Source organism: Monodelphis domestica, chromosome 2, assembly GCF_027887165.1.
Source record: "Monodelphis domestica isolate mMonDom1 chromosome 2, mMonDom1.pri, whole genome shotgun sequence".
Lineage (NCBI taxonomy): Eukaryota > Metazoa > Chordata > Mammalia > Didelphimorphia > Didelphidae > Monodelphis > Monodelphis domestica.
In genome coordinates this window covers 119,896,620-119,968,708 of record NC_077228.1, presented here as the reverse complement: position 1 = coordinate 119,968,708, position 72,089 = coordinate 119,896,620, and the positions used below count along the sequence as shown (strand labels likewise).

The 72,089-nt window shown below is 37.6% G+C and overlaps 2 protein-coding genes and 1 long non-coding RNA gene across 6 annotated transcripts in view; 1 reads left to right on the top strand and 2 right to left on the bottom strand.

The window, feature by feature from the left end:
• Positions 1 to 20,444: 20,444 nt before the first annotated feature.
• On the bottom strand, positions 20,445 to 43,271 carry FLVCR1 (FLVCR heme transporter 1). Its single transcript, XM_007481364.3, has 11 exons — positions 42,288 to 43,271; positions 37,046 to 37,187; positions 31,081 to 31,221; positions 29,993 to 30,060; positions 29,239 to 29,342; positions 27,393 to 27,503; positions 26,303 to 26,408; positions 25,815 to 25,926; positions 23,706 to 23,773; positions 23,477 to 23,552; positions 20,445 to 20,906 (listed from the first exon to the last, which is right to left on the bottom strand). Exons 1-10 carry the CDS (start codon positions 43,044 to 43,046, stop codon positions 23,487 to 23,489), a joined length of 1,677 nt encoding a protein of 558 aa, XP_007481426.1. The 5' UTR covers positions 43,047 to 43,271; the 3' UTR covers positions 20,445 to 20,906; positions 23,477 to 23,486.
• A 22,187-nt stretch (positions 43,272 to 65,458) lies between these two features.
• Positions 65,459 to 72,089, top strand: part of SPATA45 (spermatogenesis associated 45) — a 16,204-nt gene continuing 9,573 nt past the window's right edge. The window contains exons 1-3 of one of the 4 annotated variants that reach the window (XR_008916209.1): positions 65,459 to 65,625; positions 67,342 to 67,775; positions 70,135 to 70,292. Coding sequence is in view for 2 of the 4 variants with exons in the window: in XM_016430146.2 (XP_016285632.1) it covers positions 67,499 to 67,775; positions 70,135 to 70,175 (318 nt within the window). In the remaining 2 variants the exon portion in view is untranslated. Of the gene's footprint in view, positions 65,626 to 67,341; positions 67,776 to 69,647; positions 69,899 to 70,134; positions 71,332 to 72,089 lie in introns of those variants that run through there. The other 3 variants (XR_008916208.1, XM_016430146.2, XM_056815900.1) reach the window with 3 other exon arrangements.
• LOC103096449 (uncharacterized) lies at positions 66,685 to 69,563 on the bottom strand. The gene is made up of 2 exons (XR_008916210.1): positions 69,114 to 69,563; positions 66,685 to 66,821 (listed from the first exon to the last, which is right to left on the bottom strand). It is a non-coding gene; the product is annotated as an uncharacterized LOC103096449 (long non-coding RNA).

Sequence of the window (72,089 nt, the reverse complement as noted above, 5' to 3'; positions counted from 1 at the left end):
GGGGGGAATCAACTCTGACTCTATTCTTTGAGTGGCAAATGTATAGCCACCACAGGAGATAATATATTCCGAACCAGAGGTATGCTGAGACTAGCTTGAACCTGAGCAGGATTGCTGATTGTTAAACTTTTATTGGAAGCATTTATATCACAGAACTAGGCAAACAAAATCAGGGCTTGGCATTTTTTTATTGATTGTCTTGATTTCAGAAAGTGTTGAAGAAAAGTTAATATTGCGAATCAAACTTTAAGATGCATCCTATATAGAAGTTTCTCCCCAGAGGTCCAATTGTCAAATATTTACCTGGTCTTCCACTTTCCTTTTACATCTGATGCTGAGATCCCAAGAGAGGTTAAATGACTTTCTCAATGTCACACAGGTGGTAAGAATATGAGTGCCAGTTGAAACTCATGTAAAGTAATGTGTGAAGAAAGGCTCCAAATAGGAGAGGTGTGGTTCAAAATAAACATACTGAGTTGGAAACCATGAGAAGTAGGGAGAGTCAAAGAGGACCTGACTTCAATTTGGGGGTCTGATCTCGTATCATCTGTCTGGTCCTGAGCAAGTCAACCTCTCTGGGGTTCTCAGTTTCCTTATCTATAAAATGAAGGGTTGAACTAAATTCTCTTAGGTTCCTTCCAACTACTAAGTTTGTCAGTCCACAAGAATTTATTCAGTTCTTACTAATGTGCTAGGAACTGTGTTATGTTTGGGTTATAAAAGGGGGCAAAAACATTCACGCCTTTGAAGAGCTTACACTTAATGGGAGAGATGACATGCAAGTAGCTATGGACATATGAGATGGAAACAATGGAAATGGAAACTATTGCTGATTCGGTTGGCTGAGAGATTTCCCCTATCAATACATATGGGCATTTTCCTATTTATAATTTTGCCTGGGTCACTGAGCCAATTGTCCCAGAGGTGGAATTTGAGCCCTATCTTCCTGGATCAAAGTCCAGTTCTCTGTCTATTCCAGCATGCTTCTCTAAGATCCACAACTAAATGTCATTCCTCCAGGCATCAACACCCTTTAGTACAACCAATTAATTATAGGGTAACAAAAAGCATGATATTGTCATCTAGTCAACAGATAAATGTCTGAAATGACCAGCAGAGGGGGCCCTTTGCCTATATTCATAGTTTAGCAGGCTGAACCACCTCTGGGTTTCATTTATTCATCTGTTCATTCATTTATTTTAGATGCAGGATTTTTCCTTACTTCTCATAAGTAACAATAGTGTTTATTGCATGACTTATTACAAATATGTGTGTGTATAAAAAATATTCTGAATGTAAAAATGCCCTCTCCTGTGGACAGAAGGAACCCAAACCAACAGGGAGGCAGTGCCAACCCCTTTAGACTATGCATCTGGCTGAGAGCCCAGCTCCCTTCAAAATAAAGGTGCTGAATCAAATGTAAAGTTGCTACAAGAAGAAGTTTGACTTTGGCCTCCTCTAAGATCCTTCATCAATGGGCCTGAACTCAGCCTGCACTCTTGGGTCCCAACTTTTGTAGGGTGAAGGCTGACTCCCCTCTGAAATGAGCTAGTTAGCTTTCAGCAGCCTCCCACAGAGGGAAAACAGCTTCTCCTCTCAGGATCTTACAGAGCCATTTTTCTTTCTTTTTTTTCTTCCTTATCTTCTGTCTTAGAATTAATACTGTATATTGGTTCCAAAGCAGAAAAGTGGTAAAGGCTAGGCTATGAGGGTTAAATGACTTGCCCAGGGTCACCCCGCTGGGAAGTGTCTGAGGTCAGATTAGAACCCAGGTCTTCCTGACTCTAGCACTGGAGCTCTATTCACTATGCTAACTAGCTGCCTCCAAAGCTATCTTTCTTAAACCAGAGCCTTACCACCACACACAGTTCAAATTTGGTACTTCCCACAGGTGCTGGCCAGCATGGCTTTTTTTTTTTAACCCTTACCTTCTCTTTTAGAATCAATACAGTGTATTGGTTCCAAGTCAGAAGAGCAGTAAGGGCTAGACAATCAGAGTTAAGTGACTTGCCCAGGGTCACACAGCTAGGAAATGTCTGAGGTCACATTTGAATTCAGGACCTCCAGTCTCTAGGTTTGGATCTCAATCCACTGAACCACCCAGATGCCCCTCCCACCCCCTTCCTCCAGCATATTTTTATCTGTCATAGCCTGGTTTGCAATTCAGCCATTGAAGACATAACTTCTGAGCTTCAGTTCCACTTAGCCTATTCAGATTACTATAATAATTTCATTTTAGACCCTTTAAAACAGACACATTTCATTAGGATATTAATCCCTGTATTTTTACCAAGTTCCAGTACTTACCATCATTTGGTTCCAAGGATCACAGTGCCCTAGAGAATGGAGCCAATATGGCCTTAGAGGAAGTCAGTTCCTGCCAACATGATGTATAGTTCGGGGAAGCCAGGAGACTTTTGTGCCTTGCCCAACTACCTCTGATCCATTGGCCGGCACCCTTAGAATTTTAACCTTTTACTTTTAGGCCTTGACCTTTGCCAACACTTCTGGAAAAGAAGAGGCTTTGAGAGTTCAGTTCTTTGTATCTTGGTTTGATGAAGGATCCAGGAACAGGCTTTGACGGGCAACACTGGAACTGGGGCAAATAGCTTAGAGTCAGCCTTCAACTGAAGGTAGAGAGAGTGGGGGAAGATAAGGAAACTTTGTCGTTTTTCTATGTACATTTTGCATAGTTATACATGTCGGCTAGAGGTCTAGAACTGTTATGGGTGTGGAAGGGTACCCTTGGGTTCGGGAAGGATGCCTTTTGCAAGCATGCAATGACTCCAAAACTTAGCTTAAAAACAAAAAGAGATTTATTAATTTAGAAAGTAATGTTGAGGGTGGCCAGGAGGATAGCAAGGTAGAACAGCAAGATGGGGAGCAGTTCCCTGGGAGGACAGCATGAAAGGAAAGGCTGTTCCCCCAAGAGGACAGCATGGATGGAGAGGCTGTTCCCCAGACGACATCAGTTCTGGGGATTTTATACATTCTTCACAACAGTTAGTCACTCAGGCATGAGGTGGGGTGATCATACTGGGGTCTGCCTGGGGACATAAAGATTCCTTAGTTTTAGGGGACAAGCAGGTGTCCAATAGGATCGAGGTGTGGTCTGAAGGTGCATCTTTCTGACCATCTAGAGGACGATCCGAGGGAGATAGTCATCTCAGGACCCTAGGTGGGGTCATTGGATGTTTTTAGGCTCAGAGTCAGGAAAACAACAAGGGAGTTCCCTTGACAATAGTTCGCCTGGGTTTCTGGGGTACAGTGCCCATGTCATAGAACCATTTTGATTAAAGGGATTTCTTACAATAGGATGTATTTATATTTCAGGCAATCATTCCGTCAATAACCATTTATTAAGCACCTTCTTCACTGTGCTGAGCACTGAGGATGCTAAGTGAAGAAAAAGATAGTCCCTGCTCCGAAGGAGCTCCCAATCTAATGGGAGAGGCGCCAATCAACCTAATGTGTGCAAACAAGCTATAATCATTAATCGAGGGATTGCTTTAGAATTGAGAGGTTGGGAAAGGCTTCCTGTAGAACATAGGATTTTCGTTGGGGCTTGAAAAAAGCCAGTAGCTGGGGGAGAGAACATTTCAGGCATGGGGGAACAGCCAGAGAAAAAGCCCCAATCTGAGAGGAGTGTCATGTTATTGGAACAAATAAAGAGGCCATTGCCACTGAATCAGAGACAGAAGTCCAGAAAGGTTGAGGGTGGGAGAGAGAGCAGATTACAAGGGGCTTTGGATTCCAAACAGGATTTTTCATTTGATCCTGGAGGTGAGAGCCTATTGAATAGGAGGTTGATATAGTCTGTTGTGAGCTCTTACATTTTTTAAATATTTAATTCTGTTAATATGAAGCAGAATAGAGAAAGAATAGTTTCAATGTCTCTATGAGAGGGTTGGACTTAACTGCTAGCTAAATTTGCTTATCAGGCATAAGATTCTATTCATTATTCTTGTTAAGAAAATGTTAAAGTATGTTGTTTTTAGCTGCTGATAGACTACAAATACTGTCAGTACCAGCTGAATCTGACACCCTGGAACAAAGCCCCAGCTGCCCGGCTCTGTTGACTGAGTAGAAGAAGAGAATCCAGTATCTTGAAAAGCTTTTCTTTCTTTCTACTCATCTTGTTCTTTTCCTCGATGTCAGATTATTATAGTCAAGTAGTTTCCTTCCTGGTGGTCTAGATGGGAGATGAAAAGAATCTGAATGGGGAGAGAGAAAATCACATTAGAAGGAGTCTAAGACACATTGGCAACCCACTGAATACTAATTAAAAGAATTATTATTTTTAAAAGACTAATTAAAAGAGGAAAAAAAGCAGGGATGTTGCCAGGGTTGCAAACCTGAAGGACCAAAAGGATGATAGAACCTTCCTGGATAGAAAAAGAAGGGAACAAAGTTGGGGTAAAGGTGTTTGAGGGAAAGCTAGATGAATGTTGGTTATACACATACTGAATTTTAGATGCTTATGGGACTTCCGATAGGAAATTCCTAAAGGAATTTCGTGATATAGGTCTGGAGGATAGAAGAGAAAATAGAGCTAGGCATGTCAATCTGGGAATCATCCGCATAAAAATAATCTTGAAACTTGTGGAACCTAAAGTAGGAAGCAAACATTTATTAAGTGCCTACTGTGAATCAAATACTGTGCTTAACACTTCAGAAATACCATCTCCTTTGATCCTCTTTGGAGATAGGTAGTATTATTATCTTCATTTTACAGTTGAGGAAACTGAGGCTAACATGACTTGCCCATGGCCACACAACTTCTAAGTGCCTGAATCCAAATTTGAACTCAAGTCCTCTTGACTCCAGGTCCATCTCTATCCCATTGTACTACCTAGCTGACATCCTCCCTCTTCCCAACTCATTACCATTTTTAGAACTAAGAGGAAAAGGAGAAGGAAATAAGCAATAATACTTACTATGTGCCACACACTATGCTAAGTGCTTTTCAAATATTATCTAATTTGATCCTTACAACAATTCTGCAAGATAGGTGCTTTTATTAGCATGTGTTAGCTTTTATTCTCTTACATTTTACAATTGAGGAAACTGAGGTAGACAGTCATTAAGTGACTTACCCAGGTCACCCAAATGGTAAGTGTCTGCTAAGAAATCAAATTTGAACTCAAGTCTCCCTGACTCTAGGCTTAGCTCTGAATCCATTGTATCACCCAGTTGCCTATATTATATTAAATTAATATATGACAATATCCTAATCTGAAATTCCCTTGTAATATCCTTATCAAAGGCCTAGCCAAGTTTCTAAAGGGAATTCCACAGGCTCCGTGATTATTTCTATGCAGATGATCCCCAGATTTACATGCCTAGCTCTAATTTCTCTTCTATCCTCCATACCTATATCACAAAATTCCTTACGAATTTCCTACTGGAAGTCTCATAAGCATCTCAAACTCAATATATCTATAATCAAAAATTCATCTATCAAGTTTCTAAGTCCACACTCAGAGATGAACTATGAAATCCCAGCAGAGAAGATTATACTGGTAATTAGACAAGATCACAAGCCCTTTCAAATAATCTAATTAAGAGAAGTACCTCTTTTACCCTTGAAAATGCATCTCCAGCAGGCACTGAAGTTAAGTAATTATATTTCTATTTGTGAAGTCAAAAATCAGTAGCTAAATTTTGTACCCCTTTTTAGTCTTGATTGAGAAAATTTGTCTGACTCTTAGACCCTATAATGGGTAAGAAGAAAATTACCTGAGTAGATTTTGAACAGAGGAAAAACTCTTTGTATTATGTCTCTAAACCGTGATTCTAGGATTTATAAAATTAATAAATTTGTCTCCCAGAGACTTGTAATCAAGGGTACAGAATATTGAATTTTTCTTCATCAGTTAAATGGCACCATAAATCTAGTGCCTGATAGGAGTTAACATGACATGCCTGTTTGTCTTCAAAAGACTTTTAAGACCAATTAAGCAGAAATAATAGATCTCTTGAACCCTTAAATGTTTTCTGCCTCATTTTATTTAGTTTAGTTTTGTTTTCTAGTGGCTGTCAATTGCTCCTAGGATCAAACATATATAATTAAATATTCTCCTTGGCTTTTAAAGCCTTCCATAATCTTTTACCTTTCTAGTCTTCTTATACCTCATTCCCCTCCATATATATACTCTGTGTTCCAGTGACACCGGCTCCCTTGCTGTTCCTCATTCAAACAAGATCTTCTATCTCCCAATAGTGTGCATTTATACTGGTTGTTGCTCATGTCTAGGATTCTCTTTTCCACCTTCTGCTTCCCAGGATTTCTTTAACTAAAATCTCCTCTTCTGCAAGAAGCCTTAAGTCTTCCTCCTTTAACGCTAGTGCCCTCCCTCTGTCAATGATTTCCAATCTATCTGGTCTATAGTGTAGCTTATACCTCGTCTGCACACTGTCTTCCTTATTAGAGTAGAAGCTGCTCAAGGGCAAGGATTGTTTTTTGCCTCTACCCCCAGTGCTTAGCAGCATACATAGTATTAAGTATATAACATAGTATATAAATATATTAAAATTTTTGATGACTTGATGACAAAGTTACCACAAATTCAGCTTTTTAAATGAATTTGTTTCATGAATTGCAATAGTATCTATATACCTTTGAATAATAATAATTATATATGTATTACTATATGTAGTATTACATATGCACTCATATGTTATTCATACAGTAGATGAGGCATTATACATTAGTATATATACACATAAATGAGAGACATTATTCATTGAGTCTTCAGAATACATATTTTTTGCTGTCATACTACATATATTGTTGAAGTGAAATAAAAATTAAAACGCCCTAGTTTCACTCAGGTGTTATTGGTGGAAAAAATAAGCTGTTTGGAATTGTGCTAAGGGACTAAAAAAACCATACCCTTGAGTGTAGAGATGCCATTGTTAGGCATCGAGACCCCAAGGAGATAAAGGATAGAAAGAAAGACCTCATATACACTAAAACATTGGAGATGTATTTCTAGTGATAGCAGAGAATGGAAGACAAAGTTGATGCTCATGAATGATCATTGGTCAGATGCTAAAAAAAAAATATGAACTATAAATGCAACAGAATGTCCTGGGCCAACACAAGGACTTTTGCCTTGCCAGTAGATTTGAATGACTGGAAGAGAGGGCGAGACTAATGACTTTGTGTAAGTGCTTCACTTAAATCTAATTCTCTTGTAAGTCAAGATCCCCTGTGAAGTCATTAGCCCTCTTTGAAATGAAGAATGAACAATTGTTCATTCTTAAAAAACAATGGATGTAAAGTACAGAAGGACTTCATTTTATGCCAACTCAACACACCCAATTCAGGTATATGTGACTGGCAAGCAAAAAAAACAACAAAAAAAACCAAAGGCAGAAAATACATAATTTTAAAAAATTTAAATAAATAACAATAATAATTAATAATGTTATTATATAACATATATCACCATCAATCACCACATCATATCATATATAATATACCATCAGTCATCAAGCATAACCTTTCAACAATAATATATAATAAATAATAATAATAAACTAAATAACACTATTTAGTTAGTTGTAAGGGCCCCAGAGTCCAAGCATAGTGACACTGTCAGCTCTGTTAAGCTCAAATTGTCAAGTGCCTAGATATGGCTCATGTAAGAAATATTAAATAATGGAGTTCTCTAATACACCTGATTTTCAACTTACTCAAAGGGTCTTAGAATGTATTGGCCATGCAAACCGAGGTCCCACTCTATAAACAGTAAGGTGCAAGACTTCTGTGAATTCATGCCAAATAAAGTAAGTAGGACAGAAAAATAACCAGTGACTAAAATGATGTAAGTGGAAAGGGCAATGACAAAGTATGTGACTGGAGATATGATGACAGAATGCCCTTTTCTTCCTTGTTTGTAGGATCTGAGGGATCATGGGTCTGGGACACTGCCTGTACTCTCAGACCTGATTAACTTTGCTGAATCTCTTTTTTATTCATTGTAACAACAAAGGATTGTTCTCTAGGATGGGGAAGAGGAAGAAATATGTTTGGAAATTAAGGTAATGTAGAAAAAAAGACATTGATATATTTTAATGACATTTTAGGAAATCTATGTAGTGAGGCATACATATAATTCAATAGGATCTAAGCTCCTTGTGGGTAAGCAGTGGCTTTTAAAAAACCTCCAGTCCTTGGCATATAGTAATGGCTTAATAATGGTTGATTAAGATGCATGTTAAATTTGAGGACCCTTTTCAAAACTAGGATACTTCCCAGGAGTTCTCACTAATTACTAAATTAGACGATTACTGCTGACATTTTTGCAAAACCTTTAAAAAAATTCAGACAATACTTCATTTGATTGTCTCAGTAACCCTGAGATGAGATTTTCAGCACTGTGCTACAAAAGAGAAAACTGCAGCAAGGAGGGTTAAGCTGCTTATTTGTGGTCTTAAATTGGTCAAGTGTGGGGGCAAGATTTGAACCCTGGTTTCTTGATTGCAAGTATGGTGGTTATTTTAGTAAGGGTCCCTTATCAATTAAAGATATTCAGATAGAATGAAGACAAGCTCTCACTCTTTATCAATTCAGGGTTTGAGAATAGGGAGTAACTTCTCGGGTGGATAAAATATATTTTAAAAATCCCCAAAGCTAAACTTAGCTATTTGTTTTCGTCAGTTTCCCTATTAGTTGGTGTTCAGTCACGTCAGACTCTGTGACCCCTTTGGGGGTTTTCTTAGCAGAAATACTGATGTGGTTTGCCATTTCCTTCTGCTCATTTTACAGACAAAGAAACTGAGGCAAACAGGGTGAAGTGTCTTGCCCAGGATCACACAGAAACTAGTAAGTATGTGAGGCTGGATTTGAACTCAGGAAGAAGAGTTTTCTTGCCACTAGGCCTGGCACTTTATCCACTGCACCTCCCAGCTGCCCTGGGGAGAAATTTAGAGGAGATTTTAAAAACATTGACCTACTTACTTGGAAAATCAGGTCTGGTCTTGACTAATCAGAGACTTGATCTAGGATGGAGATATGGGAGGGTTATTCACTTTTCCACTGGAAAACTACTTTTATTCCTAACCTGAAGCAAGGAATATTGTGTCATGAATTATTAAAAAAAGTTTTATTCAATTAATTTATTTTCAAATATTTTCCCACAGTTACATGCTTCCTGTTCTCTCCCTCTCCTCTTCCCTCCCCACTCCTGGAGCTGACAAGCAGTTCCATTATTATGAATTATTAAAATTTAATAAAAATGAACTATCTCATATTCCTCTTGGGGTAATGGAATGTGTCCCTAAGAGCACCGGAGCAGCAAGGGTTTATTTAGCCAAGCTGAAGCCAAGCCCCAGGTGAGAGGACAAGTTTCGGCTGGTTTCCAGCCTGAGTTTTAGAGTAACTTATGAACTCACTGATTTATAGTCCAGGAAGTAGAGAGCAAAGTTGTGTAAGCAGATACAGTTTAACCAGCTCAGTCAGTCAAAGGCACTTGGACTGAGGACATAAAAGGCAAAGCAAAGGAATACGCCTCCCTCAGCTCTAACCTGACTTTGTCCTTTGGAGACTCTAGTCAGGGGAGGCTTCTCTCCCGCCATTGCCTTATATTTGTAGCATTGCTCCTAGAAATAGGCACAGGGGACCCAGGCTCAGCCACCTCTTCTCTTAAGGTATACTAGGACTAAGGGAATTCAGAACAGAATTACAGTAGTAGTAATAGTAACTGCCTTTAGAGTTTGTAAGACACAGAACAGATATTATTTCAATTGATCCTCACAACAACCCAGAGTGTTAAGTACTGCTATTATTCTCATTTTATAGATGAGGAAACTGAGGCAATTTAGAGATTCAGTGACTTGACCAGGGTCCTTCAGCTAGTTAAGTGTCTGAGGTTCAATTTGAACTCAGAGATCTATTGATGCAAGTACTCTATCCATTGCACCTGATAGCTGCACCCTCTCTAGTCTTGTTTATTTTTATATCTTCTAAGCTTGGACAGGGTTAGAAAGAAACCAGCCTTATTGGCTGGTAAATCCCTGGTGGAAGCTTACTGGTGTCCTCCTGAATCCCTGAAGGACAACAGGCTTCTCTGTGCTGCTGAAAGTGTTAGATGTTTTTATTGCTTTGATTCTAGACCTCTTCTAGCACTTCCCAAATGATTGCATCCCTAGAAAGAAGCTAAGTCATTCAGCAGGCAGAACCCAGGCCCTCAAATCAAGAAGACCTGAGTTCAAATTTCACTTCAAATATTGAATAAGCTGTGTGTGTGTCCTTCAGCAAGTCATTTAACTCAGTTTTCTTTCTTTAAACAATTTTTAAAAATTTTATTTCAGTAACAAATTTACACGTTTTCCAAGGTTAGATGATTCATGTTTTCTCTCTCCCCTCTTTTCCCACCCTCCTCCCAGAGTTAACAAGCAATTCCACTGGGTTATACATGCATTAGCACTCAAATTGTCTCAGTTTTCTTTATTGTAAAATGGGGATAATAAGAGCACCTATTTCCCAGGGTTGTCGTTTTAAACAAATTAATTAATTAAGAATATTTTTCCAATGAGGAGTCAAGATTGGCTACATAGACGCAGCGAAAGTTCAGACCTCTGAAAACCCTTCCTTACCAATTACAAACTAAATGCTCCTGGTGGACTCAAAATCAAACCTAACAAGAAGACAGAACCAAGGAACCCTCCTGCAGGACTCAATTTAAAAGGTACACCCCCCCAAAAGCCGGAATTCGAGAACACTCGGGTTTAAGGGGAAGGAAGAAGGAAGGTCCCAGGACCCCCCCCACCTAGAGTGCCAAGCCTCCAGCCGCAGCTAGAACCTCTGGGTGGGCAAAGGTGCTGGTCTTGAGGGAGTACCTTGCGGGCAAAGCTGTGCCAGGTTCAGAGTGTCGAACACAGGTGGTGGGGAAGGAGTTAGAGAAGGAGCTCAGAGTGGGAAAGATAACCAAAAAGCCAGGGATGAAATCCAGTCTTTAAGGACCAGAATACAACAACTAGAATCAAGTGACTTGACAAGGCAGCAGGATGCTATAAAACAAAATCAAAATCAAAAGAATTAAAAAATTGAGGAAAATATGAAGAATCTCATTCACAAAAAAGATTTAGAAAATCGTTCCAGGAGAGACAACTTAAGAATCATTGTTCTACCAGAAGACCATGACAAAAGAAAAAGCCAGGACATCATACTACAGGAAATTATCCAAGAAAACTGCCCTGATATTCTAGAATAAGAGGGAAAAGTGGAGATTGAAAGGATCCACAGATTACCTCCTGTACTTAATCTCCAACTGACAACACCCAGGAATGTTATAGTCAAATTCAAGAACTATTAGATCTAGGAAAAAATATTACAAGTTGCCAAGAAGAAGTCATTCATATACCATGGAACCACAGTGAGGATAACACATGATCTGGCTGCATCTACACTGAAGTACCGAAAAGCATGGAATATGATATTCTGGAAAGCAAGGGATCTAGGTCTACAACGAAGAATCAACTACCCAGCAAAACCGACTATATTCTTACAGGGGAAAGTATGGTCATTTAACAAAATAGAAGAATTCCAAGCATTTGTAAAGAAAAGACCAGACCTGAACAGAAAATTTGATGCCCAAGCACAGAACTCAAGAGAATCATCAAAAGGTAATTAAAAAAGAGGGGAAAAAGAAAAACAAAACAAAACAAAACAAAACTTTTTTTAGGAGACCCAATAAGTTAAAATGATATGTATCCCTATAAGAAAAGAGGTCATTGGTAACTCTTAAAAATTGTTATTATTACCTGGGTAGCTAGAAGAAGTACACTTAGAGGGATGAAATGACAAGACATAAATATATATATAGATAAATGTATACATAAATACATATATATGTGTGTATATATATATATATATATATATACACTTAGAGCTAAAAAAAGAGGTTAATACTAAAAGGAATGGGAAAAAACTGAAGGGGGGAAATATATGTCACAAAGAAGCACATGGCAGGAGAGGAGAGAACATCAATACACTGGAAGGGTAAAGAGGTTAGAGATAGGAAATATTCAACTCTTACGTGCATTGAAATTGACCCAAAGAGGGAAGAACAATCCAATCCATTGGGGCAGAGAATTGATTTGCACCCTATAGGGAAGTAGAAGGGTAGCAAACAGACTGGAGGGGAGGGAAACAGTACAAGGGAGGGAGAGGGTGGGGGGGTAGTTTAAAAAGACTGTAAAGAAAATAAGGGAGGAATAAGAAGAGAGGGGGTGGAAAGGGAAGTAAAATAAGGGTGTTAATTAGGGAGACTGATTAAAAACAAAATATTGGTGTAGAAGGAAATAGTGAAAGAAGAAAAGGCAGGACTAGGAGTAGAAATCAAAATGATGGGAAATACACAGCTGGTAATCATAAGACTGAATGTGAATGGAATGAACTCACCCATAAAACACAAGCAATAGCAGAGTGGATTAGAATCCAAAACCCTACCATATGTTGTCTACACACATGAGAAACACACATGAGGAAGGTAGATACACATAGGGTGAAAGTAAAAGGATGAAGACAAATCTATTGGGTATCAACTGTTAAAAGAAGGCAGGAGTGGCAATCATGATATCTGACAAAGCCAAAGTAAAAATAGATCTAGTTTAAAGAGATAGGGAAGGTAATTACATCCTGATAAACAGCAGTATAGACAATGAGGAAATATCAGTACTCAACATGTATGCACCAAATGGCACAGCATCCAAATTTCTAAAGGAGAAACTAGTAGAGCTCAAGGATGAAATAGATAGAAAAACCATACTAGTGGGAAACCCTCCTCTATCTGAACTAGATAAATCAAACCAAAAAATAAATAAGAAAGAGGTAAGAGAATTGAATGAAATATTACCATGTATTAGGGCATAAAAGAACAAATCACAGAAACAATTAAAAATTTCATTGAAGAAAATGACAATGATGAGACATCCTTTCAAAACCTGTGGGAAGCAGCCAAAGCAGTACTCAGGGGGAAATTTATATCCTTGAGTACATATATTAACAAATTAGGGAGGGAAGAGGCCAATGAATTGGGCATGCAAATTAAAAAAAAACTAGAAAATGAACAAATTAAAAATCCTCAGCTGAAGACTAAATTAGAGATCCGAAAAATCAAAGGAGAAATTAATAAAATTGAAAGTCAAAGAACTGTTGATTTAATAAATAAGTCTAGAAGCTGGTACTTTGAAAAAACAAATAAAATAGACAAAGTACTCATCAATCTAATTAAAAAAAGGAAAGAAGAAAACCAAATGGACAGTATCCAAGATGAAAAGGGAGACCTCACCTCTAATGAAGAGTAAATTAAGGCAATCATTAAAAACTATTATGCCCAATTATATGGCAACAAATATGGCAATATAGGTGATGTGGATAAATACTTACAAAATTATAAATTGCCTGGACTAGCAAAGGAAGAAATAGATTACCTAAATAATCCCATATCAGAAAAAGAAATTGAACAAGCCATCAAAGAACTCCCTAAGAAAAAATCCCCAGGTCCAGATGGACTCACAAATGAATTCTATCAAACATTCAAAGAACAACTAATCCCAATATTATACAAACTATTGGATAGAATAAGCAAAGAAGGAGTTCTACCAAATTCCTTTTATGACACAAATATGGTACTGATCCCAAAACCAGGCAGGTCAAAAACAGAGAAAGAAAACTATAGACCAATCTCTTTAATGAATATAGATGTAAAAATCTTAAATACGTTACTAGCAAAAAGATTCCAGCAAGTCATCACGAGGATTATTCACTATGACCAGGTAGGATTCATACCAGGAATGCAAGGATGGTTCAATATTAGGAAAACCATCCACATAATTGACCATATTAACAAGCAAGCAGACAAAAATCACATGATTATCTCAATAGATGCAGAAAAAGCCTTTGACAAAATACAACACCCGTTCCTATTGAAAACACTAGAAAGCATAGGAATAGAAGGGCCTTTTCTAAAAATAATAAACAATATATATTTAAAACCATCAGCAAATATCATCTGCAATTGGTGGGGTGGGGTGGGGTGGGGTGGTACTTTTTCTGGGGAGGTGGAGCCTGGCTCCATTTCTAAAAGGTTTGCCATCATTGTCCTATAGGCATCTCAAACTCAGCATGCCCCAAACTGAATTTATTGTCTTTTTCCCCCAAGCTCACCCTTATTCTGAACTCCTCTGAACAGTTATTAGTATTGAGGGCACCAGCATCCTCCCAGTCATTCAAGTTCATAACCTTGTTGTAACCTTCAGTGCTTCACTCTCTTTCATATCATGTATCCAATCACTTGCCAAATCCTGTCACTTCTACTGCCATAACATTTCTAATTAAAGCATAAATTCCATGAAAGTAGAGACCTTGACTTTTCTTTTTTGGATCCAAATGACAATAAATATTTGCTGGTTCACTTATACACTGGAAATCTAACCAAAAAAGAAACCAGGACTAGTACATTCTCAAGGATTTCTTAATGCCAGATGACCCAAAAGGCATAATAGATCTATATTAGGGCTTTCTAATTAAAATGGTTAGCAACTAGAATCCAGTTTGGTATAGTGTTACCCACTTTTTTATGTAGGCACTTGAGGATACAAGGATACATCTGCAATGGGGATAACTAGAAGCCTTTCCAATAAGATCAGGAATGAAACAAGGATGCCAGTTATCATCTCTATTATTTAACATTATGCTATAAACATTAGCTGTAGAGATTAGAGAAGAAAAAGAAATTGAAGGTATTAAAATAGGCAATGAGGAGACCAAGCTATCACTCTTCGTGGATGATATGATGGTCTAGTTAAAGAATCCTAGAGAACAACCAAAAAGCTAGTCGAAATAATCAACAACTTTAGCAAAGTTGCAGGATATGAAATAAACCCACATAAGTCTTCAGCATTTCTATATATCTCTAACACATCTCAGCAGCAAGAATTAGGAAGAGAAATTCCATTTAAAACTGCCCTAGATGCTACCCCCTATGATCCTTTTTCATGAAGGATAATGCATCTTTTTGTTGTTCAGTCATTTAGTAGTGTTCAACTCTTCACGACCCCATGGACCAGGCTCTTCTGTCCTCCACTATCTCTAGAAGTCTATCCAAGTTCAGGTTCTTTGTGTCCAAAATATTATATATCCATCTAGCCATCTACCCATCCCTTTTATTTTTGCCTTTAATCTGCCAACATTAGAGTCTTTCCTGATGAACTCAGGGCCTTCTGTCTTTTCATTTTGTGGCTGAAGTATTTAAGTTTCAACTTCATTATTTGACCTTCCAGTGTATAATCTAAATTATGGATTGATTTGGTCTCCTTGTCTGCTCTTCTCAAACTCTGTACCTCTCTTTCATCTGCCTTCTTCTAGAACTCTTTGAGAACAATTCCAGTCATCTCCACATACAGTCATCCCAGAGTTTCCCATATGTCTTGTACTATGCATTCTGGAAATTCTTATGCCAGCAAAGCAGATATATATATATATATATATATATATATATATATATATATATATATATATATATATATACTTATCTACAGGAATATAGACTATAAGCTCCTTGAGGACAGGGACTCTCATTCCTTTCTTAGAAAGTGCTCTCCCATAGTAAACTCTTTAATACATGCTTGTTAATTGATTTTCCCAGTCCCTCTTGCTTTCCTTCTATCTTCCCTCTTGTTCCCTATAAAAACCTGTGGCTCCAGAGAGGAGTTTATATCAGTCATTTACACTTAACTATGAATTTATCACCTGTTTTCTTTCTCCCCAGAATCTTTACACTTTAGTGCTGATCTTTTGTTGGAATGAAAGACTTTCTTCCCTGTTCAAGGAATTCTAGTTATCAGAGAAGCAAATGAGAGATTGGGGAGGCAGGGAAGAGCCCTTAAAAATCAGTCACTCCATCTAAGCTATAATATACTTGGTCTGTATGGAAGGGTAAGCAGGAACCCTTTCTGCATCTTTAGTTTGGGAAGTGTGAGATGATGATTCTGGATTTCACAAGAGACAAAGCAAAATGGTCATTGGCTTCATACAATGAGTCCAATGTCATGTTCCGTATTGCAAATAGCAGCAGAATCACCAGGGTCAGAAATCCTGCTTTGACAGTCCCCAAGAAGTAACTGCCAAATAGCTCTTCTTGTGTTAGCAAAAACCTTTCTTCAACATTTGAATTTTTCTTTCAGAAGATTGATGTTAAGCTTCTGTCAGCAAGGAAAAGCTTATGTCAACAGAAGAGTCAAGTAATCTTTTCTACCTATCATTTATTGCCAGGACAAACTTCAGTTTTCATCACATTCAGATCTTTACATTTGACTCATTTCTTTTCTTAATAAATGCTATTGTTGTGAAGATGGCCCATCCTTAGGACAATGGGGATTTCAATTTGTTTTCCCCAATCTAGGAATGGGTTCTTTATTTTCTGTGAAGATAAAGAGAAAATGTTGGAGAGTTGGAGAAAATACCAACATTGATTAGATTACAGATATCAGATTTCCCAATACCCCAGTGGATAATGGGGCATTGGATTACTAGAGGAATACTTTGGTGATCCATCCACCCGTTTGAAAAATTAGTCCTATTATACTATGGGGGGAAAAAACATTCAAGTGAACTTCTCCTCTCTCTGGGAGCATTCTCAAAATAACAATTCTGGGTGAATATATATTGAAACATATGAGATGAGGCCAGCCTCCAGTATGAATGACTCATTGTTGGCTTGAGTCTTTTTGGTTAGCTGTGGAGCTAGAATTCCATGGATATACTAAAGAGGTAACCCATCCCCCCAGCAGGAGACTCTCCCATCTGGCTTTGAGATCTGATTGAGCAACCTTTTTTTAAAAATTATTTATTTAGAATATTTTTCCATGGTTACATGATTATTTTCTTTATTCCTCTCCCAGAGCTCCTCCCCTCTCCAAGAGCTGACAAGTAATTCCCCTGGGCCATACACCTATCATTGTTCAAAAACTATTTCCATGTTATTCATATGTGCACTAGAGTGCTCTTTTAACACCAAAACCCCATCAAAACATGTGATTGATCATATTTTTCTTTTGCATTTCTACTCCCACAGTTCTTTCTCTGGATGTGGATAGCATTCTTTCTCATAAGTTCCATTGGACTGTCCTGGGTCATTGCACAGCTGCTAGTAGAAAAGTCTATTACATCTGATCATCTCACAATGTACAGTCTCTGTATACAATGTTCTGTTTCTGCTCCTTTCACTCTGCATCAATTCCTGAAGGTTCTTCCAGTTCACATGGAATTCCTCTAGTTCATTATTTCTTTGAGCAGAATGGTATTTCATCACCAACATATACCACAATTTGTTCAGCCATTCCCCAATTGAAGGGCCTCCCCTCATTTTCCAATTTATTTTCCAATTTTTGCCACCACAAAGGGTATGACTATAAATATTTTTGTAAAAGTCTTTTTCCTTATTATCTCTTTGGGGTACAAACCCAGCAGTGCTATGGCTGGATCAAAGGGCAGACAGTCTTTTAGTGCCCTTTGGACATAATTTCAAATTGCCTTACAGAATGGTTGGACCAATTCACAACTCTACCAGCAATGTATTAGTGTCCCAATTTTGCCACATCCTCTCCTTTCCTTTGCTGCCATATTGGCCAGTCTACTAGGTGGTAATTCAGAGTTGTTTTTATTTGCATTTCTGACTGAGCTATTTTTTTGTGGTGACAAAGAACTGGAAACTGAGGGAATGACCATCAATTATGTAATGGCTGAACAAGTTGAAGTATATGACTGTTTTTTTTTTTAACCCTTACCTTCCATCTTGGAATCAATACTATGCATTGATTCCAAGGTAGAAGAGTGGTAAGGGCTAAGCAATGGGGGTTAAGTGACTTGCCCAGGGTCACACAGTTAGAAAGTGTCTGAAGCCAGATTTGAACCTATGACCTCCCATCTCTAGATATGGCTCTTAATCCACTGAGATTGAGAGCACCCAGCTGCCCCTTGTAGTATATGATTGTGATGGAGTATTATTGTGCTATATAGTGAAATGTTGAACAGGATGGCTTCAGAAAAACCTAGGAAGAATTGTGTGAGCTGACAGAACTGGAAGAACAATGTAAACAATAATGGCAATATTATAATTATGACCAACTGTGAAAAGACATACTCTGCTCAAGACAATGATCCAAGGCAATTCCAAGACTCATGATGAAAAAATGCTATCCATCTTCATAGAGAAAACTGATGAAGTGAGTATAGATTGAGGCATACATTTTTTTCACTTTATGGTTCTTGCTTTTTATTTTATTTTTTGCAACAAGGCTAAGATAAAAATGTTTTGCATGATTTCACATGTATAACTGATATATTACTTGCCTTCCCAATGGGTGAGGGATGGGTGGGAGGGAATTTAGGACTCAAATTTTTAAATTAATGTTAAAAAAGAAATTAAAAAAATTTAAATTATCCATCTGAAGAGAGTGGGATGTCCCTTCCCCTACTCAGCTTTAAGCCTGAGAATAGGTCTTTCCTAGGGAAGCCTGTTCCTCAAATGTTACTGCCTCCCTTCTGCTATTTCTTTCCTTTGGATTAGAGCCTCATGAGAACTATAAAGGTCTAGAGGCCTTCGATCTCAGCAGTGGTCTCTTCCATCTGAAAAGTGGTGATCACAGCAACAGCCAAAATGGTTGAAATTACAGTGGAATTGCACTGGCAGCAAGTAAAGAATTTAGAAACAGGCTATTTCTTTTAAAAAGCAAAGATCTGTTTTTATGATTCCAGATTTTTTAAGAATGACAATGCTTCTGCTGGGTTTGTATTCCAAAGAGATAATAAGGAAAAGACAAGAATATTCATAGTTGCACTCTTTGTGATGGCAAAAAAAATGGAAAATGAAGGGATGCCCGTCAATTGGGGAATGGCTGAACAAATTGTGGTATATGTTGGTGATGGAATACTACTGTGCTAAAAGGAATAATAAAGTGGAGGAATTCCATGGAGACTGGAACAACCTCCAGGAAGTGATGCAGAGTGAAAGGAGCAGAACCAGGAAAACAATATACACAGAGACTGATACACTGTGGTTCGATCAAATGTAATGGACTTCTCCATTAGTGGCAATGCAGCGGAATTGGAGGAATCTATGAGAAAAATCACTATCCACATCCAGAGGAAACAATGTGGGAGTAGAAACACTGAAGAAAAACAACTGCTTGGGTGCATGGGTTGAAGGGATATGGTTGGGGATGTAGACTCTAAATGAATATCCTAGTGTAAAAAACAACATGGAAATACGTTCTGATGGGGGGGGAGGGGAGGGAAACAATGCAAAGGAATAATGTTCTAAATTGACTAAATAAACTTATTCAAATGAAAAAGAAACCAAACTCTAAATGGGGTCACGAGGAGCCAAATGGAACTGAAAGGACTCAAAAGAGCTAGCCTGGCTGCATCCAGAGCCAGCCTTGTCAGACTAAAATTTTTTCCTTTTTCTGAGAGGGTTATGAATGGAATTCTATAGACATAATTTACCTAGATTAAACATGAGGCAGCTGGGGACAAGACCGAGTGCTGGAGCTGGAGTTAGAATAGCCTAAGTTCAAACCCAGCCTCAAACATGACTCATGGCAAGCCATTTCACCTCTGTCTACCTCAAATTTTCTCATTTGTAAAATCAGGGGTCATAACAGCACCCACTTCCCAGGGTTGTTGTGAGGATAAATTTTTTTAAAAGTGCTTTGCAAATCTTAAAGTATTATGTGAAAAGTTACTAAATGATCATTGCAAAGCTTTTGGAAACCATTCCATATGACTTTAGGTTAGACAATAATACATTGCAGTAGATTCAGAGCTGGTGGGATGGCTGAGTTCGGAGAACAGTAGTTAATTGAGGTGGTGGGAGGCCTCCAATGCGGGATCCTAGGGAGCTGTGCTCAGGCCCTGGTAGTTCCATATTTTTCTCAATCACTGGGAGAAAGCCATAGGTGGTATGGAACCAAACTGGCAATTGAAACAAAGCTGGCGATAGCTAACACATTGTGTAACAGAACCCAAAAGGTCAATGTCAGGTGAGATTCCATGTGAGGCAGTAGGTCACAGTGCAGATGTGTCAAACACATGGCTCCTATGGCCCGAGCCATATTAAACATACCTGGGAAATATTTAAGAAAGGAAAAATTCAACAAAATGGAGATATTAAATTTCAAAATTAAGTCAATATTACCCTGCAGGGATCCTTATGTACAGTTTAGTGGGCCCCATTCCTACTTGAGTTTGGCACCTCTGAAGGAGTACAGATTTGGCCTCAGGTTGTCTTTCTTTCTAAAGTTTGAATGGGAATGGAAGCCAAAGAGCAAGTGCACCCTTTCCTCTTACATTTCAGAGCTCATTCAATTCTCCCTTTATACTTTATAACACTCCCCAATCCCCAATACCTACCAAAAAAAGTGGCAAGTTGTTCGTTTGTTTGTTTTTTAATAAATTCATTTGAACTTAGAAATACTGGAGGACAAACAGCCTTCAGATGCAGACAAACAAGGGAACATGAAAAATCAGGGATATTTCACACTTCAGGATAAACCAGAGCAAAAACCATTCTTGCTGCAATCATTCTGAGGTTAAACAAATATATCTTACATGAGACTTCAATAAACTGAAGAAACAACAATGATCTTTGCAACATTTAGAAAGGCATCTTTATGGAAGCTGGCAACATGCTCTCATAGTGCATGCAGCAGGGCAAGAGAAATCATTTTGCTCTGTGTAGGCAGAACCAAGCTTAGCACTGGCACCCCCTCTGAGTGAGGAAGCATGGTGGAAGGGAACCAGATGAGTATGCCAGGAGGTCCGGGGAGAAGGCAACATAGTTTCCACAAGGGCATAAAGGATTATTTTTGTTGGTACACCATCCAATGATGACCTGTTTCAAGCAAAAGCAAATCACAAAAGCAGTGATGAATGATTCAAGTTCAAGAGAATCAGTTTTGGTATTTGGTAGAACTCTCATCATTTTAAAAAACAATGTACCCAAACAAAATGGAATATTTATGGGGGAAAAAAGCCTAATCATCTTTGTGCCACCTGATAAATGCATTACTGAAATAATTTAATGAAAACTTTTCCCAACTGATGATAATACAAACCAAGTTACAAGAAATAATATCACAAGTGAAGAGCCCTTCTCCACTTAAGTTTTCAAGCCATAGTTTTAGTTCACATATAGGATACTCCCAGCTTTTTTTTGGTCAACCCAGGTATATAACAGCTGGTTTTCTAATTATCTAAGGGAAAACATACACATATAACACATACATAATTTTAAAAAAGACAACAGTTCCACTTTTAATTATAGCTTGTACAAAACCTTAGGGACCTTAAAAGCAAAGGCCTTTTATGAGTCTGAAAACTAGAACCCTTTTAATAATTATACTAACATTTCTTTAAATATATTCCTAGTAATACATATTATGCTCCAAATATCAAATGAGGTCTTACTGAGCATTTTATAACTGAGCTATCACCATCCAAAGGGCCATTACAAAGAACACGGGGATCATTTGTATTCCTGATATAAATGAATCCCACTCTTACCCAGTTGCACAAGCTGAGACATACATTATCTGATTTCACCCACCTCAACCTGGGGTAAGATATTTAGCATAGTAGAATATTTTAGACATGGAAAGGACCTTACAGATAGATTGTTGAGTCAAATTCTATTTTAACAGATGAAGAAAAAGATCTAGTGAGGTTAAATGACTTGTTTCGAGTCTGGTAGTTCTAGCAGGAGAACCCAGATCTACTGATTTTTAAACTAGACTCGTCCTATTGTCATGCTACTTCCTATATTTGATGACATGTATTATGACCTGGCCATACAGAATTGGTTATACTTTAAATATAAACTTTTCATGGATCCTGCCCAGCCTGGGGTAGTTATTCCATCTACAAAAGGGGGCACTTGTCATGGGTTTTCATGTTTCGGCTAATTTATGTGACTATGATGCAAATAACTCAGTTATTCAAGACTCTAAGTCCCATTGTGACTGTTCCTTAAAAGATGTCATGTAGAATGCAAAACTTGAAAGAATTTTAGAACTCATGGCCTGTTAGTACAGCTGTACTGTGTACATGTCCAGGCCATCCAGAATAAGCACTACACACAGCAGGCACTGTGGAAAAACCCTTGGCTTATTTTTTCATTGTACACATCAAATTGTCATAAGAACACATCGGATGATTGTGTTTGCCTCTTAGTGAGGGAAAGAGAAGAAAAACACTCTTCTCTGACACATTCAAGCAGTACTCTTTAGCTAAGTGCTAAGTGTTCTACCCAGTGCTACCTGAGAACATAATCCCTAGAGGTACGTAGTGAATGGTGAAGAAAAAGGAGCCCAAAGAGATGCAACTGTAGAGTTGTGACAGTTGTGTCAAGAAGTAGTTACCCTTAAAGGAAGCTTCACTGAGCAAATGCAATTGTATAAAGTGTGGAGTTCCCTATCTTAGCACCCTTTAAGGCAAAAGTACAAGGTGATCGTACCACAACCAGATATGAGATTCAGTGCTATCCTATTCCTCCCATAATAAAACAAGGGATGGAATTTTAACAGAATTTGCTTTACACTAAATGTGAAATGTTAGACTCCTATTGGGTACTAAAGAACTCAAAACATATACCCTGTACTAGGTCAGTAGTTTCACTTTTGTATACCATAAGTATACATTAAAGATCGACAAATATAATGAATAAGCAAGTAAAAAGCAGGCCTGTTTCTGTTTGTGGATTTCTGAGGTCTGGTATGTTTATTTTGGGAAGGGGGGCTTAGATCTGTGATTTTATTCATATAGTGGACTTTTAGTGAGGAAACTCCCTTTACCAATTCATATTAGCAATTGTTTTGCAACTTGTAGTCTTAAAAAGTTGACCGAGGCCCTGAGGAATTATGTGACTTGCCCAGGACCCCAGCTGGATATATCAGAAGTAGTTCAGCCTAGGTCTTCCTGAATCTACAGTTAATTCCTTATTCACTAACACCAGGCTGCCAGATTTCCATTTATGCACATAAAAAAATACTAAGAGCATTTTCCCCCTTTACTAAAAGAGAATTTAATACCATTATTCTATTGATGTCTTAGAAAACACATTGTATGGGGATCCTAAATACATTAAAGGAGAATAGACTCTATGTCCCCACTCTCAGTCTAAAAAAATAGAAAATTATTCTGTTTCCAAAAAGCAAATGTAGAAATGCCCTTATTTTCAGAGATGTGCCATTATAAAAAATGTAAAGCTGTCTTGATAAATAACAAATAGTGTTAAAATGTAACATCTTTTAGGCAAAAGTAATTGTGCAATTAGAATTCATAAAATTCTCCCATAACCTGTAGATCAATTCTGACTGTTCATACACAAATCTCATTATTACAGGTCATTCTGCTTAATATTATATTAAACTAGTATATTATTTTCTACTGAACTTTTCCATCCACCTCAAATTTTTTATTCTAATTGTTTGGTCAAAATACTATTTCTTGATTTTGGTTCTTCTGATCTGTTGACAAGCACCTGTATAAAGAATCAGAAAAGAAAATATTTGTTATAATGCCAATCATGGGAAAATATTCCTGACTTCTAACAGGCTGAAAAGTCATCAAATTAAAAAGAATGATTTTTATTTAATGTATACTTTCTTGATAAAATAATGAAAATATCACCTACAGCTTTAACATCCATGTTCTTGGCTTCTAAATTTATACTGTGTCTTCTCAGATCAGACTTGATTAAAGCTGAAATTAAAAAAGAATACATTACTTTAATATTTTGTAAACGAGTAACCACATGAAGTATAGCTTTCTCCAATCAGCTGAAAATACTTTAGTCATTATCAGAAAGCAGTGTCTCCTTATTACCCCATTACCAATGCTGTTTCTGTAATCCAGATAATTAAAATAGGTAACTTGACTACATACGAATGTACATTAAATGTAATTTTAAAAGCACTAAAAGTTGTAAATTTAGGGTAACCTCTAAAGATAACATTTTACAAATTGTTCTAAGTATAATAGTATTCTTAAAAGTTCAGATGAAGACTTCCATTGCTCACTTTCAAGTTTTTCATTTCTCTTGTGATTATTCCCCTTTTTAAAAAATCAACATTGGTACATGTTTTATATTCTATAAAAGACATTTTAAAAAGTTGATAGTCTGGAAAAATTCCATAAACTCTTCAGAAAACTAGAGTATAGCAATCTTCTTCTAGCATACCAAAAAATAGGCTGGTGTTCTGAAATAGTTAATGCATATCTAAGATTCCACATTCTAAACTGATATAATCATCTACATTTTTATCATTATCATTTTTTAAAGAATAAAAAAAGTTTGGCATTCGACACACACAAAATTAAAGCATTCAATTCTGACTCATGCCCTCTTATACAGAAAAAAAAAGAACTCCTCCCTTTTGTATCTCAGATTCTGTCTGAATAAGTAAGAGCAAGAAAATACTTGCCCTTTGGAGTCAGTGACCTCTATACCTGTCAATTATATAAGATCCTTCCGTGGTTTGAAGTGAAGTAGGTGACAAAGTGGGATCAAACAGAAGTCAAAATATGACTGACATTACTCTCCATACACCAGGGCCAAACATGAGCATGTGCTTCATTCATGCCCCCCTATAGAAAGGGGGCATAATTCTACTTCCTGGCTATTCCATAAAACTATATCCAAAAAAGAGGGTGAATTTGTCCAGATTTGATAAATTTTGTTATTATAGCTTATTGTGTTCTTATTTTTACATAAACATTTCAAATTAGAAGTTGCACAGTGAAAAATGCATTTATCTCTTTTAAAGGATTCATATTTCTAATTCCTTTTTTTCTATTCAAAAAACTCACTTGATAAGTACTATAGGTTATAAGTCAATATTAGGAAGATAAATGATAAGTATAGATCTGGAAGTGATTTGGGGGGGGGGGGCAGCACAGAAACTCCCAAAGACCACATAATAAAATGTAGACAGATTGAGATGTGTTCAGTGGAAAGAATACTCACACCAACGAAATCATAGGTCTTTTGAATCAAAGCAGGCTTTTTATGTGCTATTTCTCCCTTTCTTCCAACAACTTGGAGCAAGAGAGAGCATACACTGATTGGAGGAGGGTGAATGCTGGAAAAAAGGGAGCAAGAAAAACCAAGAGAGAGAAAAGAGGAAAGTGGGCTCCATTTTCCTAGTTGTGCCACTAGCTTGAAAGTGAAGAAGCCTCAGTAAGGTAGGATCACAGTTTCAGACTCATAGGCTGCACGAGCCACAATAGTAATGCGAGTCAGAAACCAGGGGAGACAGCAGTAAGCTATTGGCAAAGAAGGCTGATAGGGATGCACAACTAAAACCTGCCCTGGGGACCAGTGTGCCAAGCGCACTTACACTCTTGGGATATCTTTTTTAATACCGTTTGTTCCTTCCTATGAGACTTAGCTTGGAGTTCCATTTATGTTTTCTATCTTGTAATATATATGCTTGTGAGCAACATGCTTATAGGTTCCCTGCAACTGAACTGATTCTAATCCCTAAATTTAGATCTTACAAAGTGAGGGAGAGAGAGAGCCAGAGAGCGAGCGAGAGAGAGAGAGAGAGAACACAAGAGACACAGAGAGTAAGACAGACACTCTTTAAGTGAGGACAAGAGTGTACTATATGACACCACTATAACCTTGAGAATTCTCCAATACCAAACCTGTCTGTCTGCCAAGAATTAAGTCCTTGACACTGAGGTTACATGAAAAATTAAATATCAGTACTTAAATGGAACAAATATATCCTTAACTCACCTGTTAAAATGATGCCTACAAACATCCAAGAGCAAAGGAAAAGATTTCCAGCATGAGTTCCATAGTTTGAAATAAGCTTTCCTTGAGCCAATGTAAAAAGAATTCCAAATATCTGAAATAAGACAGGATAAGTAATTTTTATGGGAGTGCAAAGGAATGTAAACTCTTAGAGGGCAGCAACTATGTTACTTTTGTATTTGTATCTGAAGCATCTAGTGTATAGTAACTAAAGACAAATGATAAAGGCTTGTTGATCAAGTGGACTAAACCTGATGGTTTGTTTTTTTAAGTTGAGTCCTCTTCCTAACAATTTTTATTTTTTTAATTTTGGATTCTGGAAATCTACTATTATAAGTGACAATTCTGGACACAAGCACTGTGTATTGAGGGGAAATGCTAGTAGATGTCCCTATTATACATATTCTTACATTTCTAGCAAAGATTTTTGGCCAGAATATGCTTAAATTCAAGAATAACCAGAAACTTACCTGTGCAGAAGCATTCAGAAGACCTGAGGAAGTGCCTTCAGATTCAGGATATGTGATTTCAACAGCAAATTCAAAACCCAAAGGGAGATAACCAGTCATGAAAAAGCTAGAAAAACACATGCACAATTTTATAAACATTTATCACCAGGATTATATCATATACTGGTTTGGTTGTTCTGTTTCATCTAAGAACATTTTTTCCTATTCTAACATACAGGATACAAAGCTAACCAAGCTAAAGAATCCTGGGCTACATTCTTTTGACTACAGTAAAACCCTTTTATGTATAATTTTATTTATGTTCTGGTTATTGCCACTTTCCCTAATCTGGATCATCATTCTCCCTACTATAGAAGGTCACTGGTTTAATTAGCTTATTTCTATACAAATAAACCATTTGGGGAAAACTAAACACTCCATAAGATTTGCATATATCTTTTCCACAAGTAAAGGAATTGTAGCTTTTATGATATAAATGTAATTTCACTCCCTATATCAGCAAAAACATCTTTGGAGAATATGTTTCCCCTATAATAAGGTATATAAGTTGTAAAAATGGTGGATAGCAACAGTTTAAAATGCCTAATCTGCTGTTGTATGGGTGCTAAATAAAATTTTCAGGTAACAGTTAATCTTGAATCCCTTTGAGCTTAGTCAAGTTTTTTTCCTACATTACAAATTATTGGTCCCCTTATAAATACGGAAACTTTGAGACTGATTAATTAGCCCAATGTTCATTTTGTTTTAAAATTTTTTTACATTATTTTCTTAGGTCATATTGCCTTTAATCAAAATTTTCTTTACCATTTAACTAAAATTGAATTCATTTAAGCAATTAAGTTTTTTCTATTCTGTACCTATGTAATGTGTGCACAGCCAAAAAAAAAAAATGAACTACTTTCTCTTTTTCAGGAGTTTTAACTCTCCAGATACCTATAGATTTTGCAAAGTTTAAAGCATCATTTTATGAAATGCCAGTGTTCCCTTAAGTTACTATCATAGATCCCTCAATACTGTGGAAGTATTTTACCTTTATCCTTTAATTTTCTAATTCCCAAAGTCTATGATTCTAAGCATACTTGATTCTTACCCAAGTACTCCTCCAGTAATAAACACAAGGATAAGGCGCTGAAGATCCAAGGTGAAAGTAAATATAACCATTCCAATAAAAGACAATATGTAAACTATTAGAGTAGTCTGTCTAAAAAAAAATATCAAAACAACAATTATTATTTTTGTTGTTACTAGAGCCTGAATATCCTGACTATAAAACAAACGATGAATATTGCTAAATCCATGTAGTAACAATACCTTCTAGTGGCCAAGATTCAAAACTAGTATACTGTCAACAGGAAAGAGATCAGACATTAGTCACAAAAAGCGAATTCATGTTTGTATAGGACAGGGATATTTGGAATGAATGAATTAAAAGCATGGCTATTTGTACTTTTGAATAAGATAGCATCCTTTTTCATCCTGCAAGGTGTGGCCCAAATCCTATATTGTCTTCAAAACTTTCTCTGACTGACTGACTGACTACTTTTGTCCAGAATACTCTCTCCCTCTCCTGAATTCCCATGTTTACTCTTGGGGCCAATGACACTTTAACACTGCTTGTTTTATGTTAGCTTTTCATCCACATTTATCTTATCTCTCACATTAGATTGTAAGGCATATATTATATTTGTATTATCTGCATCTTAAGTGGTATTAGGTGTTCAAAAAGTGTTTGTGAAATGAATGTACATGAGTGATTATAAATTAATTCTTATTGCCATTGACTTTATAAGATCTGTAGTTCACAGAATCTTAGAATTGAAAGAGACATTAGAAGCCAACAAGTCCAACTATTCAAGAATCATTCCTAAACTAAAAGTATATTTTCCCAAGGAGTTCTAAAAGTTTTTTCCATATCTATGAATATAAGATTTTAGAAATTTTACTTTTAAACCTTAAGAGAAAATTCCTTTGATATTCAAAAGTTATCAAATTTTCTCTTCTTTGCTCTTTGAGAGATTAGGATTATCATTTTGAAATATTAGAAGATAAAATTTGAAATTCTCATCTATTTCATCATTTTGAGCTTACCTCTTCTCCCCCCACCAATAAAATTTTTTGTTTTTTGCCTAGTAAAATTCTAGTAGGGATAATGTCCATTGAGAATAACAATAATAAAGAGACTCAGAATTAGAGGGGAAAAAACTTTCAGGGAAAAAACAACAGATTATCCACTGTTTATGGATCTTCAACTGATCTCATTAAAGTTCCCTCCTGAATGGGTATTTGTAGTCAGAATTCAAATTTAATAAATATGTACTGATCTCCTTTTACTAAGTCTAGTATGGAGGTCAAATTTATCACTTTCTGAATGGAGGGAGAAAGGGGACTAAAAGCTACTGGGAGGCTTCAAAGTCAAAGAAAAGGAAGAAGGGGAAAAATCTATGACTTGGATATAGGAATCAATTGCTATTCTGATCAAGAATATCAGTTGTAAAAGGTCAAAAGATGGTCAAAAGTAAGAGTTCAAAAAAGTCAAAAGTAAAACAGTCAAATACAGGGAGTCAGTAGACATTGTTTCTATGAGGATACCACAATACAATTCATATCTGGGGAAACAGGCAGGTTTTGAAGAGCAGGTAGTTCCACTGTAAAATGATGTCCCTTACATGAGAAAATAAGTTTAAAAAGCAACATCCTTAAATAATGGATTGGAGCACTTAGTAGATATGGAACCAGGAAGCTCTCATTACTATGATAAAAAAAAACCCCATATTTAGAAGCCTACAGCTTTCATTTAACATAATCCAAGAGGAAAAAAAATCTCATAGATCCCATTTCTTCTAAGAGCAAAACTCTCTTTCTATTAAATTCACCCTGATTAGAACATTTTACTATTTCAGAGAACTAGTTACAGTACATTTACCACTTTTACTTACTTGAATGTTTTGGTATAATCCAGCCACAAGCCACAAAGAATGGAGCCCACCATTCCTGCTACAACTAGAGTAAGCCCAATTCGTCCAGCATTGATTTCTTCTCCCTTACAACAGTTTTCATATAGCATTAATTAAATATTCCCTTCAACTCTAACTGGTTCCTTATATTCCTAGGCTTTCTTGAGGAATTTTAAGTAATCAAATAAAACATGCAAAATAAGGTTTGGTCTCAGTACCAGGTTTGCATCTAGGTAGAGTAAAGGAAATAAGAGAACTCTATTCAACAAAAATATCCTTTTGACCTATGAAAGTAATCTAAAAAGACGCAAAGAAAAAGTTCATGTAATTCTATATAAACATGAATGCAGTTATTTTTAAGGAATTTAACAACCATCTCAAAATAATTTTCTTCCATTGGGGCAAAGATATGTTGGCCCAAAGTTAAAAGATAAATGCTCATTTGATTTTTTTATTCTTCCTAATATTCTAGCGTGTCTTCTTTGCTCTGTCTCCATCATTATTTATCAAAATCTGGACAAATATTAATTGATTAAATTCTTTCAGTGCCAACTGTTAAGAAATATTTCCTATGTTTAAATCTTTATAGATTAGTCACAATCTAGTCTTTTAATTTAAATGAAGAAAAAAATGAAATGATGTAAAAATTAATGAATTAAGGATACTTAATTCTCAGATATTCCTTACACAGGGGGCTCACTATACTGCTAGGTAAAAATTCTAGGCAAAATCTTACCTTATACTCTGCCAAGATCATTTGGTTTAATAATGTTGAAAGTGAATAAAATGCCCCAGTCATAATGCCTATAACAATAGAAACATTAAATACACCAGGTCCATAAAATACGGTAGTAACAAAGATTTCAAAGATGTAAACCCCAAATTCATTTTTAGAGGGCTAACAAAAGAAAGAACTATTCCCAACTCTTTTATGCATCTGAGCTAATAAAATCTACTCACCTTAATTTAGTAGATATAACTAAAGAGAATTCTGTCATTATTATTCCAGTTCAATGTGTCAAATTTAAATAGATCAACTGAAACATAATAAACCACCTCTCTCTCAAACAAAAATCCAACTACTGAGTATTTACCATATAGCTCCAACAATAAGAGCAATATAAAAGAATTCTGAGACAATCCTTATTTTCAAGGACAGTATGAAGTTATTGTTGGTGATATAAGAATAACACACCTGAAACAATTACATAAAAATCTGTATATAATTACATGCTAAATGAATGATGCTCAAGGAAATGGATTAGGTGGTTATTTTGCCAACAAAAAAAAATCACTGGAAGATGATTAATACAAAATTAAGTTCTGAGGACATAGAAATGTAGGAGGTACAGGAAATTAGGTGAACAGGAATGAGAAGAAAAGGAATGGTTAGAAAAAATGGCAAGAAAAAGTTTCTAGTCCTAAAGAAATGAATAGATTCAAAATAATTAAACTAGAGAGAAGTATGTTATTATGATTGGCTTTAGGTGTGTAATCAAATCAGACTGCATTGGGTCAAAAGAAGCTGATTATAAAGAATGGAAGAAGTGTGGCCTTTGTGCTCAATTACTTCTATAATAAAAAATAAGTTTAGGTAGCAGCTGCATTGTAGGAAAGCCCACAAAGAGGTAGCTCTCTGTTGAAGGGCTACTTATCAAACTGTAATAAGGCACTTTCTTACATTGATGCATAGAAGCTCAGAAACCTCATAATGGGAATAATGCTTTCATTAATTACAGTTTAATCCAACCAAATATAAATAACTCAGAGTGTCACATACCCTATAAATATATTATATCAAAGAAAATGAAATACTTTACTTACCATAACTAATTAGCAGAAGCACAAAGGGAATATTTTTAAATAAATTAATTATTGATTTTTTATAGGAATAATCTTCTGGAAGATGGTCTTGGAGAACTGCTTGGGATTTGCTGGGTGGATACCGGGGCTTTTCTTTGAATGCTAGCCAAAAAAAAAAAAATCAACACAGTTGTTATAGGTTTCTGATTCATTTCTAACTTAAAGATCTAAAGAAATTCTTTTAGTAAAGTTCCTCATTTTTACCTAATAATTTATGAGATAGAATCATTTTAACTCATTTGACTGAGCTTATGCATATTCATTTCTTCAAGGATAAAAGAATTAGCCATAAGTGGGTTGAGTAAAAAACCAGTCATGCCATGGTTCTGCTGAATAGCTATGTTAATCAGTACATATTAGATGAAGAACACTTTTTAAGAAATTCTATTTCTAGACTCAGTTTTATTTTGTTGAGTCAATCTTAAGATTTAAACACGCTTATACACCCACACTTCTGTTAAATATCTTGAGCTAGTAAACTTATGAAAAACTTGAAGTTCAAGTTCATCATTTGATATAATTCTACCCCAGCAACTCAAAAGCTTTGTTCTAAGTCATGCATATGGAAGGTGCTAGATCTTGCCAACCTACTCTTCTATATAAATCAAAAGTCAGAGATTGGATGGAAGGTATTAAAAAATATGATATGTACCAGGTACTCACAATGCTAGCTAGCCTAAACCATCAATACTAATGTCTTCTTAATCTATACTTGAGATTACTTCTACCTTCCCAACTCCCACATGGTCAAGGAAAGGTGTGAACATTAGACTTTCAATCTAGCTTTCTAGAAAAGGTGATTGGATTTCTTAAGAAAGAAAATATTTTAGGAGACAAGATGAGCAAGTAAAATTCAATATTGACAGAATAAAAATTGATTAATGAACATGAAAAAAAGGAAAAAAATTATCACTAGATGAGGGAATTGTTAAGAAATAATAATTCTCTTTAAAGAATAGTTTATGTACATAATTGCTTTTAAGAATCAGGAAGATGGGTTGGTAACATTTCAATTTTTTTTTCTAACCTTAGAAGTCTTCAAAATTCATGTTTCAAAATAATCATAAATATTAAGGTCCTTTGTTCTTCAAAAGATTAATTCTCTAAAACCAAAGTTATTAAATTAACCTATATGTATATTCCTTATGGCTCTTAGACATAATTATATAGTAAACAGCTTAAAGACATTTAATCTTCATTGTTCCTTTAATCAGAGAAAATAAAATGTTTAAACTGTTGCTGTTCTTTTTCTTTTCACAGTCTCTGGTTCTTTCAATGATAAAGAGTCATCATTCATAGCAAGTCCTTTTGCATTCTAGCTGGATGGGAAATGACCCATTTTATTGTCATTGGTAATATAATTCATAACTATAAACTGGGCTTTTAGAATGAGAGAATTGTGCATTTAAGAGGCAATAATGAAACTCTGATATTAAGGTTTTTGAGTTAATTATGGCAAAATGAAGGTCAGGATGGCCTTCCTCCAAGAAGTGTGAAAGAACCTTTTATTCCAAATATTTATCTCACTGGATTTATTGAATAGAGTGTAGTGTGTATGCCAACCTATAACCATGGGTAGCTGACTACCCTGATGGCCAAAGTGAGAAACTATATAACTTCCCTAGTTGCTACTGTCCATATTCTTAACTCTACCTAAGCATAAACCCTGAGAGAGAATGGTATCTCTGCAAAATGGAATCAACTTATCCTCTAGCTCTATTACTAGTGGGAAAGGAAAACTCCAAACCCCTCCTTTTCTTTTCCTCCCTCACCCAACACCAGCTCCTGCCAAGGTGTGTTACTTGTGACTGGGGTGTAAAGGACTGCAAATCTCCCACCTTCTGCATCAGTAACCATAAGAAAACCAAAAAGCTCTTAATGCACTGCCAGCCCCTCTCCTCCCACGCTGAAGAGAGACTCAAGTTCTGTTTCTGTAACAGCTTCCCTGGGCAAGTTAAGATTGAAATGTTATTGTTTCATTTAGTTATTTAACCATTTGTGATTAAAACAAATGTTAAACTAAATACTGTTTTTAAGATAAATTGTTCCTTAGTGTTTGTGAAATTTATCTATCTACTTGATAGATAGATAAACAGGGCTTTTACCTTATCTTGAATACCTAGACTAAGAGAAAAGCACCTAAGACTTGGACCTTGGTTCACATATCCTGTTTGTGTTATTATATAGGTGATTTTGGGCAAATAATTTCATTTCTCTGGGTCTCAGTTTCTTCATTTGAAAAATCAAGAGGGTTGGACTAGATAGCCTGAGGTTCCTCCCAGCTCTAAATCTATGACCCTTTGTAGCTGCAGTGCCAAATACAGTGCCTGGAACACAGCAGGCACTTAATAGAAGTTTATGGGTTCATCATTCAATGCATTATCGTATGACTGCTTATATCTTTCCAATTGTTAATATGCAACACTTAAGAGATGTGTACACTATAGACTTACAACTGTCATGATCAAGTTTGATAGCTTACTACTTACTGTGCAAAAATAGCCCCAAGAGCAAGCATCATCACTTATAAAACATCTTATCATATGGACTTTAAATTATAAGAATAGGCATAGAATGAATTGAAAATAATATGCACTTCACAAAACCACCACCAGTTTTAGAGTGGAATGAACTCAAACAACTGCTTTAAGTATGTCAAGATTTAGCCATGAAATGTTACTTCTTTTCTTCTCTCTTCTAGCCCACAAGCTCTATGAGGGTAAGGACCATGCGCTACTTATCTGCCTCACTGCCTGGCATAGTGCTCTGAATATTGCCAATGCATTAAAAAACTTCTGTTAAATTTTAATTGTTGGGTGGATTGGCTCTGGATCTTATCTATAGGAATTTATTGCTGGAAATGCCAAATATATCTTAACACAATATTATTTCACTTAGCTCAACAGAAACAGGGGGCCATTGAACCAAATCTAAAGATCCCTATTGGTGGTAGAGTGACTTAGAAAACTACATTTTAATATTACTTATGTTTTATTGTATTTTATTTATTTTGTTAAATTTTTCCAATTACATTTGAATCTGATTCAGATTGTACTCAGGAGCATTGGGGGCTGTACGTTTGATATCTCTGCTCTAAACTTTTAAGACAACTGCAAATAAGATTTTATTTTGCTTCTTCTCTGCCTGTGATTACTCCTTCAGTTTCTTATATTCTTGTTGCATGACTAGCATTTCTAGAACTACATCAAATAACAGTGGAGACAATGGAGATCCTTTCTTTACTCCCAATCTTACTGGAAAAGTTTCTAGTACTTTTCCATTATAATGATGTATCTTAGCATAATCTTAGTATCTACTGTTTATGAAATTTTCTGTTGTTTTTTTTTTAAAGGATGAACGAATATTATATTTTTAAGTTTTTTTGAATTTATGCAACATGTGATTTTTATTGTTTTATTATTATTTTCCTTTGTTTATATAGCTTTCCTAATGATGAACTATCCTTGCATTACTGGTGCGTATACTGTACACTATTTGGCCATAGTAAATACTTTCTTAAATATATTGTTGTAGAGTTTTCTTTTTCTTCCCTCCATTTAAATATCAGGACCATATTTGTCTCATTGATGGAATTTATTAAGGTACCTTCTCTCTTTTAGCAAATAATTTATGTAGTATAAGAGTTAACCAGCAGTTGAATATTTGAAAGGATCGGTTTGTAAATCCATCTATGCAGATGGAATTCTTTCCCCTTCCAGGACATCTATCCAACTCTTTCACTGTATCTCTCAATGTCTTACATGCAATAAGAAGCCTGTTCTTTGACAGTGTCGAATGGAGTACACAAGCCAATTTGGGCAGCAAGTATTTCTATGATTACAGTGTTCTGTCTAACACTTTTTTTTCACTCCTACTGCAAAAATAAATCTTATTCCTATAACAAAATGTTATAAACATATAACATTAAGAATACAGAGCATGTAAACACATATGCTTTTACTTTCATATCAACCACAGAAGACAAGCATTTGGAAATAAAAAGGGTGAAAGAAAGATAAGAGTTTACATTTTAACAAAAAATAAAATTACCCCCCCAAAAGCTATTTTTAAAGGCAGAAAAATATTTCAATCTGATTGGAAGACTCTACATAAAGTAAGCAAGTTTTAAAATGGCTACCACAAAAGAAGATTTCTGAATTAAATCTTTTTCCAAAGAGAAATGCAACTTTCTAAGGCAGCAAGAATAAGTCATAGAAAATTATATAATCTATTTCATTCTTTTATAATATTCACATGCTAGAAAGTTACAAATCACAAATTGATCTAATAAGGATTCAGTATATCAAGTCACAGGAAACCCGAGGCAAATTGATGATTCTACAAATTTAACATAATGGCCATCACTACCTGCAGTTTTTAATGTCTTATGGGAAATTAAGGATTCAGACTATACCTCCTGAACCTTCAATTTTAATTTATAGAGTCAATCTATGATGAGACATTCTGTAGAGTCTTTAGCCAAACATGTTTGTAAGAGACTTTTCTATAAAAGTAATTTTTGGGGGGCAGCTGAATTACTCAGTGGATTAAGAACCAGGCCCAGAGACAGGAGGTCCTGGGTTCAAATCTGACCTCAGATACTTCCAACTGTGTGACCCTGGACAAGTCCCTTTACCCCCATTGCCTAGCCCTTACCACTCTTCTGCCTTGGAGTATTGATTCCAAGATGGAAGGTGAGGGTTTTTTTTTTAAAGAAAGAAACAAATAAATAAAATAAAAGTAATCTTTCATTAGTGTTATACACACATGAAGAAAATTAGACTATGGACAGACACATAAATAAGATTCACATTAAAATGATAGGCCTTTTACAATATGGAACCATCTTTATCTAACCTTTTTTCTTCAATCAGCAAATATTTATTCAGTTCCTCAGAATAGTATTATAGGAAAAATGGTGGATTTGGTCAAAAGATAGGGTTCATATTCTAGCCCTGTCATTTACTAACTGTATGACCCTGAGAAAGTCACTTAACTTTCCTAGGACTCAGTTTTCTTATCAGTAAAATGAAGAAACTAGATTAGACAATTTTAAAAGTCTCTTTCAGCACTTTGATGCTTCTGAGTTACGATGGGCCCAGAACTGTGATTTTCCTTTTGAATCTCATTGCTAGAATTAAATATTTAAATTATGAGTTTCACCAACTCCCTCCCAGCAAGTCACAAAACTGCTTCCCCTTAAAAAACAAACAAACAAACTTTAAAAGCCGACCTTCCCAGAGCTTCTTCCCAACTGTCGGTGGCAGTTTGCAGCTGATTTTGACTGACTGCTTCATTGCAGGACCAGACGAGATCGAGAACCCTCAGTGATGACTGTCTGCAGCAGCCCGAGTGGCCTAACAAGCAGATATTTGCCACAGTTGGAAACTCTGACCAACAGCCTGCTGCTGCCCAAGATTTGTCCAACATTTTCAGACTCAGGTAAGGGTAGGGTGGGGAGAAGGGATTCCTTGGAAAGGATTTTTCATTAAATGAAGGGAGGGGTCCAAATACAACACTTCAATAAAAGCATGACAAGTCTGGCCCTGCGCAGGTTAGCATAAGATGAAAAATATTAGAGGAAAGAAGAAATAGGAAATTGGAAATAATCTTTAAAACCAGTAGGTTAGCAGGATAAACTGAAAAATTAGTAAGAAGATAGAAAATTATTTAGACTCACAATCCAGTGCTTTACTAAAAAGATTAAACTGAGTAAATGATAGTCCTGGTCATGGCATTCCAAAAATTAATATATATGTATATATGTATATATATGTACATATATATGTATGCATGGTATGAACTGAAAGCAAGCAAATGCCATCTGCAATATTACAAATAAGAAACTGTGATAAAGATGGTTATTTTTTACATCCCTCTACTGCATTCACTCTACTTGAATTTTAAGAAAAACAAGTTTGCTTACCAATTCCTGCTAGTATGAATAAAAAGGTAGAAATTGATGCTGTTCCATAGAACATGGTACTGATATTGTGTGCCATGAGATCAGTGTTATTGATGTTGGGCACCAAAACTGGTGGTAACAAAAAGCCAACTGCAGCACCAAGCTATAAAATACATAACAAAATAAATTATTATAAAAGTCAATTAAAAACAAAATAAAGTAAAAACTGTTCATTTCGTACTCTTTTCCAATCCCCCAAAGGGCCTGTGTTTTAAGAGAAGTTGCTGACAACTCACATCTGCTTTCTTTCTATAATGTTTTTCTTAAAAAAAGATAATTATCCTAGAACCAACTTAAAAGAAGAAAAGATTTTTTTTTAAACGGCCAATCCCTTAGGACAAATCCAGTAACTTTTACTTCAGTTACTTGATTCTAGACACCCAAAAGTCAGTTATCTCTTGTATTTGAGAGTGTTGTCAGTTTGAATTCTCAGTTTTTCACAGAATTTTAGAATTTTAGAGTTGAAAGGGACCTTAAAAGTCAAGCAGTCCAATATATACATGAAAAGTAATTCCCTCCAGAACACAATATATTAAGAAAGCACTTATCCATATTTTGCTTGGGGACCTCCAAGGAGAAAGAACCCATGACTTCCTGGGGCAGCCTGTTCCTTTTTTTTTTTTTTGATAGCTCTGTTAAGAAGTTTTTCCTTGTATGGAGCCAAAATTTGCTCCCCTCCCAATCCCCCCCCCTCCCCCCCCCCCCCCCCCCCGTTTCTATCCTTTGCTACAAGTTCATTCTTCTGGAAATAAGCAAAACAAACATAAAGCCTCTTCTGCATGACAGCCCTGTAAATATTTGAAAACCATTATTATTTTCTCCCCTTCTCTCAAAATATTCTTTTCTTTAGGCTAAGTAGCCTCAGTTCCTCCAACTAATCCTCTTGTGGAATAAACTTAAGGTCCTTCAGTATCCTAGATGTCCTTCTCCAAACACTCTCCAAGTTATCTGTGTTCTTCCTGAATTGTGGAGGTCATAACTGAACACAATATTAGGTATATGGCCTCACCAGGACAGAATCACATAAGGATGATTACATTCACATTCCTGGTTATCTGTGTGTCTTTATTTCTTTCTTAATTTTTACCTTATGTCATAGAATTGATACTGAGTATCAATTATTAGGCAAAAGAGAGAGTTGTGTTAGGCAATTGGGGTTAAGTTACTCGTCCAGGGAGATACAACTAGGAAGTGTCCGAGGCCATATTTGAAGGACGGGAACTTTTTAATGGATAACAGGAAGAACCAAGGCTACTGGAGTATGTGAAAGATAAGGCAAAGGAATGGGCAGGAAGGAGAATCAGATTTCTGGTAGTTGCCATGGGAGAAGGGTTGGTCCAACCCCCACTCCTATCTCATTTTGGGGAAGACAGTTTTGGAAGAGAAAAACCACTGGAACGTAGAGGAAGACAGATGGTCTTGGTTGAAAGCCTGTGGAGAACAAGTAGATCTAGAAAGAAAGCATAACTCCTCTTCCCATGTCAACAGAGCAAAACCACTCTAACTTCAGGCTGATTAGGGCTCTGACTCTGACTAACTGTTGCACTCTGTCAGATGAGATCACTGAAAGAAAAAGATTAGTGATATAATGTTTTAGCTTATTTTAAAATGACATCTATCTCAAGCCTGTTGCTCATAGATTGATAGGATAAGGATCTACTTAATATTATACATGTATATGCATCTAAGATCTGAATGTGTATTCTTATAAAAAAAATCTTATTTTTTACAAAGGTCCTTTGTCTTCCTAATAATGACATCATATATGACCAAATCTATTTTACAAAATTATTTTGGAGTCTATTAACTGTATAAAAGATATTCCAATGGGTAATGTGCTAACATTAAATCTTAATGCACTATTCCATAAACTTCAATCTAAATGGTGTTGCAGTTTCTTTTGTTTAAAATTAATAGCCGTACAGCCTAGCTTGGTCAAGAATGTTGATAATTTCAGTAAGAATTAGGTATAGAATAAAATTTTTATAGTAAAAGATGATTGTTCTAGAAGTATTTACTTGTTTTTATCTAATAATAGTTTTAAAAGTCTTTAAAAAAAACTTTCTAAACAAAACAATATTTGCCAATGCCTGACTTATTAAGGTCAACTCTTGGTTAACTGTACTTATAAAAAAAAAGTAGGATAAAGATATGAATATTCCCTAAACAGTAAATAATCAAAAACTTTTATTTCACTTAGAAATATACTCCTTAGATAGCATGCTGTAGTGGTCAGGACTTGAAGTCAGGATACTTGGATCTAAATCCTTTCTCTGACATCTATATTAAATGTGACCTAAGACTAGTGACTTCCTTTCTCAGAGCTATTATTTCTTCACCAAAGGAAGATAATACTTATACTACTTACTTTACAGAGTTTTCGAGAAAATGCTTTGTAAATTTTAAAGTGCTGTAGAAATTGGAACTGTCCATGAATAAGTCTCCATCTTTTTTTGTTTGTGGATCACTTCATTGAGGCAAGAGAGCATTTACCATCCCCTGCTCCTGTTTAGGCCCTAAAAACTCTCCAGAGCAAACTGGAAGGATAGAACCACTTCTTATGGGAAATCAATGAGATGATATGTTTTTTTTTTTTATCAGAAAAACATGAGTTTTTTAAAAAGTGTAGACATTATCACTATTAAAATATACTAGCCCATATATCATCTGAAGGTCCATCACAATCCACTTTTGAGAACTGTTATCTTTCTGGACATTTTCATTTAAGAATATATTTTCCTTAAGCAAATATTAGAATAAGTTTGCATTTTACAGCAAAATGATAATGCTGGAGAAAGATGGCCCAAAAGCATGCTGGATTTTCTGGAAGCAAATTGTCAGTGCCAAGCACATAGAAAGTACTTAACAGACATTTGTCAAATTGAATTTTTTAAACACCATGAACAATCCATAAAGTATAAAATAAAGAATATATTTTGATCAAACCTCAAGAGGTGGCAGCCATAATCATATACTTAAAATACATGAATGAAAAGAGGGTAGTTTCCATCCAAATATGAAGAATCCAATAACTATAACAACACACTAGAGTGCTCTATTAAATAGATACTTCTGAATATGCCTACAAAGTTGAAAGTGATGGTTATACTCTCTTTAATAATAGTGTACTACTGCGGGCAGCTGGGTAGCTCAGTGGATTGAGAACCAGGCCTAGAGACGGGAGGTCCTAGGTTCAAATCTGACCTCAGCCACTTCCTAGCTGTGTGACCCTGGGCAAGTCACTTGACCCCCATTGCCTAGCCCTTACCACTCTTCTGCCTTGGAGCCAATACACAGTATTGACTCCAAGATGGAAGGTAGGGGTTTAAAAAAAAATAATAGTGTACTACTTATTAGTATACTATTCCCATTATTTTAAGAAGCCTAAATATATGTTTAAAATACTCATACTGGATTTCTAAGCTGGAAATCTTGGAAATCATCCAGTTTATCCTCAGACCTCATTCTGCAGATGAGGAAACTATGTCACAGAAACACTTGATAAGGTTTAATAAAAAGCCAGAGGTAAAACTGAGACTAGGACCTGGGCCTCCTGCCTCCTACTCTAGTCTTCTTTCTACTATACTAGGTTGTCTTCTCTGGTGCTATTCAAATAAATCTGAATATATTCATAGTTAGAGAGTAGAAGAAAGAAAGGAAGAATCAAGCCACATTCATTTGTGTAAGACAGATTCCTATAGTAATAATTTATATACTATGTAATGTTTTCAAAATGCACAGTTTTCCACTAGGTCTAGGGAAAATTGGAAGAGTGTTCAAGCACTCACACACCATTGACGTCCTTTACCTTTCAGAGGAATATTTTTAAAAATCATAATTAAACATTTAAAAACTCACTCCAGCATAATCTGCAATCTACCAATCAAGAAAATGGTAATGCTCCTGAAATTCAATCTTGGGGGAGCTTGGGAATTTCCATATTGAAATGAGCTACTGAACAAATGGATCACAGAAGATGTGATTTCTTTTGATTTTCTTCCAGGTAGAAAACAAGAGTTTGAATTATAGTAATGAAGTGGATATCCTTTGTCTGCTGAACATTATCTGTAATCCAATAGTGCTAAAATGAGAACAATTACCATCTACAGGATAACACCTTAATTTTAGGAAATCTCACTTCCTCCCAATAGTCAAGACAAGTACCAATCACACAACATAGTTCTTTAAAACTTTCATTTTACTGATTGCTATGGAAAGGTTGTCCTTGGACAGCTAAGTAAACAAAATTAAAATCAGATACAATGGCACAGTTTATAAGGTAAGTCAATTCCTAGTGTAAGATTAGGAGTTATTTTTTAAATAGTTTTGAATTTTAGAGCTGGAAGAAATTTCACCTATCATTTTAAAGGATAAGTCTGGTGTAGTAGAAAAAATTCTCGTCTTGGAATCAAGAAAGACCTACCTTAACTAGTTGTACTACCATGGGTAAAGAATTCTAAGTTTGGTCAAGTGTAAAACAGGGATAATACATGTAATACATCCTCTCATTGGATTATCATATAAGGTAATGTTAATTAATCAAAAAATATTTATTAAGCACTTACTATGTGCCAAGCATTGTGGTAAGACCAAAAAAAATGCAAAAGACTATCTGTGCCCTTATGGAGCTTAATAAAGTAGACAAGTGCAAACAAAGCAATGGGATAAATAGAAAATAATTATCATAAGAAAGGAAGGCCCTAGAATTAAGATGGGTTGGAGAAGACTTCATAAGGTGGAATTTAGTTGGGAAATCTATATAAAATGAGTTTCAATTTCATAAATATCAGCTCTCTTTATTTTATAGATGGGAAAATTTCAGTTCAAAAAGTTAGTGGCATATCCAAAAGTCACCGAAGGAGTTTAAGAGCTCCCCTCCAATCGATAGATGAGAAAATTGAGGTTCAAAAAGATTAAGTGGAATTCCTAAAGATCGCACAGGGAGTTTAAGCAGGCCCTCTTCTTTTATGGATGAGAGGATTGTGACTCAAAAAGGTTATTGGCATGTCCACAGGCCACTCTAGGCATTGAGTGACAGAGCTCTCTCCAGAACTAAGGATGCTCTCCCCATTGAATCTGAATCTGCAATCCGAGGGTTTTTAATCTTCATTCATTCATTTATTCATTCAATCATTCTTCTCTTCTCCAAGTGGACACTCCATGACCTCTCCCTCCCTTCTGGTCTCATCCTGCCCTTCCTTACCTGGTTCCCCAGCACAGCCGTGGCGCAGGCGGTGGACACTTCCTTGGGCCCAAACCACACAGAGGCCAACCGGGAAGGCAAGCCCAGAACGAACACCTGCGCTATGGAGCACAGGCACTGGCCCAGCATGGTGACCCAGTAGCGGTCCTTGGCCACACTGGCGCACTTGATCCAGGCGCCCAGGGCGTTGAAGCCGGAGCCCAGCAGAGCTGTGAGGCGTAGGCCGCGCGTGTCCAGCAGCCAGGTGGCTGGGAAGATGAGCGGTATGTAGAACAGCATGTAGACCATAGAGAGCCAGTCGATGTGCAGCGAGGTCACGCCGTAGAAGTCCTGGAAGACATTGCTGATGATGCCGTACTGGATCCACTGGAACGCATTGACCAGCGAGTACAGGCAGAAGATGAGCAGCACTACGAAGCGCCGCGGGGTTAGCGCGGTCCGCCCACCGAGGCTCCTTTCGCCCGCATCGGCCTCGGCCTCGGCCTCGACCTCGCCGCCGTCGCTGCCCCCAAAGCGCAGGGGTAGCAGTCTGGCCTGGGACTCCTCCTCCTCTCCACCCGGTTGAGGCTTGTCACAGTTCCCAACGGCGGCCGCGCCATCGCTGGCCTCATGGGGTAGCGGTTCCCCGATGACCGAGGCTTGGCAGGTCCCATTTGCCCGCTTGTCCTCCTGCTGCCCCTCGACTGTTAGATAGCCGTTTGAGATAGGAGCCTCGACCCCAAACGGGCTCCTTTTCTCCGGCTCCGCCTCTTTGGTCATGTTCCCCGGGGAGCTCACGCTCGACCAGGCACCATGCGGCCGGGGCTGCCTCAGCTCCCTCCTCCTCCCCAGGAGCCCCGGCCCAGCGCTCACGCCGCAATGTAGGATCCAAACCTTCGGCGAAGGTCGTCCAACGAACACTACTGTGGCCGCCTCCGCCCCGGCGGGAGATGGCCTCTACTCATTGAAAACCGGGGGGTGGAAAACCCGGCCGAGGGTGGGACCGACCAGATCGTCTGCCCCGGCCAATCAGCGTGCGTCTCGTATTCTCGCCAGGCCAATCCGAGCCGCTGAAGGAGTGGCAGAAGAAAAGTGGGCAGGAAAAGGATTCGGGGTACGGAAAGAAGGAAGCTTAGAATTTGTGGCTTGCAATTCTGGAAAGGGTAAGGGGAGTCAATAGTCAAGGGAAGAGTAAGAAGGGGAATCAGGTGTGTTGGGCTCTAGAGAAGGGTGGTGGAGGAGGCGGGGCGGGAAGAGAAAAAGCCAACGTGGGAAAGAGAGGGAGAGAACAGATACACATAGAGACAGAAGGATGGAAAAGAGAGAGAGGAGAAAGATGCAATTATTATTCTGGTCATCAGACTGTATTTATGAAAGATACAGAGGTGGACACGGAGTGAGGTGTAATCTATCCTTTTAGGGCTGAAGTTGCAGTTTCCTCCCTCCCTCCCTTCCTTCCTTCCTTCCTTCCTTCCTTCCTTCCTTCCTTCCTTCCTTCCTTCCTTCCTTCCTTCCTTCCTTCCTTCCTTCCTTCCTTCCTTCCTTCCTTCCTCTCTCCCTCCCTCTCTCCCTCCCTCCCTCCCTCCTCCCTCCCTTCCTTCCTTCCTTCCTTCCTTCCTTCAAAATTTTACTTTGAAAAGTAAGGAAGAAAATCAATGAAAAATGCCAACTTTGTACATAGAGACTCAGTCCTCCTTCCTTTCCTCCCCAGACTTGTGTCAAATATGCATTCTCAAAAAAGAGTTAGCACTTTGGGTTAATCTTCACTGAGCAATCTCTGGCTATTATGGTCTCACAGACAAGATAAAAACTGCTCTTCCAGAATAAAATCGCTGGTGATCCCTTCTGTCTATAGGACTCCTTCAAATGGTTAATAAAGGCACAAGACAACTCTGCTATAGGAACTCTTTCCAGTGCTTAAATCACGCAAATCAATCCATCAACAATTATTTATTTTTATTAAAAGATATTTTGTTTTCCTAATTACATGTAAGAACCATTTTCAATATATGTTTTACGAAGTTATAAGAGCCAAATTATCACTCCCTCCCTTCCCTCCCCCCTCTTGGAATTGGGTTATACATGTATTATCATGCAAAACACTTTCATATTAATCATTGTTGTAAAAGAATACTCATGTAAAACACCTCCCCCCAATAAACTCCTACATAAACTAATGTGGAAGATAGTATGCTTTGATCTGTATTCTAAATCCAACACTCCTTTCTTTAGAGGTGGATAGCATTTCCCATCATAAGTCCTTCAGAATTGTCCTAGATCATTGTATTGCTGAGAGTAACTATGTCTTTCACAGTTAATCATCATACAATATTGCTGTTATTGTATACAGTATCCTCCTGGTTCTGCTTATTTCCCTCTGCATCAATTTATATAGGTCTTTCCAGCTTTTTCTGAAATCATCTTCAAGAAGTATTTATTAAGCATCTACTATATGCTAGGTACGGTGCTAGGGGATACAAGTATGAAGAATGAAGCCATCCCTACTCACAATAAACTTACAGTGTAATGGGAAAGATATATACAATGTATATATATATATAAATATATAAAATATATATGTACACATATACAAATTTATACAGCATATATATTAAAATGAATACATTAATATATACAGAATGATTAGATACAGGTATTTGGGGAGGAAGGACACTAGCAGTTGGGGTAACCTGGAAAGTAAGCATGTGGATGATGGTGCTTGAGCTGCCTTTTAGAGGAAGAGAGGGATTCTGAGGTGAAGGTGAGAAAAGACTATTACATGAATGTAGGATGATGAGCTTGTTCATATCCAGTTCTCCATTGCCCCTTTACATAATAGTAATTTCTTTGGTTAGGTCCTTTAGTTCTTTGGAGCCAGTGGTCTTTCATGTCTGGCTGCCATATAGCAACACCAGTAATCATTAATAATGAAAATATATTACTTTCATGGGAAACTTTAGGTCAATAAAACAGCTTTGCAATTTTTCAAAAGTAATCTAGGCTATTCTCCTTCTCAAATCTGGAACTAGATATTGTCCCAGATATACATACTGTTGGAAATCTCTATCAGATGTCCATCTCATTGAAGGTTGAAAATTGGGCAATAGCCATTCATTATCCATGTGTCCCTATCCTGTGCAGATGGACAAATGCTTTTGAGTGATAACAGATTTCTTACTGGAGGCTCTGAAATGTCTTGAGGAACATTGTCATCTGCAAAGAGAAGCATCTAAAAGACTTCACAATCCACAGGAAATCTTTCCTTGACCTAGACTCTGTATGGATGCTGTCTATCCCTATGGCAAATACTTTTAGTGAGTATTGTAATGGGGAAAATTTAGCTTCTGGGAGAGGTTATAATATAATATAATATTGAACAATGGCCACCAAGGAATTTACTTATGAAATTCCTAAAATGAAACACTCAAGGCAGAATGGAGTTTATGGAGGTTTAATTACACTGGGAGTAGGGAAAGGAGAGGGAGAGAAGGAGAGAAGAGAAAAAGGAAAGGGGCTACTCAACCTCTGACCAAGGCAGAGTGAGTTCTAGGCCCAAAGGGCCAAGGTGGAAAGAATCAGTCCTTAACTCACGTGAGTGATCTGAAGGAAAGCTGTCTGTGGGCGTCCTCTCCCTCCAAGCTCCTAACACCAACTCCCCTCTAGCTCTCTCCACAGGAAGTCAGCGAAATCCAGAGGCTGTTCCTTACCTCACTTCCTGTGTCTCACAAGTGCCAATGGTTGGCTCTAGCTTAGCTTAGGACAGCCCAGGTGGGCAGTTAGTTATTTCTGATTTGTCATTGACTAGCACATGCCCGTGTAGTGTGGGTGTGCACAATTTTTTGGTGCTATACCAAGATGGAGACTTTTAAAATTCACAATCCCCCCTGATGATGATTGGGAGACTAGTCTCCCCAATTGATCACTAAACATAAGCATACTGCACCCCAAAAATGTCTAACTGTAAGTGTATACAAAAAAAATTTTTTTACCCACTAAGAGGAAAATTATAATAGTTGTAAATATGGGGAAATAGAGGAGAGAGAAAGACAGCAAACCAATGTTTTGCTGGGCGCATTGACAAAAGCCAAGTAGGGGGCAGTCCCCTTTGGCATAAGAGTGTACATTCAAAAAATGTTCAATCAACCACACCCCAAGGTTCATTCTGGATCTTCCTGTAGTGAAAAGGTTTAGATATATTTCTGCAAACAGTTCATTCTCTGGATTCAGTTAGTTAGCAAGCTTCTTCTCTGAAGATTTATCTCGAACAAAATTTAAATCTTGGATTTGATGAAATACAATCCCCCCTGAAGAAAGTGTTGAAAAAACACTGAGTCCAGCTGAGGATTCAAGTTTTAGTTGTGGGAGTGTGTGAGTTAATCCAAAAGAAAAACAAAACAAAATGAAAATAAAATAAAAAATCAAAATCAAAAGAAGAAAAAGGGAAAAATTAAGGGAAAAAAATATAAACCCTTTATATATGCATATTTATATTAAAGAAGAATTCAAAATCAGTATCAAAAATCAAAAAAATCTATGTATACAAAATTTGAGAAAGCAAGAATAAAAAAATTTTTTATTTTATTTTTTTTCACAGGCCCCTGTATTAGGGTCCAGTTAAGTAATTTCTAATCCCACAAGTCTGTAGGACAGAATGCAGCATATTTTAATTCCCCATTTGCAGCCAAGGCTACAGGAAGTTGCCATACTATAGGAGAGAAAAAAGAGGACCAGATTTTTTTATTTTATATCTAGGGAAGTGTTATTCCCTCGTCTGATTGTACCTTCGTTCGCAGGGATGGATGGAGCCAGGATGGTAGCCAACCTTAGGTACTTGTCTGTAGGTACTTTCACGAAGAGTGTGGATACAAGGAAGGCCTACATCTTAACGTCTGTCAAGTGTCGCAACCCCGAGTCTCACACTAGGTTCAAGTCCTTAGTATTGGCTTAGAAATGCATTAATCCTACCTGGATTGGTCTTTGATTTTTAGACCTGTGAGCTCTTTTGGCATTATCCAGGTTATCTCTGTGCTCCTTTTTTGATCTCGTTCCTAGAAGCAGACACAAACATTAATCATAGTCCCACAACAATTATCAATAAATGGCAGGTTCCCATAGTCTAAAGCTGTTTGGGTGCGTATTAATAATAACAGCAAGTATATATATATTTAAACTAATATTGTAGAATAAAATTAATATTGATCATATGTACCTTAAGTACATAGAAATGAGAAAAGGGAAAAAATAAAAATAATGTAAAAAAATAATAATAATAAAATAAGGAAAAGAGAAAAAAGGAAAAAAAATTAAATTTAGGAATTCAATGTGTCAAAAGCAGAATAAAACATTTCCACTTGTCAATGGGTAGTTATCTCCAATGCATATATAGGATACAGTCAATCAGTCTCAACAGAAGATGCTCTCTTTACATGAGAACAGTGAATCCAAGAGTCCTTTTCTCCAACCTTTATAGATGTTGGAGTAGTTAACAATATTTGGAATGGTCCTTCCCAGGAAGGCTGGGTTGCTCCTGTACGCTGGAAGTTCTTTATATACACGTTGTCTCCTGGGTTCAGGTTGTGAAGTGAGAAGTCTAGTGGTCCGGCTTGTACTGCAGCTCTGGATTCATGTAGCTCACGCAGTTTGTGCTGTAATTCCTGTATATAGGAAGCAATAGTAGTATCTCCCCCTAATAGCGATGTATAAGCCGGGGAGAAAGGTTTAGCCTGTATAGGCGGATGTCCAAAAAGCATCTCAAATGGTGAAATGTGTAGGTCTCCTCTAGGCCTGCTTCTAAGATAAAATAGTGCCAGAGGGAGAATTTCAGGCCATTTTAAATGGGTCTCAGTGCATAATTTTCCAATCATAGTTTTAAGTTCTTTGTTCATCCTCTCAACTTGGCCTGAACTCTGGGGATGATATGGAACATGGAATTTTGGAGTTATCCCCAAGCAAGAATATATCTGGTTTAGAACAGAATCAGTAAAATGACTCCCCCTATCAGAATCAATATATGCTGGTAGGCCAAAGCGAGGAATAATTTCTTTTAAAAGCACCTTAGCAACAAAAGCTGCTGTGGCTCAGGCTGTAGGAAATGCTTCCGGCCATCTGGTCAGTTGGTCTACTATGACCAAACAAAATTTATATTGTCCGGCCTTTGGCATCGTTATAAAAATCTATCTGCAGGTGCTCAAAAGGTGTGTAAGCCAGAGGACGCCCACCAAAGGCTTTGCCACGAAAGGCATGTTGGTTATATGCCTGGCAGGTAGGGCAGGCTGAACACACTTTAGAGGCTATGGTAGTTATACCAGGGGCTATCCATACTCTCTTAACAGAGTCCACGATGCCATGGGTACCAAAGTGGCCATTATTATGAACAGATTGGCAAATTTGGTGATAGAAACTTCTAGGGAGCAGGTGTTTTCCTTCAGATGACACCCAGACTCCATTGATCTGTTTTGCTTTGAATTTCTGTTTCCATTTTTCCACTTCCTTCTCATCATAGGAAAGTGATAAATTTGAGTCATCAGTAGCTGTTAATGTTAGAAGTAATTCAGGCCCTTCTATGGCTGCTAGCTTTGCAGCAGCATCTGCTCGGCCATTTCCCTTAGAGACAGGGTCGGTGCCACCTGTATGGGCTGAGCAATGAACTACAGCTAGGGCTTCAGGCAGCTGAAGAGCAGAAAGGACTTCATTAATAATTTCAGCATTAGCTATGGATTTTCCAGCTGAGGTTAAAAATCCTCTCTGGAGCCATAGCATCCCGACTGAGTGACAAATGCCAAAAGCATATCTAGAATCCGTATAAATTGTTGCCTTTTTATCCTTGGCAATTATACAGGCATGTTTCAGAGCTATGAGCTCTGCTCCTTGAGCACTAATGTTAGAAGGTAGTGAAGCTGACCACTCAGTGTCAAATTCTGAGACTACGGCAGCTCCACTATAGCGTATGCCATCCCTCATGAAAGAAGAACCATCAGTAAATAAGATCAGGTCTGAGTTCTTTAAGGGAGTGTCCAAGAGATCATCTCGAGGCTTTTCTGCCATGGACACTAGTGTTTCACAACTGTGTAATGGTTCTCCTGAAGTTGGTAAGTCTGGAAGCAAGGTGGCAGGATTAAGCGTTGAACAGCGTTTCAGAGTAATATTTTCATTATTTAGCAAGGTTATTTCATACCTTGTAATTCGCTGATCAGAAAATGCCTGTGTTCTCTGTCTTAGCAATAATGCTTCTACCTCATGTGGACACATAATTGTCAATGGGCATCCTAATACTAGATCAACGGTTTTTGTCACTAGTAAAGCAGTAGCAGCCACTCCTCTAAGACATAGTGGTGCTCCTGAAGCTATTGGGTCCAGCTGGGCTGAATAATAAGCAACTGGACGCTGAGAAGGCCCCAGAGTCTGAGTTAAAACGCCTGAGGGTACTCCTCTTCGCTCATGTACATACAAAGTAAATGGCTTGTTGTAATTTGGGATGCCTAGAGCAGGAGCAGATAGGATAGCCTTTTTTAGCTCTGATAGAGCTGACATGTGTTCAGGCTCTAATTTGAGGGGTTCAGGGACTACATCCCTTGTTAGTGCTATAAGAGGTTTAGTAATTTCCCCATAGCAAGGAATCCATTGTCTGCAAAACCCTGTTGCTCCCAGAATTGCTTTTAACTGTTTTTTAGTAGTAGGAGCACTCAATTTTTGAATATTCTCAATTCGCTTGGGAGAAATAGAGCGGGCACCAGCTGTCAGAATGAACCCCAAATATTCTACTTTGGGGAGACACCACTGAACTTTATCCTTCGAGATCTTATGACCTCTTTTGTGCAATTCCAAAAGAAGGTTTTTACTATCTTCCTGACATGCTTCTGCATCCACGGAAGCCAAGAGTAGGTCATCTACATATTTTATTAATTTGCTGTTTTTAAATTTTATATTATCTGTATCTTGTCCCAAAATTTGTGCAAATAAGGTTGGACTTTCTACATAACCCTGGGGCAGACGACTCCAGGAATATTGTATGCCATTCCAGGTGAAAGCAAAAATATGCCTCGAGTTCTCATGTATGGGTATAGAAAAGAAGGCTGAGCACAAGTCTACTACAGTAAAGTATGTAGCTGTGCTAGGAATAGAAGAAATAATAGTATTGATATTGGGAACTATGGAGTGTCTCTTTATAACGTGATTGTTCACAGCCCTCAAATCCTGTACGAATCTATAGAGGTGTTTACCATCGGGCCCCCTTTTTGGTTTTTTAACGGGGAGGATGGGCGTGTTGTATTCAGATTTACAAGGGAACATTATTCCTTGGTCAATTAAAGAATTTATTATTGGGGTAATGTCCTCCATTGCCTCCTTGGAAAGAGGATACTGAGGAATGCAAGGAGGTGGGCTGGATTTAGTTTTTATTTGTACGGGAGCAGCTGATTTAAGTAAGCCTACATCAGTAGAAGATGTGGCCCAAAGAGACTCTGGTATATCTGTAGGTATTTCAAAGGTGGGAGGCTCCTTTGCCTCCTGGCTCTCTGAGAGAAATACAGGGAGTAAATTTAAGGTTTCCTCGGGCACTTCTAAAGAGAGGGAGCCATCTGGGGCGCACATTATTGTGGCTTGTAATTTGCATAGTAAATCTCTCCCCAGCAAATTTGTGGGAGATCCAGGCATTAAAAGAAAAGAATGTTCAACAGTTAGGGGTCCCACACGTACCATGCGAGGAGAAAGTTTGGGGACCTTTAATGGTTTTCCTGAAACACCTACTACATTTAAAGAGCCAATAGAATCACATTTCTCATCTGGTTTACTTACTAGAACTGACCTAGATGCTCCAGTGTCTAAAAGACAGTCATAGTATGAATTTCCTACCTTTAAAGTGACATGAGGTTCCTTACTGTTCGGGGGGGAATATATAGGGATTATTGGCATTAAAATATCAGGGTCTGGAAAATCAAAGGTCTCATTCTTTGATTCCAAGGCCCTCACCCCCCCTTCACACCTTCATAAAGATGCTTGGGCAGTTTTTTGGGACCCTCCATGCTGTTGGGGGTGTTCACCCTGAGTGTAGCGTGGTCGAGCTCCATTTCTTATATTTTGTTGTTGGGCATTTTTTGGGGTAGTATCATTTTCTGTATTTTGAGCACTGCCATTTTGATTGGCATTGTGATTCCTATAGTTATTATTCCTAAAGGTATTATTTCTTGTTTCCCATAGCCAGCTCCTACAGACTTTCATTGCATGGCCTCTCTTTCCACAGAAGGTGCATATTAAGGGGTTTGTTAATGATCTATCTGTGGATTCCTGCAAAGGGGCCATGGTCTCTCCCTTACTTTTCAATTGTTCCTTTAAAATTTCAATTTCTTTTTCTAAGTCTGACACTGATTTATTGTGTGTCTCAGGTTTTTTTGTACGATTCTTATAGGCATATGCTGCTACTTTCCTCAGTTCGTCGAGGTCCATAGACTCCCAGTTGGGACAGCTGGTTTCAAAGTAGTCTTTTACTGCTAAACAACAATTCCTAACGAATTGTCTGCGTATATGTTTTATGTCTTTTTCTCTGGACAAATCAAGGTCCATATATGTACTTCCTATGTCAGTAAGTCTGTCCATAAAGTGGGAGGGGGTCTCATCAATTTCCTGTCGGGATTGTTCAAATTTTTCCCATGCATCAGGGCTATCAGAGCAGTCTCTCATGGCTTTTAATAATGCTTCTCTGGCCAGGACTAGTTTTGTGTGATCCTGTATAATATTAGGGTTCCAGTGTGGATCTACAGTTGGCCAGTGATGAGCACCTCTACCACTTTTCTTATTAGCTAGAGAGATGACATTATTTTTCTCTCTCTTTGTCAGAAATGCATCTAACAAATTCTCCACATCCAACCAAGAAGGGTCAAAGTTTCTGAATATATTTTCTAATTTTTCTATAACCAACATTGGTTCTGCCTCAAATGATTGAACATTGTGCTTGAATTTTTCTAAATCATCAGGTTTAAAAGGTGTATAGTGTCTTACAGACACCAAGTTCCCTTCTTTATTAAAGGTGGGTACTTCCCTCAATGGAAATAAACTTCTGTCTAAACTATCTGGTGTTACTGTTTCTAGGTTACTTGCTCCATTTTCAATGTTAGGATTATTGGCTGTTGGAGCATGGGGGTTGGAGATTAGAGCATTAGTGGAGGGGAGGGCAGGGGGAAGGGCTGGGACAGGAACAGGGGGTGGGGCTGGAGCATGAGCATGGGTGGGGGGGAGGGCAGGGGGAGGGGCTGGGTGGTCATGATGGGGAGGAGCTGGTTGGTGTGAAGGGGCTGCTATTTGAGCCAAATCGTTTTGGGCAGGGTTGGTCAGGGAATCTGATAATGATGGGGGATGGAGAGTTAAATCACTCCTATTATAGGATGTTTTTAACTCCCTTTCAATGTTTTGCAGGAAGGTTTTTATCTCTCCCCATTTTTCCTCCCTAATTTCATCCAGGGAAGTTTTTATCTCTCCCCATTTTTTCTCCCTAACTTCATCCCATTCCACCAATTGTTGATAAATAAAAGTATTTTTTTTTTGTAATTTGTTCAATAAAAGTATTTTGGTCCCGAATTCTTTGATCAGTGACAGTATTCAGTTCTTTATGTTGCTGATCAATAAAAGTGTGCAGTTCTTTAATTCTCTGATCAGTAATAATATTCTGTTCCCTAATTCTTTGAGTAACAGTATTTTGTTCCCTAAGTTGCTGGTCAATAAAAGTTTGTAGTTCCCTAATTCGTTGATCAGTGATAGTATATTGCTCATTAATTTGTAGATCAATAAAAGTGTGTAGTTCCTTAATTTGTTTAGTAATAGAAGGAACAAGGGAGTGTTCTCTCTTAGAGGTTAGGTATATTATTGTAAGTACAACAATTACAATCCCAAGGAAGATGAATGTAAGGGTCACGAAGAGGTTTATAGTTTCTGAAAAATACCATCCTAGAGGAACACCTACTAAAAATCCAATGTACTTGGTCATTGAACTTATAAGCCAATTTCGAAGCAAAGCAGACATTGGTTGTAGCCACATTTATCTTCTTTGAGTCAATTACTAGGTTGCCTGTAACTTTTTTTTTTTACAGTAGGTGGCTCCCTAGTCTACAACCCTATACAGGCTAAGGGCCTATTCTGTTGTAAATTCTCCTTATCAAGCTTCTGGGAGGGGTTACAAAAGCCTAATGCAGGAAGGTAGAAGCTATGAAAGGGCTGATTAGGAGTGAATAGACCGTAAACAAAAGGTAGAGCTAAACCTCCTTCTTTTACAAAGTGTGTATATGGGAGGGTCCCAGCAATCTTCTTTAGCCCTCAGGCTAAAACTGCTAGGACCATGTGCTATCTTCCTTGAGCAAAGCCCACTTAAATTTTTTTAAGACTAGAAAGGCCAGGAAACAGAAAAATGGGTTTTAAATTAGCTCCCTAGCTGTATTCAGCTGGGTTTTTTTTTGTTTTTTTGTTTTTTGTTTTTTATTTTTTGTTTTTTGTTTTTTGCGGGCTAGGAGCTCCTAAGAGCTCCTTCTCCTGAGGTTCCTCGTTGCTAATCAGTTGATTAGGTAAGCCTGGCCTGCCTCTCAATCTACTGAGCCACCTCCTTAAAGTAAAAGGAGATGGAAATGAGAGACAAAAGGGAGAAGAAAAAAAATCCTGTTGACCCCAATTTAACTTAAGGAGAAAAGGGAAGAGAAAAAAGGTGTTCTATACTCACCTGTTCTGGCAGCTGTGTCTTTAAGCCAAGGTATTTGGTAAAAGGACTGACGGAGTGAGTAATAAGTGGGGTGAAAGGGCAAGAAAATTCAGGAAATTTATTGAGGTTCTAGAAACCTTCGAAGCACTAAAGCAGGGCCAAGAGCCGGAGGGGGTAGCCGGGGTGGGACCTCTCCCAGGTGATTAGTAAGGAGATCAGAAGACTGATATAGTTCTTTTTCCCCGAAGTGGTTACGCCAATTGTAATGGGGAAAATTTTAGCTTCTAGGAGAGGTTATAATATAATATAATATTGAACAATGGCCGCCAAGGAATTTACTTATGAAATTCCTAAAATGAAACACTCAAGGCAGAATGGAGTTTATGGAGGTTTAATCACACTGGGAGTAGGGAAAGGAGAGGGAGAGGAGAGAAGAGAAAAAGGAAAGGGGCTATTCAACCTCTGACCAAGGCAGAGTGAGTTCTAGGCCCAAAGGGCCAAGGTGGAAAGAATCAGTCCTTAACTCACGTGAGTGATCTGAAGGAAAGCTGTCTGTGGGCGTCCTCTCCCTCCAAGCTCCTAACACCAACTCCCCTCTAGCTCTCTCCACAGGAAGTCAGCGAAATCCAGAGGCTGTTCCTTACCTCACTTCCTGTGTCTCACAAGTGCCAATGGTTGGCTCTAGCTTAGCTTAGGACAGCACAGGTGGGCAGTTAGTTATTTCTGATTTGTCATTGACTAGCACATGCCCGTGTAGTGTGGGTGTGCACAATTTTTTGGTGCTATACCAAGATGGAGACTTTTAAAATTCACAGTATATATATCTCCCCATTTTATGTCTTACCTGATTTTTATCATCAGATGAATAAATTTAAGGATCAGATTGAAGAGGGTTATTTTCTATTGTTAAAACTCCCAAAGAAACCTGAATGATTTTGATACATAGCTGGGATATATTTTACGATCAAAGAACTAATAGTTTGTCCTCCTGAATCAAAATTTTTTCAGTCAATTAATGATAAGCACAATGGGATTTTATGTGGTCTACATGTATCACTTAATTATAAAATGTTAAAGACACAATCTTTTCTTGAATGTTACTTATGAAAGCTCACTTGTTCCTTACTAGTATCTTTACTGAAAATTCTTTCAATTTGTTTACAGATGATTCTCATAAAAGATTTTGTATAAATGGGGGAAAAGGCAAATAGTTATCTAAATAATGTTTTTCTCCGTATTAACATATATGGGAAAGAACTGAGATGGGAGATACCTATAAATTGGGGTCAATATGTCAATAAAATGGAGTATTGTTTTGTCAGAGGAAACAGTGGGAGGGATTGTGTCAGAGAAACCCACTAAGATTTTTATGAACTGATACAAAGTTAGGTAGGCAGAACCAGAACAGTTTATGCAGTAATAAACCATGTTGCAAAATAAAACATCTTTGAGAGACTAGAGAAGTCTAATCAATGCAATGACACCCTAGCCCCAGAAGACCAGTGAGAAAGACTGCTTCCCACTTCCTGACAAAGTATAAAATGAGACATATATTTTTAGACATGGCTAAGGTGTATTTGTTTTGCTTAACTATGCTTATTTGGTAAAAGTAGTGATTTTTATCTTTTCAGTTGTAAAGTGGGAAAGAAGAGAGTTAGTGATGGTATTTCCCTCCCTGCCCCCTCCAAAAAAGGAGGAAAAGAGAATCATTGCAAAACTCCCCTCCTGCTCACTTTCAAACTTCTTGCAGTTTGACTTTTGATATTACTGCTCTACTGAAATTGCTCTCTCCAGGGTTCAGAGTGAAATCTTAATAGCTAAATTCAGTGATCATTTCTTGGTTCTCAGGATTCCTGACCAATCTTCGGCTTTTGACACTGTTTAATACCCTCTCCTCTTATGTACTCCCATTAGCCTCTTATGATACTGTTTTCTTCTGATTTTCTTTCTTCTATCAAAGAAAAGTGTCAAACTTGAGAAGAATCTTAAAACAACACAGTCTGAAGAATCAAAATTGCAACACTCCTAAGTAGATTGCAGTATATTACCAACAATAATTTGTCCACAGAAAAGACTCCAAGTTGCTATTCCTTATGCTTTCCAGGACTTATATAGGAGTCATTGCTGAGGGACTTACCCTTTGAGATGCAAAGAATCCTCTCATTTATTGGCATAGGAGCCAAGAGAGCTGATGACTCCATAGATTAATAAAAAAAATGTCCTGTTCCCTTATTGCTCATGCAGGACTAGTTTGAAATGCTTTTAAGTTGAGATGCCATTCCACATGCTTCCAGGACTGGTATAGGACTCATTACTGAAGGATTTAACCTTTGAGATGACAAAGAATCCTTTCATTTATTGGCTTAGGAGCCAATTGAGCTAATGACTCCATGGATTAAAAAAAAAAAAAAGGAATGTCCTGTCCTTTCACTAACCATGCAGGACTAGTTTGAAATGCTTCCCAAGAGTTGAGGGAGGGAAGAGCATTCCCACCATCTAACCACCATGCATTTGGAGTATATGCATGACTTAGGTTAGCCTGAGCCTCCATCCTTTATGTTTTTCCTTATCTGATCTTAGATAAATAAATCCCTTTCTTGAGAGGACATGCCTAGGGCTTGGCAAGGACCTTGTAATTTCCAGAAATCTAGAGACCCTAGGTGGAATATGGTTGGAGCTAGCTGGCAACAGGGGAAGATTTTGTATTAAGAAGAATGGTCATTGACATGAGGTCAACCCAAGCTTAGCCATCTTGCCAGATAACAGGTACTAGTTGCTGTTTGGCTAGTATAGAGCCAAGTGGAAACATAAAAATGCCTAACTAGCAATCTTGAAAATTATATGTCCTGATTAAGTTTGTCTGAGCTGCTTAGATGGTTATGACAATATTGATGTTTCTGAGCCCAGGTCTAAGTTTATTTTGGTCAAATGTATACTTGAGAGTTCTCTGTAGACTTTCCCTTTTGTGTATAATGATAAATTACCTATCCTATAGAAATTCATTTTATATATTAATAGCCTTCTTTTTAGCCTCTCTTTTAGGGGAACCCCTCTATTATAGTCTCTCTCATTAGATACTAGGCTGTTTTAGGAATAAACCTAGTCCAAACCAAGTACCTGGGTTTCCTTAGTGAAAAAAAAAAAGTAGTGCAGAATTCCAGTTCTTGTGGCCTTATAAGCTGTTCCTCAAGCTCAAACGGTGATATAAAAAGTATCATCCAGGAAAATGTGTGTTTAGAGAAGTAATGGGTCTTAAAGCAAGAACAAGAAGGAAAATAAACCAGTGAATGGCCTGGGTGTTGTGCTGGTACAAACTGAAAGTTAAAAATGCCTAAGAACAGATCAATATTTAAAGAATTTCACCTGACCTTTCCTTCTCTTTAAGGAACAGCTATACTATTTTATATATCTGTTTCATCTTAGAATCAACACTTTGCATTGGTTCTAAGACAGAAGAACAGTAAGGACTAGGTAATGGGGGTTAAATGACTTGCCCAGGATCACACAGCTAGGAAGTGGCTGAGGTCAGATTTGAACCTAGGATCTCCCATCTCTGGGCCTGACTCTCAATCCACTGAGCCACCCAGCAGCCCCCTCTGTTCCTTCTTGCAATCAGACTGTTAGAGGAAGCTGGCTGCATGCACTATGGCCTTCACTTCCTCCCTTCTCACTCACTTTCTAGTTTATTTCATTCTGATTTATGGCACCACTGTTCTACCAAAATGACTTTTCCCAAGGACCAATGAAATCTTAATTAATAAAATCAAAGACCTTTTCTTGATTCTCAGGCTTCTTGACCTCTCTCCTCCTTTCAATAATTTGTCACCCTTCCTTCTTCCTCCCTTTTCTCCTGATTCTTCTTGTCAACTGTCCAGTTTTTCTCAGTCTCCATAATATTTATATTATGCCTCTCTTAACAGTGAATGTCTTCTGAAGCTTTGTCCTTGGTCCTCTTCTTTCCCTAAATTCTCTTTCAGTAATTATGTCAGTTCTTGTGAGTTGAATTTTCATATCTTTGCAGATAACAACCAACTCTACATTTTGTTGTTGTTGTTTTTTTTCCAGTATTTTAGGCATATCTGACTCTTCATGACCCCAACTAGAGTTTTCTTTTTTATTTTAAACCCTTTTTATTTTAAACCATCTTGGAGTCAATACTGTGTATTGGCTCCAAGGCAGAAGAGTGGTAAGGGCTAGGCAATGGGGGTCAAGTGACTTGCTCAGGGGCACACAACTGGGAAGTGTCCAGATTTGAACCTAGGACCTCCCATCTCTAGGCCTAGCTCTCAATTCACTGAGCTACCCAGCTGCTCCCCCCCCCCCCAACTAGAGTTTTCTTGACAAAGCTACTAGAGTGTTTTGCCATTTCCTTCTATAGCTCCTTTTTTTTTACAGATGAGGAAACTGAGGCAAATAAGGTTAAGCAATTTGCCTGGGGTTATACAGCTGGAAGTATCTGAGGCCAGATTTGAATTCAGGAAAATGAATTTTCCTGATTCCAGGTTTGGTACTCTATCCATTATATCACCTAGCTGCTGTTACATTGGGAATTGGGGTGTTGAAAGAACAAGAAGGAACATATAAATAATTCAGATCTATTGCTTGGGAAGGGGAGAAAGAAACTGGGTTTTAGGAGGAAATTATACTAATTATCTTAACAATGTGATATCTATAAACTATTTAAAACTATCTTATTAAGCTAAACAGTAAATTCCCCAATAGTCAGTTCTTGCACCAGAAGTCCAACCAAATGGGCCAGGATCTTCAGTTGGTTAGTCTATCTTTAATCTTTTTGATTCAAATCTGCCAGTAGCCAGATCCAAAAGATTTCTTTTCTTCTGTTGGTCTCAGAAGAAATGATGAAGTCCATTGGGCATAGACTCTTTCCCAGATCTCTAGCCTCAGGCTCCCATGTGACCCTTAGTTACATGCTCCTGTCAATCACTCACTCTGAAGTTTGCATCTCTCAGTTTTTGCAAACCATTCATCTTTATATCACTGCCTACCAATTTGATATATCCAGACCCAATTTCTATTCTGAATTCCAGTCTTACAGCTGCCTGCTGCCTGTTGGACATCTCCAACTGGATGTATTCCAAATATGTGAAACTCAATATGTGCAAAATAGAACTCCTTACTTTCTCCCCTAAACCTAGCCCTTTTGCAAATTGGTTTATTTCTATTGAGGGCAGCAACACCACCGTCTAGTCACCCAGGTTTGCAGCCTCAAAGTCATCTTGAACTCTACCTCATTCTGGTTCCTGGACAATGGTTCAAGACCAGGTTTTCTAGACTGATTAAGTTTTGAAGATTGTTTCAATGCCTTTTAAGTAAAGAAATAGCCTAGCCTGTGCTCAGTTAGTCAGAAGGTCAATAAGCATTTATTAAACATGTACCATTTGCCAAGCACAGTACTAAGTAAGCACTGGGGATATAAAGAAAAATAAAAACATGATTCCTGCCTTCAAGGAGTTTAGATTCTAATGGAGAAGGCAACAAGAAACTAACTACATATATACATATATATGATAAATGGAATGCCATCTTAGCTATAAGGTACTGGTTGGGGAAAGGGGACGCATAACCTCCTCAGGAGGTAGAAGAGCAGAGAGAGAACCTTCCAGACCTGGGAGATAGCCAGCGAAAAGGCATAGGTTTGAGAGATGGAGTGCCACATGTGAGGAAGTGCAAATTGTCCGCCTGCTCAAGATCACAGAGTACATGGAATGGAGTAAAGCATAAGAAGACTGGAAAGGTAGGAACAGGTCATGGGCCTTAAATACCAAAAAGAGCATTTCATATTTGATACTCTAGATAACAGGGAGCCACTGGAGCTTATTGAGTGAGAGGGCGTGTAGGTATGTGGCATGGCTAGACCTGTAGTTAGGAAAGGCACTTTGACATCAAGTAGAGAATAAAGTGGAAAGAGATTTGAGACAAGAAGCTAACCACAAAGCAATTACAAAAACCCAGGGGAGCAAAGTGGAGAGAGCCTGCGCCATGGTGGGAGCTCTCTGGGTAAAAAGAAGAGCGATGCTGTGAAGGGGGATACAACAAAGCTTGCCACGGTAAGCATCAGAGCCAGGCTTGTGTGACTTGGGGGACTGCAGCTTCTGGAGAATCAAAATTGCAGCGGCGGATTTACCAGCTTATAACATCTTGCCAACCAAGTGCTGCCATGAAAAGCCATAGTGAGAGTTACCCACAGAGCACGCCCAGAGTTCCCATTCCTGATTGTAGGCAATAGTATTGGAGCTTTGGAGGTGTCGTGTCCAATCACATGGGATTCAGATTCAGGCAGACTGAATGCATGAGATTAAGTGTGAGTGAGGAGTTGAGGATGGTACTGTGGGTGTGCTAGGACAATTGGGTGCCTTTAACAGTCATTGGAAAACTAGGAAGAAGAGCAAAAACTAAGATTTGGGGGAAGGATAATGACTCCTTATTTTGGGCATGAGGAATTTGAGATGCCAGTGGACATCGAATTTGGGACGGCATGTGACTGGGACTTGGGAGAGAGAACAAGGCTTTATATAGATGGGAATCAACTAGAGTTGGAGTCAGGAAAAACTTTTCTCTAACTGTGTGATCATAGGCAAGTCACTTGACCTCTTTCAGTTTCAGTTTGCTCATGTCTAAAATGGGGATAATAAAACTCTCTCCCATGGCTATTATGAGGGTCAAGTGAGATAATATTTATAAAGTGCTTTGTAAACTTTAAAGTGTTATATAAATGTTAACTATCATTATTATTATTATAACCATAAGAACTGACAAGATTACAAAGCAAAATAGTATAGAAGGAGAATATAAATAGGTCCGGGGAAGAGCCTTGGGGAATGCTCATAATTGGTACCTAACCTGGATGGAAATCCAGAAAAGATCAAAAAGTCAGACAGAGAGAAAAATAAAGAGATACCAGTGTCACAAAAATCTAGACAGAAGAGAGTATCCAGGAGAAAGGATAAGTAGAAATGGAACCCACAAAGAAGTCAGAAAAGAATAGGAATTGAGAAAAGGCCATTAGATCTAGCAATTAAGAGGCCGCTGATGACTGTGGAGAGAGCAGGTTCAGCCATATACTATGTTCAGAAGCCATAGTTTGGAGTGTTTAGAAAAGGGGAGTATCTTAATCTCTTTTGTATCACAGACCCCTTTGGCAGTCTCCTAGAGCCTATGGATCCCTTTTCAAAATTATGTTATGAAATACTTAAAATACTAAGAATTTCAGTGTGATGCATGGATTGATTGAAATGACAGAGGAAACAAAGGTTTGAGCTTCTAAACATGTTAATTTATTAAACAATGCATGCCAATTGCATAAGATATTCAGACCCAGAATAAAGAGGGAGACAGATTTGGTGCATTACAAGAAAACATTAAATAGGATACAAGAATAGGTATTCTAATTTCTATTTGGAGGAAAAATTAGAGCTTTTCCAAGTTGGGAAGGGAAGAGCAAAATCAGAAAGAGTTGTCCTATTTCCTCACCAATTGTCTATATTCAAATCAAAGAAACAAAGGAACAGTAACTAATTGACCAGTATGAGGCCAGAGAAGACATATGGGTTGCTTGAAATGTATAATTGTGGGAAAAGTCATTGCATTTGTCTTTGGCTTTGATTGGATTTCTAGTCAGTATAACTTAAGTCTTTAGTTAAGAATCTCTAAGCAACAAGTAGAGGTAGTTCAGCTTCCCAGACAAATAGGGCTTGGTTCAAAAATGCAATAATGTTTTCTCACAATTCCCATAATTGAATAAAGTTTTCTCCCAAGACAGAAATTGGACTAGATCCAAAATTGAATAGAAAGGGAACTGAGCTAGATCCAGAATACAATCACAAGATGGTCAGTGTGGTTCTCCTAATTCCCACACTAAAGGAAACAAATTATATTGAAATAAGAATTATAAAAATATTTTTTAAAACCAAGTTCATAGACTCTAGGCTAACAGTCCCTAGTTTCGAGGCAAAGAGAGAAGCATAAGTGGGTTAGGTTCTTAGGAAAGACTGGCTCAGCCTATATGGCAGGAACCCTAATAGATACTAGCTGTGCTAATTCTCTTCCCCTTTGGGACTGTGCTCATGGTGTGGCATTCAAGTCTCTTTCTAGCTCTGAATGGACTTAAATTTCTGCTCTTTCATCTTCTCCTACCAAAGTCCGAAATCCTTTTGGTCTATCTCTTATTATCTTGGGGTCTTCACCTGGTACCAGCCTTTTGCTGAAGGTGGTTCCCTGTTCCATGAATGAGCAGCCCTCTCTCTATGTCCAAGTATAATCAATAACTATAATCTAAATGGGTCGTGTTGGCTTTGTTAAATATTTGTATTGCTTGTTATTTCCCAACAAGCATACCTCACTATGTACATTTCTACCTTACAACTTTTCCCACTTTCTGTTCCTTCCCCACCTTCTCTATATTCCTTCCTACTGATCAAAATCCTAACTGTCCTTCAAGGCATAGCTCAGGTCTTATTTTCTTCATGAGCCTTCCTTGACTTCTTTAACCCACAGTGATTTCTCTACCACTCATTTGAAATTTATTACATTTTCATTTTAGTATCAGTTAACTTTTTAATGTACTTGTTTCTCAAACTAAAAATTAGTCGTGGACAGAAACTATACCAGTCTGGTCCTAGAATTCAAAATACAAAGAAATAACCACTCACTCAGTTGATCAAGTTATGGGCTTATACTGATAACTTCCAGGCTAGTAGGCAAGTCTCAACAATGATTCCAATTCTGGGAGATATATATTTATTTACATTTATATATATAATAGTTCCAGGCAACCATTTATTCCCAGAATTTTATTTACACTGGTTCTGGATGTCCAAAGGAAGATAGGATCCATGAGCTTTCTATACTAAGGTAGCCAAAGGGAGCTTCACTTCTAGAGATTGATCATACCCCAGGCATCTATGAATACACCATGAAAAGTCAAGATAAAGAAAAACACAAGATTTGGTAGCAATCTTTCAGTATCAGGGGGCTGTTTTTAATGGACTCATTTTGTTCATTTTTGTCACATTTGTTTCTTCTTGAGAGGAAGGGCCCCAGCCTAATGCATTAGAGACTGTCTTCTATTTCTCTATATCCCTCAGTGCCAAAAGCAGTGCTTTTCTCATAAGTGCTCTAAAAATATTTATTGATTAATTGATTTGTTTGTGCTCTACATAATGTTCCAGATCCCAAGGTAAGAGCTTGTCTCATGAGGTAAGATAAAGAAGACCATGCAGTAGTAAGCAGAACTATTAGAAGTGGGTAGAAATTGAAAAGAGGTCAATTTAGGCTTCCAGTAAGGAAAACTCCCATGCAATTAACGCTTTCCAAAACTGGAATGGATGGTAAAGAACAGTGGAAATAATTATTTCTGAGGTCTAGATGGCCACTGAGTTTCTTTCAAGCTCTGAAATTGTATGATTCTGAAAAGTCCTTTTAGATCAAAGAACATAGCATGAGAGATTTAGGAAAATCTAAGCCCCTCTGCCTCATTTTTAAAAAGACTGGGTCTCCCTATCTCACCCAGGACTGAAAGGCTCATGGAACCAGTTTCACTACTGTTCAGAACAAGGGCTCTCTGTTTCTGACCTGGGCTGGTTTCCCCCTCACTAGGCAACCCGGTACCACTTTTCCCTTCCCAGGGACTCAGTATTGAGTGAAACTTAATGTGACTACCCAGACAACTTAGCCCATTGCAGGCAGAACTCCTGAACTGGAGTTCTACCAGCATTAGTCAGCTTTATGATCTGTGGGCTTATGTGGGTGCCACCATGCCCTGTATCCTTTGTTATATGGTGGGGGAAATGACTTGCCCTAGGTCACATAAGTAAGTAGAAATAAAGGTGAGATTTGACTCATTTCCTTTGATTCCCAATCCAGTTCTTTCTTACTGTATAGCATGAATAACATAGTGCTATCTTTTGACAACAGATCTTTTAAAACATTTTCTCTCACTTTTATTGCGGCAATTTATTTTTAGGTCACATTAATTTTCAAATATATCACCACCCTTCCTCCTCCCCTAAAACAAGCCAACTCTTGTAACAAAGATTAAAAAAAGAAAGTGAATAAAAAACAAGTTCAGTAAAACTAAGCAACAAATTGACTTCCTTTAACAGTTTGCCATATTCTATAACTATAACCTTCATCCCCCAACCTTAGTGATGAAATATAAAAAGATTATACAACTTTTATATTAAATTTATGTTACAAGTAAGGCCTATCCTCTGAAACATAATATGTTTAAATATATAATGTTAGCCTTCCATCACAACAGTCTATATTTTTTTCAAATATTAATTAAGCCCCTATTCTGTGGTTGTGATTTTCCTAAAGTGCTAGTCCAACCAATTCACCTTCCTACTCAATAAACACAAGTGGCTCCCTATCACCTCCCAGATCAAAAATAAAAATCCTATTTTGTAGTCAAGGCCATTCATATAGTTCTTCCTCATCCCTTCAACTCTTCTTACATTTTACTATCTACCTTTTGATCCAGTGATGCTGGAGTCCTTATTCTACCAATAAGATACTCTTGTCAGGCTTCAGGTATTTTCTCTGGCTGTCCTTGGGCTTGGAATGCTCTCCTTCATCTTGGTCTCCTGGATTCCCTTCCTTTAAGACTCAAAATCTCATCTTCTCTAAGAGGTCTTTCCCAGCCCCTCTTGAATCTAATGGCTTCCTTCTGTTAATTATTTCCTATTGATCCTGTATAAATTTTGTTTCTACATATTTATTTGCTTGTTGTCTCTCTCCCTTTTAGATTGTGAGCATCTTGAGGACAAATCCTGTCTTTTGTCTTTTTTTGTGGCACCATCAGTTGGTATAGTGCCTGGTACATAGTTGTCACTATAGTTCATTTGTTGCTGGCATTACCAACTCTTCATGATTCCATTTGGAGTTTATTAATGCTTATTGTTCTTCATTATACAAAGATGAGTTAAGACATGGTCTTTACTTTTGTGTTACAATCTAGAGGGAGAGAGAGCCTGACAAAGTGTAAAAGTGACCTGAGAGGTACAAAATGCCACATTGTTTCAGAGGACAAGCAAGCCACTAGATGACCTAAACATTAGTCCTATATCCCAATATCAATTTCTCTGTAGCCTTAATAAAGTTCTAACAAATAGAAAAGTGGTACAAGAAGTGGGAAGTTATAATGGGGGAAAATAGATGAATGGGCCCCCAAATCACTGGTAAAACAGCAATTTCTAATCCAGGCAGTTGTCCTAGGAAATATGATGGTCAAATTTTATAACACATCAAAACAATTGACATTTCTGTTCTTAGGTGAAAAAAAAACTCATTAAAAACAAATTCCAAGATAATTGCATAGATGAGGCAGATCCCTTAAACAGTCCAAGTCAGGAGCTTTGTTTAACAATGGATGTTTCTCCTGCATAGCAATTGCCATAGAAATGGATGTGACCAAATCAGTGGGCCAATTGAGAATCCATCCAATGCCTCAGCAGTTGCTAGGCAACAATATAATTTCCCCCCCCTTTTATGACTCTAAGTTCTTTCAGGTCTCAGAGGTCTTTTTTTCCCCTCTCACAGGTTATACTTAACTCTTCCAGCATATCCCAACATATCACATATCCATCCCAACATATCACACCTCGCCAAAATAAAACAACTATCCTAATGTGGGATTTACCTCCTGCTACAAACAAAGTTTAGGTAAGGTACCATTGTGTATTTCCAAAAGCTTTTTTTGGTGTTGTTTTGGTATTTGGGGGAGGGGGGAGTTGGAGGGGAAAGTTGGTTTAAATTTGTGATATTTTTCAAAATGGGGGGAATTCATATGGAAACTCCCTCCACAAACACTAGTTTCATATTTCATAATATTCATATATCACATAATCTTAGAGAGTTGCCTGGCAAACTGAAGAGATTTAGTGAAATTTACCCAGGGTTAGATGTATCAGAGGCTAGATCAGAACCTGTCCTTCCTGAGTCTAAAGTGAGCCCTTTACTTACTAAACTTCTTTATCTCTTCTTTTATTGAAAAAAAATTTTTTTAATTATTTCTGAGAAATACCCAAACCTGCTGCTTTGGGAGAGGATCTGTCTGAATCATTGTAGATATCAAGTATTAATTCAGGCATAGACCCTGGAAAATAAGAGATTAAAAAAGAATATCACCTGACTCCCCCCATTTGCCCCTCTTTAATCCCTGTACTAGGAAGAATGAGCACTGGAAATAAAAGGAAAATAGAAGTAAAATTTTAGAATAGAAAGCATTCTATATAGAAGTAAATTTTCTTGGTGTGTCTTGTAAAAGTAAGCTGAAATTAATGGGCAAAGTAAGTTAAGATTAGAACAGAAGAATGAACTTTATGCAACTTGTGTTTCCAGCTACTTAATGTTTTTCAGCTGAGGAAATTGAAGCACAGAGCTTAAAATTAAGTTATTTCACTAAATTCACAACATATTAAAGCATAGCCAGGATCTGAAGCCCAAGTCCCTGAACATCATTTTCAAAATGCTACTTTTTCAAGATAATTTTATTAAGAGATTTGTGTTTCCTTCAATTACCAGGAAACAGAAAATGAGGAAATTTACAGCTGCTTGACAACTTGAATATGGTGTTTAGATTTCATTTGCTCAGAACTTCCTCCAAATTTTATTATTGAAAGACCTGACTTTGGAAAGGTCCTCTCTTTTTAATGTCTACAAATGACTACTGGCTGAAGGCATTAATGTCACTTATCTCCCTCAAAAATCAAATGTTCAAAATTAGGATCTTGCAGTCTCTGCTTTTATTGGGGAATTGATTTGTGGGAACTTTTTTAGACTGATAATGCATAATTATGTTCGGTGTAAATTGATCAACTGGCATTTAGCTTCCTGTTGTCCGTTTAGCTCAGGGGAATCTGAAAACAGAAAGAAATAGAAGATATAGTATCTTGCCTTTAAGGATTTTACACAATAATTGAGAAAACAAAATGGAAACAAAAGATAATACCAAATTGATCATGACCAGGATTAAATAGTTAGTATAACTTGAATATGTGCAATGGGGCAGCTACATGGCATAGTGCATAGAAGTTGGGCTTGGAGTCAGGAAGACTCATCTTTCTGAGTTCACATCTGATCTCAGATACTTCCTTAGCTATTTTCCTAGGCCAGTTGCTTAACCCCATTTGCCTCAGTTTCCTTATTTATAAAATGATCTGGAGAAGGAAATGACAACTCACTCCAATATCTTTGCCAAGAAAACCCCAAATGAGCATCACAAAGAGTTGGTCATGACTGAAATGATTCAACAACAATGAGAGGGAAAAGATGTTTTCTTCAGTCTTCTGCTATTTGAAGAACAACCCCACCAAAAAACCTATTGAAACTGACACTAGAGAAACCAATTATACAAATATGCTTTTCTTTGGTTTTCAGAAAGGAAGAGTGGCACCAGGAATATTTCATTCCTATGAAATTGGAATTCTATGGTAATCTCTGGAACATCATTCTCTTTTCACAGGTGTCACACCTAGATTGATTAGTTTTGGTAAAGTATAATTGAGTCTTTCAAGAGCTCACAACTTTAAACACGATGTCAAGCACATCTCAAACATGCAGTCAAACAGACACGCCAACAGAGTGTCGAGCATACCTCCAGCAGCTATTGGACATAAATGAACAACGGAATAGTTGGTGTATAGTGGAATCTTTGAATAATGTGACCTGGTTGAGACCTCAGAAGAGACATTATTTACAGACTCAACATATGGGCACTACCGAAATCGAGCAGAATATCACTGAAACTGGCAGGAGCTCCTGGGCAGAGACCCATCCTGTTCACCGGGAGAGGAGACATTTCCCAGAGAGAAGTAAGTAGCTATTATCAGATTCTCTAGAGGGCAACATAAATGGGAAACACATAAAAAGAGAATATATGTGTCTGAAGGAGATAGGGATTCGATTGGATAACTTCAAGGACACTGTGTCATCTCCCTATCTTAAAACATCTAAGAGAGAGTTTGTCATTATTGTAGAAAAATAGACTTGTAGAACTTGTGAGAGCAAACCATCCATTAGCCTTGGTCTGAGGCATTGACAACAACACTCCTGAAAAATGATTAGATAACTTTCACTTGGAGACATTCCAGAGTCAAAAATCTGCCTTTCTGTGATTTCTGTCCACTTGGTCTTCATTCTGCCACCTGGAGTCATAGGAGCATAGATTTCGAGCTGGAAATCACTTCAAAGGCCATTTAGTTTACGCTGCTATGTTGTAAAGAAGAGGAAACTGAGGCTTCTGAAGGTTAAGTGACTTGCTCCCAAAGTCCCATAGGTAGAAAGCAAGCATCAGAGGCAGAAATAAAATAAAAGGCCTGCCCTATAATCAGCATTTTTTCCCACCCAGTCTCTCTTCTCCAAGACAACTCTGCAAATATCTGAAGGCAAACAGTCATGAATGAAGTCATGAAAAAAAAAAAGTCATCCCTCTGGACTGTATCCCCAGTAAACAGATACTACCCTCAGGCTCAAGAAGCTGAATCTCTGGACCTACACTCCTAACACTAGCTCATAAGCTCCCATTTATGAGTTTGCCTTTAATAGTTAGCCAGTAAACACAAAGGAAAGGGATTTTATTAAAATGATATAGTTAATAGTAATAGCCACAAACTGCCCCTGTCCCCCGCATACACTTTTATAATACTGCATCAGTGGGAAAAGGGGGCCCCTACTCCTTCTCAGGGGCTCTGTTCTTCTCAGCCTTGGGCTCCTGACTGGATTGACTGCAGTGTCAGCAAGGAACCTTTTTATCAGTCACAATGGGTAGGATCAGCCTTCAGCTCAGCTAGCCAATGACAATTGACCCTTCCAGTTCAATCAAGTACCTTGATGCTTTGTGATCTTTGCTCTTCAATCATGTGATTTTATCCTTTGTTCAAATAGATACTTGGCAACAGGCCCATCCTTTACAACCTGATTTTACACCTCATTATCTGCCCCTTACTTTATCCTTGGTTGAAGATGGAGTGGGCCAAGGGGAGAGATATCAGTTCTACCTATAAAATCTGAGGCAGACTGATGAAGAGCTGATTATCTGACTTTTATCCCATGCATATGATTAATCCATTCCAGAAAGAAAGTACAGACTATAAGCATCAAAGCCCACATTCAGAAGCACACATGTCTTGTTCAAAAACTTTTCCTTTTACCTTGTTTTGTGCTCTTTGGGATTGAATGTGAGAACAGCCACAAAGGAAGGCAGGATTGCATGGTGGAGAGTCTGGTATTAAGAGTCAGAAAAAACTGACTCTAATAACAGGTATAGGAGAACTAGAGAAAAATGTCTCAAAAACCTAGAGAGAAACGAATATCAAAGAGAAGAGGGTTATTGTTAGTATCAAAAGCTTGTTGAGGGGTCAAGAAGGGTAAATAACCATCAACTGGGATGTGGAAGTTGTTTTTGTTTTTTTAGTTGTAGTAATAGATGATGCTAAGTTCCCTCCCTTTTGTCACCAAACAGGTGAGCTTGTAAGGTACCAGCATAAGTACATATTTAGTTCAAACACAAAAAATGGGGTTTTCAAAATTGATAGTAATAAGGATAATAGGGATTTTATTCAGATGATTACAAATATATTTACATCCATATATACCCATATAAATCTTCATATTATACATAATAGAAATCTACTCACATACTTGTAAGTTACTTAAAAACTCTTTGTTTGGTTTTTATTTTGCAGACAATGCTATATTTGGATAATGACCACCACCAAATATGTCTTTTGTACTGAATGTCCAGCATGTCTGAAAACACACACAAAAAAAAATACACCGAAGGATCTTCCACTTGAATCCAGCATTATAATTTTAGTTTTTCTTTTAACTTTCTTAAGCCTCACTAAACTATGTTGTTTAGTTATTTTAAATGGAGCTTCTCTTTCTATCTCTTGCTGTTGGACTTTGCAGGAAATAAAAAAAAATGCTAATGATTTATGTGAGTTTATTTTGTATCCTGCAATGGCCAAAGTTATTAATTCAACTAGTTTTTTAGTTGGTTCTCTAGGATTCTCTAAGAATACCATCATATCATTTACAAAGAGTGCTATCCCCATTTGTAGATGACCCTTATTGAAAGTTTTAGATAGATACTACTTCAAAACAATTCATTTTGTATCTTGTAGTGTTCTCTGTCTCTTGTTTTATCATAAATTCTTCTCTTCTCCATAGATTTGACAGGTCTGTCTAAACTATGCATCCCAAGCCACTGACAGTTGTCCTGACTTTCTGTCCTATCACTGGACCTTGACGACTCTGGAAGAGAGTGCAAGTGCCTACGATGTTGTGCAACTCTGCTTCACTAAAATCCAATTCATGCACAAGTCAAGGTATCGCCTTGTTAACATAGAAATAAGGCAGAACTACCAAAGTAGTGAGAGAATCCAAGCCTTTAATCAGGAAAGGGATAAGTCCAATATTTGGCCCTTTACTCAGTCTGGCGCCACAACTTTGGCAGGGTTTACACCCTGGACTCTGGGGATATTATCCCTGGGAGTGCCACAGAGCTAGATGACAACTCCAAGGAACAAAAGAATTTGAGGAACCTTTATACCATTTGGGGGGAATCCAGGGGCAGGGAAAGATGATTGCCATCACTATAACTACAAAGAAAATGGGAGTGTTCAAACTATGCTGACAATACAATCAAGGTGGGAAAAGAATCATAGCTAGAGGCTAGGGTATCTGGGAAGGGGCTGCTTACAATGAATGCTAAATGGGTGATCCCTGCCCAGGTGTGGGTCTTCTTGGGAAAAAGTCTCTGATACAATAGGGGAGACTACCTAAAACAAAGAGGGTCCTTAGCATATGCTTAGTGCCATCCAACTAGGATTGTCATTCACCTGAGGGTCCATTATTCAGTCTGAAACTGCTAACTTGAGATCCCCTTCAGGGTGGATTCTCACAGGGACAAGGAAATGTACAAACTTTGGGGCCTCCAACTTACAAGCTAGTCCAGAAACTTAAGGTTCATCAGATCTTACTAGGCTACAAGTTTGGGCTTTTTAGATTCCATGTTGACAGCCTCATGATGTCATTGGTCCTCTTCAAAAATGAGGGATGAATAACATAGCAATCTTACCTAGGAAATAAGGCAATTAAATTATAAGTTATGATACCTAAAATGTTCAAAATGGCATATGCCACACTTTTATTTTTACTCCCTGTTTTCAGATTAAAGTTCCATGGAGAAGTGGAAGGATCAAAGATATGTCCGGTCAAATGCCTATTCCATTCTAATAAACATTTATTAAGCACCTATTATATGCCAAGCACTGTGCTTAGTGCCGGGATATAGTTAAGTTAATAAAAGAATAGCGTCTGCTGTCTAGTAGCTTACAGTCTAAAGGGAGAGACAACTCACAAAAAGAGAGAAGTTGGGTGGGGGTGGGGGTGGGGGAGGGGGAGGGTGGGAGAGAGGCATGGGGGAAAAGTTGGGAGAGGAGGCAGTGGGACACCAAGAGGTATCTTGTTCCATGGAAGTGAAATCAGGCAGAGAAGGAGATGCAGAGATGTTTCTCAAAAGGAGCTTGTGAGGCTTATTATGATTTAGTAACATTCAGTTTTGATTGTTATTTCCATTTCCATTGTACTTGTTCTTTGTTCTCATTTAACTTAGCATCAGTTCATATTGGTCTTTTCATGCTTCTCTACACCAATCATATTTATAATGTTTATCAATAATGGAGTCCAATTCTTGCTCTCTCTTTATTAAGAAAGACCATTGGGAGGAGTTTGGTACTCTGCTCTCTTCTTCCTGAGTTCAAATCTGACCTCAGACACTCTCTGTGAATGCTGGATAAGCCACTTACTCCTTTTTGCCTCAGTTCCTCAACTGTAAAATGGGGGAGGGAGGGAGTGGCAAACTATTATGCTATTTCTACCAAGAAAACCCCAAATGGGGTCATAAAGAGTCCTACATGACTGACAGGATTAAGCATCAACCTCCAAACAGGACAGGAGGCTGAGGGAGGTGGTTTCAAGGTTTGAATTAGCATGATGGTGAGTTTAGAAGTGATGAATTTATCCTGGGAGGGACATCTTGATCCTGGAGTAGAAACCAGGCAGGGCAACAGAAGGAAAGGGGAGTTAGTGCCCTAAAACAATTCTAAATCACTTTACATTTG

What these genes read in the sequence shown, in the direction of transcription:
- FLVCR1 (XM_007481364.3), bottom strand. Translation starts at nt 43,046, where the DNA reads ATGACCAAAGAGGCGGAGCCGGAGAAAAGGAGCCCGTTTGGGGTCGAG. An exon ending in ATTCATACTAGCAGGAATTG is followed by an intron (nt 31,222 to 37,045) that starts GTAAGCAAACTT and finishes TTTTTTGGCTAG; the next exon opens with CATTCAAAGAAAAGCCCCGG. An exon ending in GCTTCTGCTAATTAGTTATG is followed by an intron (nt 30,061 to 31,080) that starts GTAAGTAAAGTA and finishes CTATTGTTATAG; the next exon opens with GCATTATGACTGGGGCATTT.